The sequence below is a fragment of the Delphinus delphis genome, chromosome 8, assembly GCF_949987515.2.
Source record: "Delphinus delphis chromosome 8, mDelDel1.2, whole genome shotgun sequence".
Classification (NCBI taxonomy): Eukaryota; Metazoa; Chordata; class Mammalia; order Artiodactyla; family Delphinidae; genus Delphinus; species Delphinus delphis.
The window spans coordinates 98649840-98711490 of NC_082690.1; the positions used below are offsets into that span (position 1 = coordinate 98649840).

The 61651-nt window shown below is 48.8% G+C and overlaps 3 protein-coding genes across 4 annotated transcripts in view; 2 read left to right on the forward strand and 1 right to left on the reverse strand.

Moving 5' to 3' along the window:
* The first annotated feature begins 491 nt into the window (after positions 1-491).
* Positions 492-9155, forward strand: SMTNL1 (smoothelin like 1). The gene is made up of 7 exons (XM_060017424.1): positions 492-1724; positions 1975-2107; positions 2220-2271; positions 3510-3668; positions 3849-3963; positions 4115-4266; positions 9011-9155. Exons 1-7 carry the CDS (start codon positions 492-494, stop codon positions 9153-9155), a joined length of 1989 nt encoding a protein of 662 aa, XP_059873407.1.
* A 1706-nt stretch (positions 9156-10861) lies between these two features.
* UBE2L6 (ubiquitin conjugating enzyme E2 L6) lies at positions 10862-22507 on the reverse strand. The gene is made up of 4 exons (XM_060017425.1): positions 22189-22507; positions 18179-18274; positions 14994-15180; positions 10862-11448 (listed from the first exon to the last, which is right to left on the reverse strand). Exons 1-4 carry the CDS (start codon positions 22213-22215, stop codon positions 11297-11299), a joined length of 462 nt encoding a protein of 153 aa, XP_059873408.1. The 5' UTR covers positions 22216-22507; the 3' UTR covers positions 10862-11296.
* A 27749-nt stretch (positions 22508-50256) lies between these two features.
* SERPING1 (serpin family G member 1) overlaps positions 50257-61651 on the forward strand; it is a 12163-nt gene continuing 768 nt past the window's right edge. Inside the window, exons 1-7 of one of the 2 annotated variants that reach the window (XM_060018924.1) lie at positions 50257-50328; positions 50849-50923; positions 51696-52164; positions 53630-53764; positions 55633-55836; positions 56033-56172; positions 60076-60277. In XM_060018924.1, the coding sequence (XP_059874907.1) occupies positions 50873-50923; positions 51696-52164; positions 53630-53764; positions 55633-55836; positions 56033-56172; positions 60076-60277 (1201 nt within the window). In that variant the 5' untranslated portion in view covers positions 50257-50328; positions 50849-50872. The remainder of the gene's footprint in view (positions 50329-50848; positions 50924-51695; positions 52165-53629; positions 53765-55632; positions 55837-56032; positions 56173-60075; positions 60278-61651) is intronic. The other variant, XM_060018925.1, reaches the window with a different exon arrangement.

Consider the following 61651-nt stretch of genomic DNA (forward strand, 5'->3'; position numbering starts at 1 on the left):
CGGAGCGGCTGGGCCCGTGAGCCATGGCCGCTGAGCCTGCGCGTCCGGAGCCTGTGCTCCGCAACGGGAGAGGCCACATCAGTGAGAGGCCCGCGTACCGCAAAAAAAAAAAAAAAAAGGGGAAAATAGCAAGTGCTCCATGGGGGTCTAGGAGGCTAGTCAGACTCTAACCACCTCACTGGCTTATTCAAAAAGAGGCCAAATCATTGACAAGGCATCACAGAACCCAGTGTTCCTTAAAGCCCAAGTCACAACCTGCAGAGGGCCTTTAGGTGAACGTCACCCAACATCAGGTAAACGTGGCTGGCCCAGCACCCCATTGTGGGGGACGTGGTGCTCTACCGCTTCATTTAGCCGAAGGGAAAGTGGATACTTGTGTCACATGTCCGAGCAGTGGGGGACCCAGGACTGAATCGCACGTCTCCAGACTCCAGGGCCTTCACCGGCAGAAAGGGGGCATGACCAGGCCTGCTTGTCTTCTCTTTTCAGAGATGGAGCAGAAGGAAGGGAAGCCCTCTGAGGACGGAACCCCTGTGTCCCCAACCACGGAGGTCCCGGAGACAGTGGGAGGGGGAGCCTCTGCTGAGGAGGAGGCCACAGGCCCAGCTGAGAGGACCATCACAGAGGGGCCTCCAGACGGAGCAGGAAAGCAGGAGAGGGCACCAGCTGAGGATAGCATTACAGCTGAATTCCAGGGGGAATCCAAAGGGGAGGCTGAACTTCAAAAGGAGGACAGCAGGAAGAAAGAGACCACTGTGGCTCCTCAGGAGATGGCTGATTGGAAAGAAGAGACCAACTCCGAACCCAAGGAGACGGAGGGAAAAGAGGAGATCACGTTGGCCTCTGAGAAGCAGCAGGCTGATGAGAAAGAGGCCAAGCCTGGATCTAGGGAGAAAGCCAATGTGAATGATGAGGTGCAGGCTGCTGGGAATGAGGAGGCCAAGGCTGGAGACAGGGAGGCTGCTGGGAATGAGGAGGCCAAGGCTGGAGACAGGGAGGCTGCTGGGAAGGAGGAGGCCAAGGTTGGAGGCAGGGAGGCCAAAGGGAAGGAGGAGGCCAAGGCTGGAGACAGGGAGGCTGCTGGGAAGGAGGAGGCCAAGGCTGGAGACAGGGAGGCTGCTGGGAAGGAGGAGGCCAAGGCTGGAGACCGGGAGGCTTCTGGGAAGGACGAGACCAAGGCTGGAGACAGGGAGGCTGCTGGGAAGGAGGAAGCCAAGGCTGGAGACAGGGAGGCTGCTGGGAAGGAGGAGGCCAAGGTTGGAGGCAGGGAGGCCAAAGGGAAGGAGGAGGCCAAGGCTGGAGACAGGGAGGCTGCTGGGAAGGAGGAGGCCAAGGCTGGAGACAGGGAGGCTTCTGGGAAGGACGAGACCAAGGCTGGAGGCAGGGAGGCTGCTGGGAAGGAGGAGGCCAAGGCTGGAGACAGGGAGGCTTCTGGGAAGGAGGAAGCCATGGCTGGAGGCAGGGAAGCTGCTGGGAAGGAGGAGGCCAAGGCTGGAGACAGGGAGGCTGCTGGGAAGGAGGAGGCCAAGGTTGGAGGCAGGGAGGCTGCTGGGAAGCAGGAGGCCACAGTGGCCTCTCAGGAGGTGAGCAACAAGACGGAGGAGCCCAAGGCTGAAACCCAAGAGAAAGCCAGTGCCCCAGAGGCCAAGTCGGACTCTCAGAAGACTGCCGTGGAAGATGAGGCCAAGCCTAAACCACAGGAGGAGGAGGTGAAGGAGGAGGTGGTGAGTGAGGAAGAGGAGAGGAGAGGAGGGAGGAGGCCCCACGATTCTCCGGAGCCCCCTGCCCAGCCTTCCCCCAAGCAAGCCCCTCCCCTGCTTTATTCCTTTGGGACAATCCAGTCTTCCACCCACTGATATCAAGAGCCTGGGGTGGGGGATGCAGCACTGCGCTCCAGGCTGCCTTCCAGATCTTTCTGAAGCCCTCACAGAGCCTCAGGCAGGTGCGGGCCCACACAGCCCATGTTCATTCCAGGAGCCAGGCTGTCCTGATGAAGAGCAGGACCAGGGCGCGGAGAAAGGGGCAGAGGAAGGGGCAGGAGCGCTTCCCCGGTCCGCCGAGGAATGGCCCGAGAGCCCCACGGAGGAGGGCAGCGGCCTCAGCCCAGGTGAGTGAGAGCTCAGGAGCCCGCGGACATCGCAGGGGCCTCCCTGAGGGAGCACGCGGGCCGCGCACCACGGGTCACCCCAGCCTGCCTCCCTCCCGTTCCTTTCCCCTAGATGGGCTGAGTCCAGACACCGCAGCTTCCGGAGAGACCAGTCCTTCAGCCAGGTAATGTCAGACTCTGGAGCCCCAGCTCCAGCCCCTGCTACTAGTTGCTTCCTTTTTTTTTTTTTTTTTTTTATTTTTTGCGGTACGCGGGGCTCTCACCGTTGTGGCCTCTCCCGTTGCGGAGCACAGGCTCCGGACGCGCAGGCTCAGCGGCCATGGCTCACAGGCCCAGCCGCTCTGCGGCACGTGGGATCTTCCCGGACCGGGGCGCGAACCCGTGTCCCCTGCATCGGCAGGCGGACTCTCAACCCCTGCGCCACCAGGGAAGCCCCCGCTTGCTTCCTTTAAAGGCTGCCATCCCCTGGGCCTGGGCCTCCCCAGTGCTGGTCTCAAGATATGCCAGGAATTATGGTTTTCAGCCCTCTAGCCCAGGGCAGAGCCCAGGAGACAAAAGGAGCCGGAGTGTGGGAGCAAAGGGGCCGTGGAGCACACCTGGTCCGTCTCTCACTCACTGCTGAAGCCTCCTGGTCTTGCTTGCCTCCGCGGTGTCAGCCTCACCCATAAGCGAGTGAGCAGAAAGCCTGAGTTTGGACAATGACACTGCCACTTACCAGCTGTGTGACCTTGGCCACATCACTGCCCCTTTCCTCCCCTGTGAAGTGGGCACAGTCACGGTACCTACCTCGTAGGACTTCTGTGAGGCTCAAACGACATCTGTGTGTAAAGCCCTCAGCCCAGCGCCTGGTGCCTGGCTGGTGCTGGATAACACGATAGCCTTACTCTCGCCAGGGCACAACTTTCGTCATTAAAGAGTCTTCCTTTATTTCAAGCTGAAGCTCACCTCCGTGTCACCTTCTTAGAGGAAGGTACCCGATTGAACGTTCGTGGAGCGTGGGCTACATTCCCCCTCCCACGCAGGCCTTAGAACCACCCTGTCAGGTAGCAATTCTTGCCCCATTTTACAGATGAGGAAGCTGAGGCTCAGAGGAGTGACACGACAGTCCCAAGATCACACAGCAACTAAGAGGCAAAGGCAGGATCCAGCCCCAGGTCAGACCTCAGATGTGCCCTACGTTTGTCCACACATGCCACCAGACCACGTGCTCACCAAAGTGAGACTGAGCGTCACTATTTCTTCCCAGCCCCTCCCGGTGCTGGGCCCAGAGGAAACGTGGCGAGAGTAGGGACCACAGCTTCATATGCCTCTTGAGACTGCAGGGGCCGCGCTCAGCCGGCCTCCTCCCTCCTCAGTGGCTGGTCCCAGCCCCTCTCACCCTGCTCCGAACTTTTCCATGCAGTGAATCTTCACCCAGCGACGTGTCCCAGAGCCCCACGGAGCCCCCTCCCTCACAGGAGAAGAAGAAAGACAAGGCGCCAGAGCGCAGGGTGTCAGCCCCTGCCCGGCCCCGGGGGCCCCGTGCCCAGAACCGCAAAGCCATCGTAGACAAGTTTGGGGGGTAAGATGCGGGCGAGGAGCGGTGGGGCTGGGTTGGTTGGACAGTCGGTAGGGGGGAGTCCTGAGGGGCAATAGGAACAGCCCGAGCCCTGGCAGGAGGACTGACATCTGGGGCTGGGGCTCCTCCCTGATGGGACCCTCCCACCTCTCTGGCCTGACCTTCTCTGTCCCTCGCGCATAGGGCAGCCTCGGGCCCCACGGCCCTGTTCCGGAACACCAAGGCCGCGGGGGCAGCCATCGGCGGCGTTAAGAACATGCTCTTGGAGTGGTGTCGGGCCATGACGAGGAGCTACGAGGTGCATGGTGGGCAAGGGACCCTTCCCCAGGGCGGCAGTGCTGGGAGGCTCTGTGTGGTGCAAAGCCCAGAGGGGGGCAGGTCCGGAGGGGGCAAAGTCCGGGTCCTCTGGCTGAGGCTCACCGAGGCCTCTGGGCCCCGCTTGCCCACAGCATGTGGACATCCAGAACTTCTCCTCAAGCTGGAGCAGTGGCATGGCCTTCTGCGCCCTCATCCACAAGTTCTTCCCCGATGCCTTTGACTACGCTGCGCTGGACCCTGCCAAGCGCCGGCACAACTTCTCCCTGGCCTTCTCCACAGCCGAGTAAGCCATGCCAGGGGATGCAGAGGCGGGTGGGAGCTCGGCTCACCTACACAGAATCGAGGGCCGGATTCACAGGGGTCGGGTAGTGCGGTGGTCAGGTGGAGGCTGTCACCACACATTCATGAATTCAACAGATATTTCTTTACGATTTATTTATTTATTTTTGGCTGCATCGGGTCTTAGTTGCGGCATGCGGGATCTTCATTGAGGTATGCGGGATCTTTTGTTGCAGCGCGCGGGCTTCTCTCTAGCTGTGCATGCAGGTTTTCTCTTCTCTAGTTGTGGCGTGTGGGCTCTGTAGTTGTGGCGCGCGGGTTCCAGAGCAGGCGGGCTCGGTAGTTTGTGGCACGTGGGCTCTCTAGCTGAGGCGCGCGAGCTCAGTAGTTGTGGCGCGTGGGCTTAGTTGCCCCACGGCCTGTGGGATCTTAGTTCCCTGACCAGGGATCGAACCTGCGTCCCCTGCATTGGAAGGCAGACTCTTTACCACTGAACCACCAGGGAAGTCCCCAACAGATATTTTTTGATTGCTGGGAACTGTTTTAGGACATAGCAGTGGGTGGAACTTACAAAATCCCTGCGTGCCTATGACACATTCTAAAGGGAGAGACAGATCATAAACACACACACGTGTGAAATATAATGTAAGGGAACAGGTGCCGTGAAGAAAATGCAGGCAGGGTAAGGGGTAGAGGAGGGGCAGGCAGGGTGGTTGCTGGGATTTAGGGCCAGATTCTGACTCTGCCATTTGTTAGCTGTGTGATCTTGGACAGGCTCCTTCACCTCTCTGAGCCTCCATATTCTAACCTTTAAAATGGGCATGACATTTCCTCTTTGGCAGGGCTATGGTGAGAATTAAGTAAGTAATTAAGTAAAGTCCCTATAAACAGTGCCTAACCCATGGCAAACACTTCAAAAAAAAAAATCTTAGCTCCTATGTTATAATGAATGATATCACAGTTGTTATGATAATTATTATTCAGTGTGGGACCTGGAGGGCATTTATTGCTGGGGTTCACACAGCTGGGTGCCGGGGTGGTGGAGGGATGGAGACAGGGGTGGACTACACAGGCAGGAGGGGTGTGAGGATCAGTGTGGCCCAAGGAAGAACCTAAGAGACCAGGACATGGCTGCCAGGTGGCGGGGGAGGAGGGGGCACTCCCCCCACCAAAGCACCAAAACCGGACTCAGCCAAAGGCCTCCATCTCCGCCCACCGGAGAGACATGACCTGATGGCCTTGGGGCTCCCAAGGAGCTCACGCCTGGAGCGCCCGTCCTTTCCCACCTGGGAGGGGCTTCTGAGCCGCCTGGTAGAGATAGGACTATGCATAGGGAGTGGTCCACGAGGACAGCTCTGAGACCGGGAATGCATTTCCCGCTGAGTGCGTTTCTAAAGCCCGGGGGCAGGGAATAAGTCACTGGGGATGTTAGCAGCACCTTGGTCCAGGAGGCTGAGCCCTTTGGTCTAGTCCAGGCCTGGCCGCCAGCCTGCAGGGAAGCCTGGGCAGCAACCTTCCCCTTTCGGGGCCTGCGTGTCCCCATCGGCAAGACGAGATGGACGAGATGGCCGGTATTGATCTGTGCTTTTCAGATGCTTTTTCCCCCCTGACAGATTCCTCAAGCAAAATATTAAATGAATGCCCAACATATTAGACAGATTTTAGGGAGGCCTTTTGAGGTTGGGAGGGGTTCTTGGAGCACTCCAGCTCTGCTTCCCAAGATGGTCCCTGAAGCATGTCTATAGGGCCCTAGGGCACCAGGGATGCCGTTTGAAATCCACCAGACTTGGTGCTACAGAAGATCCCTTCCAGTTGGTCCCGCCAAGGGGTGGGGGGAGTGCCCTGGGGTGGTGGGTTGAGGGCATCCGGAGCACCATGTCCTGCTCTGGGCTCAGAAGCACCTTTTTTTTTTTTGGCGGTACGCGGGCCTCTCACTGTTGTGACCTCTCTCGCTGCGGAGCACAGGCTCCGGACGCGCAGGCTCAGCGGCCATGGCTCACGGGCCTGGCCACTCCGCGGCATGTGGGATCTTCCCGGACCGGGGCACGAACCCGTGTCCCCTGCATCGGCAGGCGGACTCTCAACCACTGTGCCACTGGGGAAGCCCCAGAAGCACCTTTAATGGTGATGAACCAGGATTGGAAAGTGAAACTCCTAGTCGGGGCAGAGCTCTTGGTGAACATCAGAAGGCCACGTGGCTTGGCCCTGACCAGGTATCCCCGGCCTGTGGGGCGGGGTCGTGGTCCTCCCGCAGCTGCCTTGCCTTGGCTGCCAGCCTGCAGAGCCACAGAAAGGCAGAAGGAATAATCAGGTGATGGTGACGGGCTGAGAGGAGGCATCAGGCAGCAGTGAAAAGGGAAGGATATGCAGGGGATGTGTGGGGATGGAGACTGGAGGGAGAAGAGGTGGGGGGGGTGCCTCCTTCTTCCTAGCTCTTCTTTTTTTTTTTTTTTTTGGCTACGCCATGAGGCATGCGGGATCTTAGTTTCCTGACCAGTGATGACCAGAGATCGAACCCGTGCCCCCTGCAGCGGAAGCTCAGAGTCCCAACCACTGGACCTCCAGGGAAGTCCCCCTTCTTAGCTCTTTGACCTCGGCAGCTGACTTAACCTCTTTTAGGGCCTGGGGTGCAGATGAAGCGTGCAAAGTAAGGGGGCCCCTGCTGCAGCTGGCTCCCTTCTAGAAGTTGCCTCTGATTCCCACGGAACAGTCAACGCTGGGGCCCCCAGGCGGCTTGATCGGCTGTGCTGCTCGAGGAGCCTGACCCCGTTCCCCAGGCCCAGTGGGAGTGAAGCTTTTGCCTCTCCTGCATGGGAACAGCACCCCGACCCACATCCAGGAGCCAAGATCACTGCATCGGTTGCAGGGAGCTTGTCCCCTTCTTCGAAATCCTCCAGTCTGTGCTCCTGCCTCCCGCTCCCAGGCCAGCCCGGCTTGGGTTTCGGTCCAGCTGCCTCAGCTCTAAGAGAGGATTTCCGCTGGGACCCTGGTTTCTCCTACGCCAGCACCCATGGCGGTTTGGCAGGCTGGGACTGCTGAGACCCGGCTACAGGGCAGGGATGCCAGAGGCATCAGGCAGGCCTGCGGTGGAGTCCCAGCTGTGTCACTCACTTTGACGTTGGGCAAATCACCAAAATGCTCCGAGTCTCCAGCTCCTCTTCTGCTGGTTGAACACAGAGGAGTGGAGTAAATGAGACCATTCAAGGGAAAGCACTGGGGAGTTCCCTGGTGGCCTAGTGGTTAGGATTCCAGGCTTTCACTGCCGTGGCCTGGGTTCAATCCCTGGTTGGGGAACTGAGATCCTGTAAGCTGTGTGGCGCAACCAAAAAAAAAGGGGGGAAGGGAAGCACTTGATAAAACTCCTGGCACATGGCGGCAAGGTCCCAACAGCGGTTAGATCAGAAGATCGGCTTTAGCAAAGCCAGGAGTAGCACGTGGCCCCAAAGAGCAGCTGGGAATTTAGAAAGAGAGGACTTGCTGCTAAGTTCTATGCGGTCGCTCAAACACATTAAGCACTCCTGCCTCAGGACCTTTGCCCATGCTATTTCCTCTGCCTGGAATCCTCTTCCCGCAGATATGTACTCTCTTTTTAAATTTTGTTTAATAAATTTGTTTTATTTATTTATTTTTGGCTGTGTTGGGTCTCCGTTGCTGTGCACGGGCTTTGTCTAGTTGTGGCGAGCGGGGGCTACTCCTTGCTGTGGTGCACGGGCCTCTCACTGCGGTGGCTTCTCTTGTTGCGGAGCACGGGCTCTAGGTGCGTGGGCTTCAGTAGTTGTGGTGCACGGGCTTAGCTGCTCCGCGGCACATGGGATCTTAGTTCCACGACCAGGGATTGAATCTGTGCCCCCTGCACTGGAAGTGCAGAGTCTTAACCACTGGACCGCCAGGGATGTCCCCAATTTACACTCTTTAAGAGAACTTTCCTGGGCTCCCTATTAAAATTCTCCTTGGAGAATTCCCTGGCGGTCCAGTGGTTAGGACTCCGTATTTTCACCGCCAAGGACCCAGGTTCAATCCCTGGTCGGGGAACTAAAACCCCACAAGCTGCGAGGTGCTGGCACAAAATAAATAAATAAATAGATGAAAAATAAAAAAATAAAGCCATTACTAACACAGTATTTTTTTAAAAAATCCCCTTGAACACAGAAACATACCCTGTCCCCCTTCCCTGCCTTATTTTTCTCCACAGCACCTCTCATCATCTCATGTACCATCGATTTCTGTTTGATTATTGTCTACTGCAGTGAGAATGTCAGTGACATGAGAGTGGGGAATTTTTATTTTGTTCAGTGCTGAATTCCCTGGAAAAGTACCTAGCACATAGTACCCCTCAATACATACACGGAAACTGGTTGAAGCTGGAGTTGTTGCAGCTACAAGGCAACACTCTGGCTAGTGTTGGTGTTCTGTCTTTTAAACTCTCCCTGAGGACAGGTATATGAGCACGTGGGAGGGGTGGGCTAACGCAGAACTATAGACCAGAAGGTTCCGCTCCTACGTGAAGGCACACAGTGCAATGAAAACCGGGGCTTAGGAATCAGACCCCGCTGAGTTTGAGTCTTGACTCTGTTGGGCCTCAGTTATCTAATCTGTACAATGGGATGGTTGCCCTAGATGACCTCCCAGCTCTGCCACACACAGTTCTGTGGGTTTCATCCTCGCCGGGCTGTCCCCTTAGGCCCCGCATCCTTCACCGTTGGCTCTCTGCTCCACCCCTCCTCACCCCTCCCCAACCTGCCCCTCAGGAAACTGGCCGACTGCGCCCAGCTGCTGGAAGTGGATGACATGGTGCGGCTGGCAGTGCCCGACTCCAAGTGCGTCTACACCTACATCCAGGAGCTGTACCGCAGCCTCGTGCAGAAGGGACTGGTGAAGACCAAGAAGAAATGAGGGGCTGACCAACCCTGTGGGCAGAGGCGGGCAGGGAGCCCAGCTGACCAGCCGTGGCCCAGAGGCTCACTCCTGCTCATGGTGGCAGCAGTGCTGGGGCTCAGACAAGGGCAGATGGTACCAGTCTTAACTACATGAAAAGTTCTTTTGTAAAATCCGGTCTAGCCCCTTAGTGCTCCCTCCCTAACCCAGCAGGAACATCTCTCACTTGGATAATAAACCCCAGCCGCCAGGGTTCCTCATCTGACATGATTTTCTCAACAACCATGAAAGGCATTTGGGAGAGTGGGCTGGGTCCTACCACTAACCAGCTGTGTGTCCCTGGGCCAGTGAGTGAACCTCTCTGAGCTTCAGTTTACCGTCTGCATGGGGATGATAGGAGCTCAAAATCATGCAGGTGCTGTGAGCGTTCAATGAGATCATGAAAAGGACAAACAGCCTTGCCCGGGGCCTGTCACGTAAGTGTTCTTGAAGTGGTGGCCCAAAGTAACAACACATCTTACATTTCCAGCCATGGGTGGCACCTTCCCAATTCTCTTCCCTTTTTCCACACTTCTCCCAGATTAGGGAATTCCAGGGCAGGGACTAGAGTAGAAGATTCTCTACAAATCTCACCCCAACTAGGCTAGTGGAGCCTGGAGTGATTCCCCTGACTCAAAGATACCCCATATTCTGTCTCTTACAAGCCAGTGGTCTTCTAGGAGCTTAGAACCACTGCACCCAGAAAGCTCCTCCTTTGTGCTAAGTTAATCCCTCCAACCCTGGCCAGAGTTTTGGCTTGTTTTTGTCTCTCTGCGGCTCACTAGAGATGAACCCTGGAGCTGAGTATAGCTTCCCGCTAACAATCTTGTCTGGCTTTATCAGCCATTTGGAGCATGTGCGCTGATGAGAACAGTTCATGAAAAACACAAAAACAAAACCCAACCAGCTCGGCACTGCAGCTGGAGGGGTGGCCTCTGCCCCGATCAGCAGAGTGGACCTGGCAACCCACTGAAGCGCTCTGTGCCTTGGCTGCCTCCTCTATAAAAATGGGGATGTTATCCTTGTGGACGTGTCGACGACCGCTCAGGCCAAGGGTGGTCTAGTCCTCGTGGCCAGCGAGCCCTCAGCTGATGGAGAGCAGGGTCACACCTTTAGCTAGGCTGCAGCTAAATCCCCAGCCTCCTCTTCTCCCGATTAACCACCCGTCCCCTCAGTGAACACTGTTGGACTCCACGGTCCATCTGTGGCTTTAATAGCTGGGCAAACACATGGTCTCCGTGGCTCCCGTGGACTGGAAGCTGGAGGGGAAACACCTCCCCGCCTAAAGCCTGGTCCCTAGGAACCAGCAACCTAATGGGATAGCAAGTGGTTTAAAAACCGTGTAGTCAGGGGACCTCCCCAGCCGTCCAGTGGTTAAGACCCCGCACTTCCACTGCAGGGGGTGTGGGTGCGATCCCTGGTTGTGTGGCCAAAAAAAAATTAAAAGGAAAAAAACAACAACAAAAAAACCCATGCAGTCAGATTTCTGGGACGGAGATTAGTTTCTTCACTTTATGATTCATCCGTGGAAGAGAAAAGGTTTTGCATCTATACATGTCTATCAGCGGTCTGGCTGTTTTCCATCACTCAATCAACAGAACACTCAACCGTAAGTAGGAGTCCCTCCTCCCTGTGCCCTGCCTCCCTCCCATACTCCCCCCTGCCCCTCTGCCCTCCCCGCACCCCCCATGCCTGGGCCCTCAGCGGATTCTGGTTGGCTGCTGGGCTCATTTCCTGCGAGCCGGCCTGCGAGGCAGCCTGAGTCTCTAAGGATCGGGCTTCCCACATCACAGAGCGCTGGAGAGCTGGCCTGCGACCCTGCAAACCTAAATGCCCCTGGCTCTGGGGCAGAGAAAGGAAGTGGGGAAAGCACACCTGAGGCCAGCGGATCCCCGTACCACACACATAACTGCGGCCCCCCACCACCACACACACACACACACACACACGCACACACGCACACGCGCACACGCACACACAAATGACTAACAATCTAAGAAGGAAAACTTGGAAGAAATGAGCAGGAAATGGACCACAAAGGGGCTCTGGCCCCTAGCCCATGACATGTGTCCGTCCATCACACAGAAAGCATCCAGTGCAGAGACGGGCCAGAGGCAGAGTTAGGAGGGTCGGTCCACTCCAAACTGGAGGGTGAACTCTTTGGCCCTTCTGTTGAATAGCTCCGGGTCCTGTGTCAGCTGGTCGGCAAGCTCCAAGCGAAGGGGCTGCCCCAGATCTGGTTTATTCACCAGCACGTTGAGGGCCTCCAAAACTGGGGAGAGAGGTCAGATCAGGACATCAGGATGGAAGGAAAAAAATCCTGGGAAGGAAGCGATGGCTGCCCACTCCCAGATCCCCTGAAACGTCACACCCACTCCTTGGGAGAGCCCCTCAGGAGGTTCCATGTCTTAGGATGACGCTACAACCAAATGAAATGCCTCTTACCACATTCACTGATGATGCCCAAAGACATAACCAGTTACATCAGTGCTTTTCAAACTATGTTTCACGGTGTCACAGAAGCTACCCATCATGGGGGTTGGTGAGATAAACAGGGTTTCTGGGTTCTATTCCCTTTTCGAGAAGAAACACTTTGCTTTTCTCTGTTGTGTTATTAGGATTCTAAAACAACTTTTATTTGGGAAAAAGGATTCTGAGGCTTAAGACTGGAAACCACTGCTGCCCCGTGGCTGGAAATCTTTCACGGGCGACTTTGGAATCCTGGTGAAGGCAGTGGCCCACCTCCCCAGGCACGTGCACATACGCGTACACACAGACGTGTGGTTCTGGGTCCAGAGCACTTCACCGACCTCCTGAAGCGCATCCAAGGACCAGTCCTCCCCATCCCCGCCCCCAGGATTCTTGTTTCCAGGGTTGAGAACTCCCGAGCTGGTCCAGAGGCAGGATTGATCGCACACTGATTACGTCCATAGGCTCTAGAGCCATAGTGCGCACTATGGTAGCCACCAGCCACAGGGAGTTATCTCAATTTAAATTAATGGAAATTCCCTACAATTAGGAATGCAGTTCATAGTCACATCAGCCACATTTCAAGTGCTCGAAAGCTACACGTGGCTAGTGACCATAGCATTGGACAGGGCAGCTACAGAAGGATTCCATCACCGCAGAAAGTTCTGCTGGACGGTGCTGTTCCAGAGGCACCCAAGCAGGCTCCGAATCCCAGCTCTGCCACCTGCCAGCTCAGGCAAGCGCTTCTCCTCTCATGCGCCTCGGTGTCCTCAACTATTAAATGGAGCTAACGAGAGCACTGTTTCAGGGGGCTTCTGAGGGGATTAAATGAAGTTGGTGGGTTAAAAATGGCTGGTGTCCCTGAGTTAGAAAGTTCAAGTTCTCAGTGGTGCAGGGACATGTCTCAGACCAGGTCCTCAATGGCTACCCAACTCCATCTTTGTGTGCCTGAACTATGTTTACTCCATTATAATTTCAATTTGTCATCAATGGATAGATACCAAAAACGTAATATGGAATAAAAAAGTGAATTTTTATACTGGAGAGGGTGTGGAGAAAAGGGAACCCTCCTACACTGTTGGCGGGGAATGTAAATTGGTGCAGCCACTACGGAGAACAGTAGGGAGGTTCTTTAAAAACTAAAAATAGAGCTACCATATGGTCCTGCAATCCTACTCCTGGGCATATATCCAGAGAAAACTCTAACTCAAAAAGATACATGCACCCCAATGTTCCAAGCAGCACTATTTACAATAGTCATGGAAGCAGTCTGAATGTCCATCGACATATGAATGGTTAAAGAAGATGTGGTGCATATATACAATGGAATATTACTCAGCCATAAAAAAGAATGAAACAAGGTCATTTTCAGCAACATGGATGGATCTGGAGATTATCGTACTAAGTAATGTAAGTCAAACAGAGAAAGACAAATATAGGATATTACTTGTATGTGGAATCTAAAATACGATACAAATGAACTTATTTACAAAACAGAGACAGACTTAGGGACATAGAAAACAAACTTATGGTTACCATGGGGAAAAGGGGGGCAGGAGGGATAAATTAGGAGTTTGGGATTAACATATACACATTACTATATATAAAACAGATAAACAGCTAGGTCCTACTGTATAGCACAGGGAACTATATTCAATATCTTGTAATAAACTATAATGGAAAAGAATATGAAAAAGAATATGTACATAAGTATAACTGAACACATGTGCATAAGTATAACTAACACAACATTGCAAATCAACTACACTTCAAATAAAAAAGTGAACTTCTGGGACTTCCCTGGTGGTCCAGTGACAAAGAATCCACCTTACAATGCAGGGGATGCAAGTTCGATCCCTGGTCAGGGAACTAAGATCCCACATGCCACAGGGCAACTAAGCCTGCGGCCACAACTACTGAGCTTGCAAGCCTCAACTAGAGAGCCTGTGTCCGCGAACTACACAGCCCACACGCTCTGGAACCCACGTGCCACAACTAGAGAAGAGAAAACCCACACGCCATAACTAGAGAGGAGCCCACGCACCACAACGAAGAGCCCGCGCACCGCAAGGAAAGATCCCGTGTGCCGCAACAAAGATCCCACGAGCCGCAACTAAGAGCCGATGCAGCCAAAAATAAATTAAATGAATAATAAATAAATCTTAAAAAGAAAAAAAGTGGGGCTTCCCTGGTGGTGCAGTGATTAAGAATCAGCCTGCCAATGCAGGGGACACGGATTCCATCCCTGGTCCGGGAAGACCCCACATGCCGCAGAGCAACTAAGCCCGTGCACCACAACTACTGAGCCTGCGCTCTAGAGCCCGCGAGCCACAACTACTGGAACCCACGTGCCACAACTACTGAAGCGCGCATGCCTAGAGCCCGTGCTCTGCCACAAGAGAAGCCACTGCAATGAGAAGTCCGTGCACCACAATGAAGAGTAGCCCCCGCTTGCCGCAACTAGAGAAAGCCCACGTGCAGCAACGAAGACCCAACGCAGCCAAAAATAAATAAATAAATTTGTTTTAGAAAAAGAAAAAAGTGAACTTTTAAAAAATGGCATGTGGGAATTCCCTGGCAGACCAGTGGTTAGGACTCCGAGCTTCCGAGCTTCCACTGGGCTGGGGGCCCAGGTTCAATCCCTGGTCGGGGAACTAAGATCCCGCAAGCTACAAAACACAGCCAAAAAAAAAAAAGGCATGTGAAGCTCTCAGCACAGTGCCCAAGTGCCTAATTAAGTGATGTATGTTATCATTGTTAGGCCAGTCCCCTCAGCTGTCATTTAGGGCACTGAGCCCTGGAAAGGAAGACTTCACCAGGGTCCCCAGACAGGGCATGCGGCCTTCTTATCCCAAGCCCTTCCCTCTATAGCCCAGCTGCTTCTCTCTCCCCTGACCCAGAGCAACGCTGCTCTCTCCCACCTGCCCAGGTATGAGAACAGAGGCAGGAGCAGGTCAGCCAGCCCAGGATCTCAGGACACACCCCTTCTATCTGATGACAGCCTCAGCTGAGACTCACAATTTTTTTTTTTTTTTTTTTTTTTTTGCGGTACGCGGGCCTCTCACTGTCGTGGCCTCTCCCGTTGCAGAGCACAGGCTCCGGACGCGCAGGCTCAGCGGCCATGGCTCACGGGCCCAGCCGCTCCGCGGCACGTGGGATCCTCCCGGACCGGGGCACGAACCCGTGTCCCCTGCATCGGCAGGCGGACTCTCAACCACTGTGCCACCAGGGAAGCCCAACTCACAATTTTTATCCCCTTTCTTCTGGGCTTTTCTAAGTGAAAATCGGTCCCATGACCCCCTCCCCCATCCAGTCCAGGTCCCTCCCTCTAGCAGGGCCCAGGCCCACCTTGGCAGGTCTTGGTGAAAGGCTTCCAGTTCTCCTTGCTGATGAGGGGCAAGCACACCCGCCCGTTGCTGTCCACGTTGGGGTGGTAGATCCTGGTTGTGAATGTCACTGTCGGAGGCTTGAATGGATACTCCTCAGGGAAGCTGATGCGCAGGTTGAAGGCCTTGAGGTTGTAGGGAGGTTTCTCCTGTGCAGGAGAGGGATCAAGCTCTGTGCCGAGGCACCGCTGCTCATTTCCTTCTAGGACCTCGATCTGGTTTCCCCCTCTCCCCGCCCCCACCCCAGGGTCCCAGGCATCCTCTGCTCCACTCCTAGGAAGAATCATGAATGGCGACATGCCGCAACACAAGTAAACTCTGAAGGCATTGTGCTAAGTGAAATAAGCTAGATCCAAAAAAAAAAAACCAAATATTGTATGATTCCACTTATGTGATGTACCTAGAATAGTCAAATTCATAGACATAAACTAGAAAATTAGTTACCAGATGCTGGAGGGAAGGAGGGACGGGGAGTCAGTGCTTAATAGACACAGAATTTCAGTTCTAGAGATGGATGGTGGTGATCGCTGCACAATAATGTGAGTGTACTTCGTGTCATTGAACTCAGAACATAAAAATGATGAGGATGGTACATACTGTTATGTGTATTTTGCCATGTTAAAAGAAGAAAAAAAAGAAGTGGGAGTTGGAGTGACCAGTTGCCAGGAGCCAGTAGAAGACGCTCTAGACTTCCAGCAACAAGAAGGCTTTCCTGGGCATCTACTCTGTGCCACCCCGTGCTAAGGGCTCCGCACACGTTAGCCCATACAGCACAGTGTAGGGGTTACGTGGACTTTGGAGCCCCTCTGCCTGAGTGTGACTCTTGGCTCTGCCCCTTCCTAGCTGTGTAACCTCAGGCAAGTAACTCAACCTCTCTGTGCTTTTCCATACGGAACAAATAACAGACTTCTTCATAGGGTTTATGTAAGAATTAAATGAGCTAATTTATGTTGAGAGCTTAGAATAGGGCCTGGCACATGGCAAGCACTATGTACATGTCAGCTATTAGGATAAGTATTATGAAAACTCCTGAGTATTAGCGTCTCCATTTCCAGATGAGGAAACTCAACTGTAACGTATATAAGTAACTTGCCCAGGGCCACAGTGACAGCGCTAGGATGGGATCTCAGCACTGTCAACTTGACTTCTCCACACATGGGCAGTACTCTACAACCCTAGTGGGGCGGAACCTCAGGACTTGGGTGACCCCCGCATAGAGCACAGGGGCCTTCAGGCTGGTTCCAAAGCTCCAAAACCTTCCAGAACCTTCGTGATAGAGAAGACAGGACAAAGACAGTCCGAATGACACAGGTATGCAAGCGTAGACTCAAGGTTTTAAGAGAGCTCCTCTTCCTCAGCAGAAGGCAGAAAGGAAGCCGTAGGGGTCCTGGGTGTGTCTGAGATAAGAGCTGGGGCAAATGCTGGGCAGATAAAGAAAATGCCTTAGCTTTCATGTTCTCGATAATAAGAAGAGGCTGGGACCTGGGAAGTAGACACAAAGCCACGGGTGAGGCCTCAGAAAAGGACGAGAGAGCGTCTGTGTGTCCTTCTGCAGGGGGTGCAGGCTGGGCTGCCCGGGTCTTATCAGAGGAAGGAGGTGGCGGAGCCAGGAAGCTGAGAGCCCTGGGTCCTGGGAACCCATCCTGGCTCCGCCTCGAGCTTGCTGTGTGGCTTTGAGCAGCTCTGGGGCTCAGTTTCCTCATCTATGAAAATGAGGAAGTTGGACCAGACAGAGGGCTTCACACTGCACCTTAGGGTCAGCTGAGAAAGCCCTACTTCTTCCGAAGTCCTGAGTTAAATAAAGCATTTTGTTATTCTTCCAGCCCAGAGCAGGTGTGGTGGACTGTTTCAACCCAGCAGCCCACAGGACATGACAGAGGGTCAAGGGTTGCCCTGACTCAAGCCGTTCTCCATTGTTCTGGGCTACAGGTCAGTTGAAAGAGAAGATGGCACAGGGACTTCCCTGGTGGTCCAGTGGGTAAGACTCTGCGCTCCCAATGCAGGGGGTCTGGGTTCGATCCCTGGTCCGGGAACTAGATCCCGCATGCATGCCGCAATAAGAAGCCCGCATACCGCAACGAAGATCCTGTGTGCCGCAACTAAGACCCAGCACAGCCAAAATAAATAAATAAATAAATTTAAAAATATAAAAAAATAAAGGAAAATGGCACAACCCAAGCCACTGCCTTGTCAGTAAGAAGTTCAAATCCTAAATAATCAAATGAATTGTTCCCATTAAATTCCAAAGAGCTAATAAAAAGCTCAATTGTTTCCATTTTTATTTCCTAGTATCCAAAGGTATATAGATGAACTTCTCAAAGAAAATATCTGTGGTCACTAATAATTAGATGATACAATAGACATCTTGCACTTTGATAGGTCCTTTGGAATATTACTTTCAAAGGGAGATTCTATCGAGATGATCTTTAATAATAAACAGAGAAAAAGCAGAATAGTAGAGATGAGTTATCTGTGTTGTCATATGTAACAATAATTTTCTGAAATACAATTTTTAAAAGAGAACAAAACACATTTTAGGTCTAAGGCAGCAAATTCTACCAACTGTGGGAAACAGGAACTTCATCCCTATCCTTCGGCAAAGACCCAACAGATCTCTTCTTCTTTTTCTTTTTTTTTTTTTAATGCCCTTTGTCTACTGAAGCTTCCATGGTGGGCGTGGTAGCTACTGGCTTGCAGAAGGGGTCCCTTACTAAATCCAAAAGGCTTTTAGCCTCTTCATCAGTCGGCCTGAACCTCAGAAGCAATCAATCCAGAGAGAGACCCCCTCTGTCAATGATAACCTCCAGTGAAAAACAGGATTCAGGGGGCTTCCCTGGTGGCGCAGTGGTGGAGAGTCCGCCTGCCGATGCAGGGGACACGGGTTTGTGCCCCGGTCCGGGAAGATCCCACGTGCCGCGGAGCGGCTGGGCCCGTGAGCCATGGCCGCTGAGCCTGCGCGTCCGGAGCCTGTGCTCCGCAACGGGAGGGGCCCCAACAGTGTGAGGCCCACATACCACAAAAACAAAACAAAACAAAACAAAACAGGATTCGAAGGCAGGGAAGATTCTTGCCCAGTCCTAACCCTCCCTGCCCAGGCTCCTGGCCTAAGTGACCCCAGTCCCCCGCCACGGTCCTGTGGATACTCACAGGCAGGAGGAGAGCGTGCCACACCAGCACGTTGGCATCATCGCTGAACAGGTTCCGCAGGTACCTGGGGAGCTCCTTCTGAAGGTCCTCCAGCTCCTGCAGGGGGACAGAGCACGGGCAGTTGGCCTCGTCTCCCCTACTTCAGCCCCCTCCCCCCCGCCCCCCAGCACACTGTCCAAGTCCCAAACAGGACCGCCCAGGGGACAGAAGATGGCAGTCATAGCCCCCATTCACTGAGCACTTGGTACGTGTCAGGCACCGTGCTCAGGGCTTTGACTGAATCACCCAATTTTAGCCTCACCCCAGCTCCGTAAGTACCAGGTGGAGGGAGCACGCACATCACTGCTTCCAGATATTACAACTTGGGAGTAAACTCTCTTAGGAGCCTTTTCTCCTGAAACCGAGGTACTTAATGTCTGTCCTCTTGTCCTCTTCCTAGAGAGTCACGAGGTCCTCCCTCCCTTCCATAGCACCCAGTATGACGATGTGCCTTTACAGTGTTCAGGGCAGAACAGGCAGCAAAGACATCACCCTGTGCCTGTCAAACTGCTCCAGACCAGGCCTGGGGAGGGGAAATGACTCAGGCAGACCATAGCAGAGGAGAACTGTACACACCAAGCAGAGAAACAAGAGGACAAGCAGTGTCACTTTCCCAGAAAGGTGACCCAGTCACTGGACATCACTGAGTTCCCCCAACAGCCCTCTCCTCAATAGCACCCTCTACTGACACTTGACTAAGACATGGCCCAGCCCTCGAGAACTTCATTGGAGTCATGGAAGAAACACGGATGTGATTATGTGAATAACGTGTGGACACATAATAGGGAAGGAGAGGAGAGGGGAGCAGGAAAGCTTCACACAGGGTGACACTGTGAGCTGGGTCATGCGGAATGAATAAGAGTCTATCTACCATGCAGAGAACTGGAGAGGTACCAAGGCAGAGGGCCCAGTAAGAGCAAATGTATACAATGCGTCCCATGCAAGATTCATAGTTATTACGGGAAAAGGGCTCCACGGTCAAGTACACTGGGAAACACTAGGCTAAACAGACTTCTTTCCTGCAGGACTTCCCAAAGCCTTTAATACGTTACTGTGCGTTGTGATTCTCCAAGGTATGAGCCCAAGCGTGCAGTACTTCTCAAATGTATTAGACCAAAGAACCCCTCTCTCCATTCTGGGGTCCATCTTGTGGAACAATAGACTTTTTAAAAAATATACTTCCTTTCCTTTTTAAAAAAATTTTTAAAAATTGAAGTATAGTTGCTGTACAATATTATATGTTACAGGTGTACAAGGTAGTGATTCACAATTTTTAAAGGTTATACTCCATTTATAGCTATTATAAAATATTGGCTACATTCCTCATGTTGTACAATATATCCTTGTGGCTTATTTTATACCTAATGATTTGTACCTTTTACCCCTCTACCCCTATGCTGCCTCTCCCCACTGTAATAGACCTTTAAAAAAAAACAACAGCGGGACTTCCCTGGTGGTGCAGTGGTTAAGAATCCGCCTGCCCATGCAGGGGACACGGGTTTGAGCCCTGGTCCGGGAAGATCCCACATGTCGCGGAGCAACTAAGCCCGTGCGTCACAGCTACTGAGCCCATGTGCCACAACTATTGAAGCCCGTGCATCTACAGCCTGTGCTCTGCCACAAAAGAAGCCACCACAATGAGAAGCCCGCGCACCGCAACAAAGAGTAGCCCCCGCTTTTCACAACTAGAGAAAGCCCGCGTGCAGCAACGAAGACCCAAAGCAGCCAAAATTAAATAAATAGATAAATTTATTAAAAAAAAAAAAACAGCAACAGATAAAAAGACATTCAGGGAATTCCCAGGCAGTCCTGTGGTTAGGACTCCACACTTTCACTGCCAAGGGCGTGGGTTCGATCCCTGGTTGGGAACAGAGATCCTGTAAGTCACATGGTGCAGCCAAAATAAAAAGTAAATAAATAAAAGTATTTTTTAAAAAAAGACTTTCAAGGGCAGGTCATATTTTTCTGGAACACCAAATGGTATAAACCAGTGGTTCTCAACTGGGGGGTTACTTTACCTACTTGCCCCCAGGACATTTGGCAATGTCTGTGACCATTCTGGGCTGTCACAAATGGAGGAGTGCCACTACATCTAGTGGGTAGAGGCCAGGGATGCCGACAAACACTCTACGGAAAATTATCCGGCCCAGGATGTCAATAGTGACAAGGCTGGCAAGCCCTGGTATAAACAAAGGCAGAGAGAAAGGTTCCCAAAGCCAGTCCACCGCTGGGGAGAGGTCCCTTCCCACTGCGCACCATCTAAACTTTCTCTGCCCCCCAACATACAGACACACCCTTATCTCCTGTTTCTTATCTTTCCATACTCCAACTCTGTTCATGCCAACAAACTGCTTCTTGCGCCTTCTGCCCAGAATCTATGACCCCTCATTTATCTTTTGCCCCAAACTAGAAGCATCTGCTACTACAAGTCCTAGTTCCAGTATCATCTGTGACTCTTCAGCAAGAATGAAGCCCCAGGTTGAACAGAGAAGCTCTGGAATGGACATTTTCCCCAAGTTTACTATAACTGAAAAAACTTGGACTTTACTGGTTGTATATGAGTTCTCTCAAGGCTTTCCCAAAGCTTGGGGTTGCTGAAAGCCAAGCTAGGACACACAGTTTGTTCCAGAGGCCTGTTAGGAAATCACCTGACTCAGAGGAACAGAAAATGAAAGTAGGGAAGCCACTGAAAGAGCCTATGGGTTGGAGCCCCACCAATCTGGGCTCTAATCCCAGCCCCATCACTCCCTACTGGGTGACCCAGGACAATCAATTTATTCTCTCTGAGCCTCAACTTCCCCATCTGTAAAATGGGGGTATAGGACTTATCTCACAGGGTTGCTGTGAGAATGAGATGAAATAACTAATGTAAACTACCTGGCATTTAGTGGTGCCAGTGCTGTAAATACTGGCTCCTAGCTCTTTCCCACTTGGCTGGAAAGACTCTCTGCCCTATTTTGCTGCCAACCTCCAGATTTCAGTCCTTCTGGGCTGAGCCTGCTCTGGGTGCCCCAATCTCAGATCATGTTCTTCTCAGAGGCTGAGGGTAGCACTCCCTCTTCACCCCCCTCAAGCCTGCACATAGGAGGGGCACTTCTGAGAGCCTCAAAGCCTGAGGGGTGTCCGACCCAGGATTGCTCTACCTTCCCCATCTGTCCCCAGTCCCAGCCACATCTCAGTCCTCCAAACACCTTGGGTTTTCCCACCTCCTGGGGAAAATCGCCAACTCCCCATCCTTCCCGACCTCACTTCAAATTGTGTCTCTGATCGGAATGAAAGCTCAGAAGGGGTAGGTTTGTTTATCTCTGCCTCCGTATCTCCTAGAACAGGAACCAGCATATAGGAGGCATTCAACAACATTTGTAGAACAAATGAATACACGCCACCTGCTCCAGGACACCTTCTAGGTTCTCCCTGGCATCTTTTCCTCCCGAGAATACCCTGAGAACGTTGCTTTCAACTCCCACTCAGCATCGCATACTTCTCGGGACTCTAATGTGGGGACGAAACTATGGGGCGGGCCATGGGCTATTCCAAGGCAAGGACCCTGTCCTGGTTCTCTCTGTTCAAAAGGCACCTGCCACCACCCCCAACAGAACGCCTGGCTCCAAAAAAGACGCCAAGGAACCAACCCTTCCCGCACCTGAGACGCACGTAATTGTTATCACAAGTTTCTGGCAGTGAAATGAAACTGAAACCAATCTGGGGGGAGGTGGCTCATCCCCATCCCCAGCACAGCTCAGGGAGCCAGCGACACCCCAGTTCGACACGTCCTCAGCTCCCCAAACTCCAGCTCTGGCCCCTCTCGTAGACCCACTCTTCCACTGGGGAGGGGGCAGGGATGCAGGGATTCAGCCAGCCCTGGTACCCAGACAAACAAATGCGCTCGGAGAGCTGGAGGAGGGATGGAGGGAGAACGGAATAGAAAGTCACCGGAACCGTGACAAAGGGGTCATCCTACTCGCGGTTACCTTCGCCACCCGCTTGCTCGCCGTCATCTCGGGACCGAGTGTGAAGCTCCGACGGACTCCAGCTAGAGTGCGCACCGGACTGCGAACTCCGCGCACCCCGCCCCGGGGACACCACCTCCGGGAGCCCCGCCCACTTTCCGTTCCACCCGCGGGGACCGGGTTGACCTGCTCCCCGCCGCCTCGGCTGAGACAGCGAGGCCACCGAGGGGAGGACCCGCCCGGTCCCCACGGCGGTGGGCTCGGATCCCCGGAACTTGAGCTCTTTTGTCGTGAGACCAGGCGGGCCTGGGAGAGCGCGGCGTTGCCGGATCCCGGCGTCCCGCTAGGCGGCGCCCTGCACCAGGCAGCGAGCGCGAGGGGGCGCGGGGCCGGGGTCCGCCCATCCGGGTTCTAGTTCCAGCTCCGCCGCTAGAGGCCCAGCCGGGGGCTGCACCATCTCCTCTCAGCCGCCGCCCCAAACACACACTCGCTCTAAGCAAATACAGGATGCTCGCTATGCACGCGCAGCTCCGCGACAGGTCGCGCGGGGGTCTCCGCCGTCAGACCGCCGCCCTAAGCCCCTCTAGCGAATTCCCAGAGCCCCCTGGGCAAATCATTTCCCCTCTCTAGGCCCATGTGCCCCATCTCTAAAAATGGGTGGGAGACAGCGTAGACTATATCCGCGACAAGGACCCCTCCCCTGGCAGCTTGGAATCCTTTGTGCTGTCCAGCATTCGGTGGTGGAACTGCAGACGTTTCTCCCAGGTGACTTCTTGATGCAGAGCACCGCAAGGGGGCGCTGTTGGATCCGTTCTCTTGCTTTGGGGTTTGGTAGACCCTTCAATCCTTTACTAGGTTTAATACTTAGCAAGTGCCTACTATATGTTAGATTTGGGAGACAGTTGGGGTGTTGGGAGCCCCAAGATGTACTTAAGGGGCCTGCCTTATTTTACCATCACTCCATTACAAACTGCAGGCCTACTGTGTGCCCCAAAACACAGCCCGGAGTCTCCACCCCTGTTCAAGAGCAGAGGGCCTTTTCCCCAGCACGAAGCTGAGGCCATTGTGGACTAGCAGCCCCAGAGCATGCAGCAGCATCTGGGGAAGAATCTCCTAGTAATAATGAGACTCTTTGGGAGGACTGAACCTATCTTCCTCACCCCCATCCCCAGTCCAGAGGAGGAAGGAAATCAGAAAATATTTTGAGTGCACTCCCTCGCTTACTTTTTTTTTTTTAATTAATTTATTTATTTGGGCTGCGTTGGGTCTTCGTTGCGATGCGCGGGCTTCTCATTGTGGTGGCTTCTCTTGTTGCAGAGCACGGGCTCTAGGCACGTGGGCTTCAGTAGTTGTGGCTCACAGGCTTAGTTGCTCTGCGGCATGTGGGATCTTCCCGGACCAGGACTCGAAACCATGGCCCTGACATTGGCAGGCGGCTTCTTAACCACTGCGCCACCAGGGAAGTCCCCTCACTTACTTTTTATCTAAGTGTGTTGGAACCAAGCAACTTCTCTGCTCAGATGTGGGATGTACTGTATTTGCAGGATGATTAATTCTGTTTAATTCAATTCAGGAAACTTTTTTTTGGGGGGGGGGGGCGGTTCGCGGGCCTCTCAGTGTTGTGGCCTCTCCTGTTGCGGAGCACAGGCTCCGGACGCGCAGGCTCAGCGGCCATGGCTCACGGGCCCAGCCGCCCCGCAGCATGTGGGATCTTCCCGGACTGGGGCACGAACCCGTGTCCCCTGCATCGGCAGGCGGACTCTCAACCACTGCACCACCAGGGAAGCCCCAATTCAGGAAACTTTAACTGGGCTTCGGCTGCTGCTGCTGCTGCTTCTGCTTCTTTAGACCCCACAGCGGCTTGTGGGATCTTAGTTCCCCGACCAGGGATCAAACCCCGGGCCCACAGCAGTGAAAGCACCAAGTCCTAACCACTGGACCACCAGGGAAGTCCCAAACTGGACATCTTCTATATGGCAAAAATGAATAGGACACTGTCCACAGTCCCTTAACATAGGTAGCAATGAAAGAACTCAGGCGTTTGAACCCACCTCCAGTCATTCATCTAGTTAATAAGCATTTACTACAGAGTGCCAGGCACTGACCACAGTGTGGGGTCCCTGCGCTTGAGAAGCTCTCTGGCTATTGGGACAGAGAGAAAGAATGCAGCCCCTGCATTTCTAATGCAAAGTGGTCAGCATTAAGCTATAGGCAATCAACTGATGCTGTGGGAGCTGGGAGGAGGGTCACTGGTTCCAGCCTCAGAGAGGGGCAGAGGTTTCCTAGAAGAGATAAAGATCCAGGTGAATTGCAAGCCCGATGAGTTATAGCTAGAATAGAACGTGGGATGAGAGCGTTCCAAGAAGAGGGAACATGAGCAAAGGTGCCTGGCTGTGAATATGGAAACTCAAAGTGGTTCCGTAATGTGGAGCAAAGTCTGTCCTCCACTCTGTGGTTCGCCTTCCTTTCTCTCACAGAAGCCCCGAGGCCCCAAAGTGAATTCAGGATCATGGACTTAGCCCAGCCTCCCCATCCTGGGGTGGTCCCCAAACCCTCACCCAGCTGGGAGGCCCACAGGTGTGGCCTTCACATTCTCACACAAGGCAGACCTTTGTGTGTCAGAATGAGCCCTATTAGACCTGGATTCTAGTTCCATATCTGCCCCCCAGTGCAGCATGGCCTTTGGTGAGCTGTGGAAACTTCCACCTGCTTCCCAGGACCACTGCGAGGCTAAGCTCACAGCCCCGGAGGAACTTTGAAAACTGTAAGTCTGATGCTGAAATCTCAGCCTTTGTACACCGGTGCCTAATCGAACCTCAGAGACAGAGTTTTGGGTGAAGTTAAAAAGAAGAGCTTTATTGCTTTGCCAGGCAAAGGGGAACACAGCAGGCTCATGCCTGTCAAAACTGTGTCCCAACCTGGGAGGATTTGATGCGGGGATTTATAGCAATAGTTCAAGGGCGGGGTCTCTGACAAGGCTGGGGTGTGTGCAGGATGTGCACTCCCTTAATCTCAGCTCAGGTGGGCAGTCTCCTAATCCTGATTGCTCCCTTTAATCTTTTTTCTTTTTAAATTATTTGTTTATTTATTTATGGCTGCAATGGTTCGTTGCTGCACGAGCTTTATCTGGTTGTGGCGAGCGGGCTTATCATTGCAGTGGCTTCTCTTGTTGCGGAGCAAGGGCTCTAGGCACACGGGCTTCAGTAGTTGTGGCTCGTGGGCTCAGTAGTTGTGGCTCGCGGGCTCTAGAGCGCAGGCTCGGAGGTACATATGTCTGTACATATGTCTGTATAGACAACAAAAGTTGGAGGAGAAAGGCCTCTAAGTCACTTATATATGGAATCTAAACAAACAGACAACCAACCAACCAAGCTCATAGATACAGAGAACAGATTGCTCGCCAGGGGCGAGGTAAAAGTTCTCATCGCAAGAAAAATCATTTGTAACTTGCCTTACTGATTGTGGTGACCATTTCCCAGTACATACAAACAGTGAGCCATTATGTTGTATAGCTAAAACTAGTATAATATGTCAATTATATCTCAATAATTTTTTTTTTTTTTTTTTTTTTTTTGCGGTACGCGGGCCTCTCACTGCTGTGGCCTCTCCCGTTGCGGAGCACAGGCTCCGGACGCGCAGGCTCAGCGGCCATGGCTCACGGGCCCAGCCGCTCCGCGGCATGTGGGATCTTCCCGGACCAGGGCACGAACCCGTGTCCCCTGCATCGGCAGGCGGACTCTCAACCACTGCGCCACCAGGGAAGCCCTCAATAAAATTTTTTTTAATAAAGAAGATATACCCCCAACAAACTCTAGGTTTGACTTATTGTCTGTTTATTGTAAGAATAAAATGAGATTAGGGAATTCCCTGGCGGCCAGTTGTTAGGACTTGGTGCTTTCACTGCTGAGGGATCCCTGGCCAGGGAACTAAGATCCTGTAAGCCAAGAGGTGTGGCCAAAAAAAAAAAAAGAACAAAATGAGACTGTATACATGAGGGGCACCTTGTAGGTACCAAAGCACTTTACCTGTTTATAATGCAGAGTTCTGGGCCAAAGGTTCAAGTTGTTCAGAAGGGGCCAGGACCCTTCAGAGCGTCTTTGAGGGGAAGATTGGGTTAGAAAGGAGCAGTTGTTGTCCTCCAGGCCTTCTCCCTGGGCTCCTTTCTGTCTGGGACAGGGAGGGTTAATCTCAGAATCACCCTAGCCCTCCCTTGTCTCCATCCAGCCCAGAGAAGTTCTCAAGGAACCAAAGGCAGAAAGGAATTTCCTGCTTCTTTTGACTGAGGAAGGACTCCCTCTTCCTGTCCCCCTCACACATCTCCTTCTCCTGGGTAAATCTCGTACACACGCACAGACACGCACACAAACAAACCTCTCTTGATAGGCTGCACCCCCGTGAAGGCGAGCCCTGCCCTTGCGGGTGAGGTGGAGGGCGTCAGCAGAGGTAGCCATGGAGACGAGGAGGCCCAGGAGGGGAGCTGGGGGGGGGCGGTTCTTGCCCCAAGAGCAGGAAGATGGCCTGCTGAGTCTAGGAACCCGCTTCCTCAGCCTGGCTCAGCCACTCACGCACTTGCTAGTGAGGCCGAAAGCTCAGCCTCTGTGTACCGGTGCTGAGTCAAATCTCAGAGCCAGAGTTTTGGGTGAAGTAGAAAAGAACAGCTTTATTGCTTTGCCAGGCAAAGGGGGACCCAGCAGGCTTGTGCCTCTCAAAATTGTGTGTGTCCACCTGGGAGGATTTAATGAGGAGCTTTATAGCAATAGTCCAAGGGCGGGGTTGCTCACAAGACTAGGGTGTGTGCAGGTCCTGTACTCCTTTCATCTCAGCTCAGGTGGTCAGTCTCTTCATTTTTTTTTTTTGCGGTACATGGGCCTCTCACTGTTGTGGCCTCTCCCGTTGCGGAGCACAGGCTCCGGACGCGCAGGCTCAGCGGCCATGGCTCACGGGCCCAGCCGCTCCGCGGCATGTGGTTTCTTCCCGTAACTGGGCACGAACCCGCGTCCCCTGCATTGGCAGCAGATTCTTAACCACTGCACCACCAGCGAAGTCCCAGAACATTAGCTGTTTTGTGTCTCTTCTTATAAAGACACTAACCCTGTTGAATCAGGGCCCCACCCTTATGATCTCATTTAATCTTAATTACTTCCTTAAAGGCTCCATCTCCAAATACAGACACATGTGGGGTGAGGGCTCCAACATATGAATTTTAGGGGAACATAAACATTCAATCCATAGCACAGGCATTGTGCTAAGTGCTTGGTGTGTGTTATTATAATTGATCTGTCCCATCATTCTCACTTACTTTTCACTCTAACTGTATAAAATAAGTTCTTTTATTGTCTCCGTTTTTTTTTTTTTTTTTTTTTTTTGGCTGCACTGTACAGCTTGTGGGATCTTAGTTCCCCAACAAGGGATCGAACCCAGGCCCCTGGCAGTGGAAGTATGGAGTCCTAACCACTGGACCACCAGGGAATTCCCAATTGTCTCCATTTTATAGGTAAGAAAACTGAGGCTAGGTTATTGGCCCAATGTCACATATCTGTCCAGTCTCTAAGCTGATGTTAAACACAGACTGCTGACTTCTCACTTCTTAACCACTATGTCTACCTGGGCCTCAGTTTCTCATGTTAAAGATGGTGGTGAAAATTTCTGTCCTGTCTGCTTCATTAGGTTATACTCAGGAATTTGATTCCTGCAAAGGGATGTGTACTTGTAAGTTGTCTTTCTTAACAGGGACCAACCTCTAGAATGTGCCTGCCCCAGGACCTTCAAATTAGCCTCAGGTCCCCTTAAACCCAGAACTGGAAAGGAGTTTTGAGATTATCTAGGGTTGTCTAACCACTCCACTCTCTGCAACGTTGCACAGTGTGGATGAGAAAACAGGGGCCCAGACAGGGGAAATGGCTTACCCAAGTCATGGATCAGAACCCAGATATCCTTATGCATGGTCTAGTGAGTTCTTTGTAGGTTTCCTCTAATTGTCTCAGCCCCAGCCTCAGTCCCTGACATTTTCTGAATTGAACCTTTTGATGGGAGCAAAGGGGTCACACTTCACTGTTGGTTTGCCATCAGGGACAACTGGTATTTAGGAAGCATTCCCTGGTCCAGACCAGAATATGGTGAGTTCCATGCTCATGGCCACATGACTCTGGTCAATGCAATTTACTGCCTCCATACCTCGGTTTTCCCATTCATTTTCTTAGGATTAGCAAATGGAAGTGGTAACTGGTGGCTCAGAAACAAGGTCGATTTTGCAGGTATTGTTCGTGTGGTTTGTGCCAGTTTTTAACTATAATGCAACATTTTAAAAATGAGAGCTATAAGCACCAAACTAGGAAACTCATTTGCAATGTATTCCAAACAAAGTATTAATTCCCCTAATATATAAAGAGCACCCACAAATAAAGAAAAATAAAAACAACTCTAGTAGAAAACAGATGAAAGATATGAAAAGATAATTCAATGAAAATCATGTAGAAATTATTCTTAAACATGTGGAAAGACCAGCAACTATGCTCACAATAGGAGAAATACATATGTACAATACTAAGTTACCATTTTTCACCTATCAGATTGATGAAAAATAAAAAAGATGGATAATACACATCTTTGGGAGAGTCTGGAAAAACAGGCACTCTCATATATTGCTAGTTGAAATGTAAATTTGTACAATCTCTCTGATGAGAAAATTGTCAGTAACTATCAAAATCATAAATGTACATTTCTTTAATCCATCAGTTCTACTTCTAGGATTTTTGCCTATAGATGATATATTTATCAATGTGTGAAATAATATAAATAGAGGTTTACTTATGAGAGCAAAATTTTGGAAACAATCTATATTTATCAAGAGGGGTCCGATTAAGTTAATTATGGTACATGCATGCAAAGAAATATTAGGCAGCTGTAAGCAAGAATAAGGAAGCAGGGGCTTCCCTAGTAGTGCAGTGGTTAAGAATCCGCCTGCCCATGCAGGGGACATGGGTTCGAGCCTTGGTCCGGGAAGATCCCACAGGCCGTGGAGCAACTAAGCCTGTGTGCCACAACTCCTGAGCCTGCGCTCTAGAGCCCGCGAGCCACAACTACTGAAGCCCTCGTGCCTAGAGCCTGTGCTCTGCAACAAGAGAAGCCACGACAACGAGAAGCCCGCGCACCACAACGAAGAGTAGCCCCCGCTCACCACAACTAGAGAAAACCTGCGCACAGCAACAAAGACCCAATACAGCCAAAAATAAAAACAAATAAGTTAATTAATTTTTTTTTAAAAAAATGAGGAAGCTGCTTATGTATTGATAGAGAAGACTCTTAAAGATAAATTTTAAGGAAAAAAGCAAAATATAGTACAAAGTGAAAAGTATGTTATGATCTGTATAAGTAAAGGAAAAATAATATTTGCCTCTGCATGCCTGCAACATCTCTGGAAGGTTACAAGATATTCTGATTTTCTCTGGGGAGGGTAACTAGGTGACTGGGTATGGGAGGGGGAGGAAATCCTTTCATTATAAACCCTACTGCCTTTTAAATTTTTGAACAGTGTGAATGAACTACCTCTTCAAAAATAAATAACATTTAAATTTAAAAATATTCTCTCTTTAGGAAACCACAAACAAAATGAAAAGACAACCTACAGAATGGGAGAAAATATTTGCAAATGATGCAGCCAACAAGGGCTTCATTTCCAAAATATATAAACAGCTCATACAACTCAACAACAAAAAAACAAACAACCGAATCGAAAAATGGGAAGAAGACCTTAATAGAGATTGCTCCAAAGAAGAAATACAGATGACCAATAGGCACATGAAAAGATGCTCAACATTGCTAATTTTTAGAGAAATGCAAATCAAAACTACAATGAGGTATCACCTCATACCGGTCAGAATGGCCATCATCAAAAAGTCTACAAATAACAAATGCTGAAGAGGGTGTGGAAGAAAGGGAACCCTCCTACATTGTTGGTAGGAATGTAAACTGGTGCAGCCACTATGGAAAACAGTATGGAGATTCCATAAAGAAAACTAAAAATAGAATTACCATATGATCCAGCAATCCCACTCCTGGGCATATATCCAGACAAAACTCTAATTCAAAAAGATACATGCACCCCGATGTTCATAGCAGCACTATTCACAATAGCTAAGACATGGAAACAACCTAAGTGTCCATCAAAAGATGAATGGATAAAGAAGATGTGGTACATATATACAATGGAATATTACTCAGCCATAAAAAAGAATGAACTAATGCCATTTGCAGCAACATAGATGCAACTAGAGATTATCATACTAAGTGAAGTAAACCAGAAAGAGAAAGACAAATATCATATGATATCACTTATATGGGGAACCTAAAATATGACACAAATGACCCTATCTATGAAACAGAAACAGAATCACAGACATAGAGATCAGACTTGTGGTTGCCAAACGGGAGGGGATTTGGGAAGGGATGGAGTGGGAGGTTGGCATTAGCAGATGTAAGCTATTATATATAGGATGGATAAAAAACAAGGTCCTACTGTATAGCACAGAGAACTATATTCAATATCCCTATGATAAATTATAATGGAAAAGAATAATTTAAAATAAGAATACATATATGTATATAACCGAATCACTTTGCGGTAGAGCAGAAATTAACACAACATTGTAAATCAACTATTCTTCAATTTAAAAAATACTAATTAAGAAAATAATAAATAAAAAATATTCTCTCTTTATAAAGGAAATATTTTTACATTAAAGTTTTTATTTCTGACTTCTCTTGGAAAAGGAGGCCGTTGGCAATATGTAGGCCCACACCTGCTTATGGCAATGGTTGGCTGGAGCTGAGTAGGGGCTGCCCCTTTCGAGCAGGAAAACTTGCCCTCATTTACTGCAGTTCTCACCACTCCCTGTTGCTCCTGGCTGGGCCAGTTTCACTTGCTTTTTTAGCTGCCTAGCCCTGTAAGAGACCCCTGCTCTGGAGTCTCTTTGAATTTGCTACCTTCCTGTCTTGCAGACCCTCTCCTTTCCTTTCTTCCCCAGGGTCAGAGACATAGATGTGTACCTGTCTGGGAGGTGTGACAGTGCCTGGTCCCTCCTCAGGACCCCTCCAGGCACTTCTCAGGTGAGAATAGTCATCTTCCACCCTTGGGAGAGCCAGGACCTTCCTTCCTGACAGTTCTGTCATTGACAGGGGGTCTCAGAGATCATCTGAAAAAAGAGTCAGGAAATACATTAATACATGAAAAACAATGAAAACAAAAACAAAAAAACCTTTTCAGGACTTCCCTGGTGGTGCAGTGGTTAAGAATCCGCCTGCCAATGCAGGGGACACAGGTTCGATCCCTGGTCTGGGAAGATCCCACATGCCGCGGAACAGCTAAGCCCGTGTGCCACAAATACTGAGCCTGCGCTCTGGAGTCTGCGAGCCACAACTACTGAGCCTGCATGCCACAACTACTGAAGCCCACACAACTAGAGCCATGCTCTGCAGCAAGAGAAGCCACCACAATGAGAAGCCCGTGCACTGCAATGAAGAGTAGCCCCAGCTCGCTGCAACTAGAGAAAGCCCGAGCGCAGCAACAAAGACCCAACACAGCCAAAAATAAATAAATTTAAAAAAAAAAAACCTTTTCAGACACCATAGACAGTATGACATCCTAGCTGTCTGCTTAAAGACTACAGTGTATACATTTATGTTTGCAGGTTAGAGACTCACCTGAAAGGATACTTAAGAACTTGATAGAATATTTATCAGTTTGGGAGGGAAAAAAATTTTATCTACAAACAGCATACCCTTTTCAGACTGCCTGCCTTTCATTGTCTTTGAAATTCTGTAATTTGTAGTAACTGATGCAAAATAATTCTTAGGGACATGCAAATTTTTTCTGTCCAATAGAGGTTTAGTTGACTTTCTTTCTCCCACTCCGTGGAAAAACCAGTTTTGCCTTTATTTGTATGTTCATTTCAATACTCTTGATCTATAAATTGTCTGTTTCCAGATTCTTTTTGAGTTTAACACCTGCCTGTTTCCCTTGTTGATTAATGAGTAGAATGAAATCTTTAACATGTGTCCGTTTTATATCTGTATGAAAGTCATGGTTTTATCTTTTTCTGGAAATTATCTTTAAACAGTTACAGACTAACCTGGAAGGATGCAACTGATGTGTGGTTTATCAGTCTGTGGAGAGAAACTGAGTGTCTTGGGGTGGGGTGGGGAGACTTAATTTCAATTATTTTGTATTTTTAAAATTTCCTACTGTGTGAATAACTATCCATTCAAAACTATAAACAAATACAATGTGTTTTTTAAAGACAATTGAAAAGAGGGAAACAAAAATAGGAAGTATAACCTAGGAATTAAGAATATGGGATTTATGGGCTTCCCTTGTGGCGCAGTGGTTGAGAGTCCGCCTGCCGATGCAGGGGGCACGGGTTCGTGCCCCGGTCCGGGAAGATCCCACATGCTGCAGAGCGGCTGGGCCCATGAGCCATGGCCGCTGAGCCTGCGCATCCGGAGCCTGTGCTCCGCGACGGGAGAGGCCACAACAGTGAGAGGCCTGCGTACTGAAAAAAAAAAAAAAAAAAAAAGAATATGGGATTTAGGGTCAATCGGGGCTGGATTTAAAGCTCTGACATTTTCTCATAATACCTTGTTCCCAATGTCTCTGTGAACATTAAGTGAGATTTGAATATGAAAATTTTTAGCCAAGGACCTGACACATGGTAAACATTCCTAACGAACCTGGACCACAATAGTATGATGGTCAACGTCATCATCATCATCACCATCATCATCAAAGCCAGTGTCTCGCCTGTACAGGATGAACCCACTGAAGGGATGTCAAGCAATTTTAGGTGGTACTAAATAACAATAAATCATAAGCTGAGAAAACATTTCCCTTTTCAACTTCTTTTGATCCTTCTTGATTTCTCCAGGACAAAGTATCAGTTTGGTGCTAATCAGTGTTTAATACCTAACACGTGTTAATTTCCATTTTTAACAAGGAATGAGGAGGCACAGAAGGAAGGAAGTACAGAGACTTCAGCAGGCGGAATCTGCTAGAATTTAGGAACATCGTTTGTTTTCATTGCATTTCTCTTATAGGTACGTTCATTCCATGGCTGCATTCTGACTTTCATGGACCCTAGGCACTTTTGCCTTGGTGAGCCACCTTCCTGCATTAAAAAAAATTAAAAATTACATTTCAAGACTTTATTGGTATAAATAAGAATATAATCTAGACTGGTTTCATTATTGCATTTATTTTTTCTTCTGATTTTAAAATAAATTAAAATTAAAGCATTTTCATAGGCCCCTAAAAGTACTCTGGGCTCAAGGCCCTGTGTCTGGTTGGCCCTGATTAATTCTATTTATGGTGAGGGCTACCGATTTTCCATTTACAGAGGAGAATTCAAGTTTCCTTTTTATATAGGTATATTCAAGTAAACAAAATGAGTCCATTAGTCAGCTCAGGCTGCCATAAAAATATCCTAGACTAGGTGGCTTAAACAATAGAATTTCATTTTCTCACAGTCCTGGAGGCTGGAAGTCCGAGATCAGGGGTCCAGCACAGAAGAATGTTCAGGGAAGTCCCTCTCCTCTGTGTCTTCACGTGGAGGAGGTGTAGGTGTTGCAGGAAGGGGGACCCCTTCCAGGGCCCAAGAGTGGGCTCTTGTCTAACACTCGAAAATGAATTGTCCGAGGAGACACACGTGCTGACAAAGCAGGAGACTTTATCGGGAAGCGGAACCTGGGTGGGGTCCAGGAGGGTAAGGGAAGCCAGGAGGACTGCTCTGCCACGTGGCTCACTGTCTCCGGGTTTATGGGAATGGACTCAGTTTCCGGGTTGTCTCTGGCCAATGACTCTGGCTCAGGGTCTGTCCTGGTGGCGCACACATCACTCAGCCAGGATGGATTCCAGCGAGAAGCCTTTTAGAGGTTGGTAGGACATATAGACTGGAGTCTCCTCTCTCCTTTTGACCTTTCCCGAATTCTTCTGGTTGGTGGTAGCTTGTTAGTTCAGCATTCCTTACCAGGACCTCCTGTTTAAGATACCTCATGCAAGTGGCTACTACCTTGCCTGTCCAGGGCAGGCAGTTTCAGTCAGTGTTTGCCCTAACATATGTGTGTGTCTCTTCCTCTTCTTAGAAGGCCATCCTCCTATTGGATTAGGACCCCATCCTTATGACCTCACTGAACTTTAATTACCTCCTAAAGGCTATCTCCAGATAAAATCACATTGGGGTTAGGGCTTCCACATAGGAACTTGGAGGGTGTCGGGAAGACACAATTCAGTCCACAGCAAATATGAAAGTACATACTAGTACAGTGGTGTGAGAATATGGCAAAAATAAAAGTCCACTGTTTTAGGGGCTTCCCTGGTGGCACAGTGATTAAGAATCCGCCTTCCAATGCAAGGGACACGGGTTCGACCCCTGGCCCGGGATGATCCCATATGCGGCTGTGTAACTAAGCCCGTGTGCCACAACTACTGAGCCCACGCTCCTAGAGCCCGTGCTCCCAACAAGAGAAGCCACCGCAATGAGAAGCCCGCACAACACAACGAAGAGTAGCCCCCACTCGTAGTAACCAGAGAAAGCCCATGTGCAGCAATGAAGATCCAATGCAGCCAAAAATAAGAATAAATAAAAAAACAAGTAAATTTATTTTTAAAAAAAGTCCACTGTTTTACAGATGAGGAGACTGAGGTCTGGGAATATAAAGCCTTGCGGAGCCAGGACCGGAATTCCTAAGCTTTGTCCACCCTTCAGGACAATTTGTGACAAGGCACTTCCTGGGAATAGGATAATCCCTTCCCCACTGGCTTAGGTGGTCTGCACAGGGATGCAGGACTTACCCCACAGCCTGCCCTTGCCAAGCCCTCGGGCCTGGGGAGTTCACTGCCCAGAGGACCCTACCAGGAAATTACATCAGAAATGGGTTTTGTTGGTACTTCCCTCGTGGCGCAGTGGATAAGACTCTGCACTCCCAATGCAGGAGCGCAGATAAGACTCTGCGCTCCCAATGCAGGGGGCCTGGATTCAATCCCTGGTCAGGGAACTAGGTCGCACATGCCTGCTGCAACTAAGAGTTTGCATGCCACAGCTAAGACCTGGAGCAACCAAATAAATAAATATTTTTTTAAAAAAAGAGATAGGTTTTGTTTCCATCAGAACACTGCTTTAAAAACCATTCAGAGAGGCCAAAAAAGGACAAAGTCCCTTTAAATCCAGGCGGCGGCACCTTGTTAAAAAAACAGTAAAAAAGAAATGAAGGAGCTTTGAAGAAGAGTAAACCAGCATTCTGACTAGGGGGCTCTTCAAAGGCCTGAAAGCCGACTCTGGTCACCCAGGTAGCCACATCCTGATCAGAGCACACATCCTGAGGTGCAAAGAAGGGCCCTGGCTACCCCATCCTCCCAGGGTTTTGTTCCCTCTTCCTTTTCCATTGTAGCCTAAAGGAGAAGAGGCTGAGGGGAAGGTCCAGAGACCTAGCAGGAGAGCCAGAATCCACCGATGGATCCAGCTTTCCGGGTCAGCTCTCTGGATGGCAAATCAGAATGGCGTTGCGGATGAAAGGGTAGTCTTTGAAAATGCAAACAAGACAAGAGTTCTTTGAGGTGGGAGCTTTTGCCACTTGTCTGAGCTGCACCGTGGCCAGAAGCGTGGCCCAGAGAAGCCCTAGGGAGCTTCTGACTAAATGAAAAGACAGCGGGGTTTGGATCCCCAACGAATACCCTGGGATGAGGTGAAGCGATGATAGAATTCAGTTAGGATGGATGGAAAGCATCAATCTAGCCCTATTTGTAATATTAAAGAAAATTTTACCAAAAGATCATTTTATGGTAGCGCACAGGTAAATGAAGGCAATTAATGTTAATGTTTAAATTTCTATGTATTTAGTAAGGTATGAAAATGAGAGTAACTTGGGGCTAGCAGTTACAAGGAAAGCATGACTGAAATATATTGGGGTGAGGGTGGGATCTAGAGCATTGCCTCCACAGCACTGAATGGTTAATGTGCTCCTGGTGTAGCTGTTTCTCTGGAATTTGGGAGAGGGCTTGCTCTCCTCTGCTCCACTCCCACCTCCATGTAATATCTTTGTGTCTCTCCTCTCTTAGCCTCATCACTTCTTTAGAGGAGGTAATGGGCATCCCCAGCCTCCTGGTTGCAGCGGCCAAAGGTGCCTACTTGGGTGGGTGTGCAGGAGGAAATAACTGCTAGAAGGCATGGTAGGACCATTTCATCTGTGTCCTTTTCTTTTTTTTAATATTTATTTATTTGGTTGCACTAGGTCTTAGTTGTGTCACGTGGGCTCCGTGGTTGCGGCATGCACGTGGGATCTAGTTCCCTGACCGGGGATCGAGCCCGGGACCCCTGCATTGGGAGCGCAGAGTCTTATCCACTGCGCCACCGAGGAAGTCCCTCATCTGTGTCCTTGATGGCCCATGTCAAAGGAGTCATCCAATCAGTCAACAACTATCTGTTGAGTTTCTGCTGTGCGCCGGGTGGTGGGCTGAAAGGAAGTTGCATGGAGCAGAAATGGAATCTGAGCCTCTCACAAGGCAGGCAAGAACTGTGATTGCAAACCCTGAGGCTGTGTCACATCAGCCCCCAGCCACAGCAGAAGTTAGCCGTTGATACCAGTGTGCCATTGGTGTGCTTCTTTTCATGCCCGTTCTTCCTGTTTGTGGGTAGTTTTCGTCCTTTAACTCACTGAGATGAAGGATGGAAAGGGATCAGAAAGATGGAATTGTTAGGGACCAACGGGTGGAATCCCCTTGTTGATTGAAAAAAAAAAGTTCAATGTGAGTTAAGTTTTCTTTGGGGTAAAATGAAGACTGTAGGGAATTCCCTGGCCGCCCAGTGGTTAGGACTCTGAGCTTCCAACCCGATCTGGTTCAATCCCTAGTTGGGGAACTAAGATCCACAAGCCACGCAGTGCAGCAAAAAAAAAAAAAAAAAATGAAGACTGTAGCCTGGGACATAGCATTTCAGATAGCTCTGAGAAACTGCTCCAAAGAGGCAGAAGGTGTTGACTGAAAAAAATGCACAACCTAAAAGCTGAGAGTTGTGTTTTATTTGGTGGACATTCTGAGGACTTCAAGCCCAGGAGACAGGACTCTCAGATCACTCTGAGGGACTGCTCTGAAGAGGCGAGGGGGCGAGGGAAGGTTACATAGGACTTTTTGCAACAAAGACCAGGTAGTCAGAACATCAAAAGATTACTGTTAATTAAAGAAAATCAGGTATCTGAAGTTAAGGAATTGAGTGCTTTTCTTTGTAAGGGAAGATGCAAAATCTGGGCTCATTGAAATCATTCCTCTGGTGTGCACCTAGGCTGTCTGGGGCCAGTATCCTGTGTTCTCTCATCCTGAGTCTCCTCTGGGTGTACTGTTAGGGGGTGGCTGCATTAGCAGGCATTGCTTCCATCCTGAGTTCCCTCAGGGCTCACCATCCGGGGCGGCTGTAATGCGATAGCTTGATGGCTGCGACATCCTTTGTCTACAGATATGGCGGCAATATTTTTTCTTCAAAGAGGGAAGGTCAGTGTTCTCTATGATTTTAGTGAAGGGGGCACGTACAGTCAAGATACATGTTGGCAGAGGCTGGCTGCTTGTCACGAGGAGCAGATGTCACATTTAATGATTTCAGTGCTTTTCTAGATAGGAGGAAATGCAAGCATTGGGCTCATAAAATCTTCTCCTGAAAATATCTAACTTGCTGAACGTCTGCTCTGCCAGTTTTTCCCAGAACAGTGTGCCTCGCTCCTAATGTCCACCCTGAACTCCCTTCTGGGTGTGTTGAAGGTCAGCAGCTGCAGAGGCTAGTGGCTTCATCCTTGTACAGGCAGATGGCGAATGTCAATTTTTAGTTAGCACCCTCTCACTGGGTGAAGAACATTTATACTAGACTCATTCACCCATCTCCTATCCCAGTCACACACACGGTTGTCAGTGATCACTACACACAATCATCTGAGATTCTCAGCAGCTCATCCAGCTCCTGTGAGGAGTCCCCACCCTCAGGACTTCTGTCTTTTAATTTAGGCAAGATGTATCCACTTACTCAACAAACAGTTACTGAATCTCTTCTAGATGGTGAGCACCGTATGATGTATCAGGAATAGAATGGTGAACAAGACAGGTGGGGTCGCTGCCTTCAGCTGGTTCACAGTCTAGAGGGGAAGACAAATAACGATCAAGGGAACAAGGAGCAAACAAAATGATAGCCCTCTTGTGATAAAGGTAACGAGGAAAGCGAAAGGGCAGTATGGCAGAGAATAACAGTGAAGGTGGTCAGAAAGCCCGCTCTGAGGAGGAATATTTAAAGGTTCAAACCCACCTGAAGGATGAACCAGCCACACAGAAAGTTGGTGAAAGAAAAGTCCTGGCACAGGAAGAACAAGGAGAGAGGCAGGAAAGAGTATGCATAGTCTAGAAACTGTCAGCAGGCTGGGGGCCGGATGGAATAAGGGGGGTGTTGAGAAACACAAGAGGAGATTGGACAGGGAGACAGAGGTAAGCTGGGACCAGTCTCATAGGCCAGAGAGGCTGGAGAATTTCGATTTTATTAGAAGTGTGGAGAGAAAGCCTTTGAAATGGCTTCCCATCAGAATGGTCTCCCATGGAAAATCAACTCATATTCTTACAGTTCTGGTTGTGGCATGGCGAATGCATGGAAGAGGCAGAGTGGGAGCATGGAAGCCAGTTAGGAAGCTATTCAGTGGTCCAGATGAGGTATGACTGTGGCTAGACTGGGGGTCATGCCTCAGAGAAGGAGAGGAGTGGATTCAGGATACATTCTGATGTTACTGGAAGGCTTGCTTAATGGGCTGGATATAAGGAAAGATCAATCTTCCCTAGACCCTCTGGTGAGAGGTTAGTCAGTCTTCTACCACCTTCTAGCCTCACACACAGAACCTGACGTGGAGGTAGAGGGTTCAAATTAGGATCTAAGGGTTTTTTTTTTTTTTAATATTTATTTGTTTATTTGGCTGTGCCAGGTCTTAGTTGCAGCATGCGGGATCTCTAGTTCCCTGACCAGGGATCGAACCTGGGCCCCCTGCATTGGGAGCATGGAGTGTGAACCACTGGACCACCAGGAAAGTCCCTAAGATTTTTTTTACCTTTTTATTTTATATTGGAGTATAGTTGATTAACAATGTTGTGATAGTTTCGGGTACACAGCAAAGTGATTCCGTTATACATACAGATGTATCTATTCTTTTTCAAATTCTTTTCCCATTTAGATTGTTACATAATATTGAGCAGAGTTCCCTGTGCTATACAGTAAGTCCTTGTTGGTTAGGATCTAAGATTGAAGACCCAAACCCAACCAAATTCAATGTAACTGGAGCTGTAAAGTAGATACAAAATCTAAGACTGCTAGTCAGTGATAAAACTAGGCCTTGTTACATAAACAGAAGAAAGGGGAAACTAGACACAATAAGATTTTTAGTGACATTGATCAAACTAAAATATAAACTACGTCTAATAGCATAAAATGTATCAAGCACCTAGGAAAAAAATGAACAAAAACAGGTGGGATACATCTACAGAAAAAAATTAACAGCTATACTGAGAGATATTAAAGAAGACCCAAATAACTGGAAAACTATAATATATTCATTAATTGGAAGAGTTGTCAATTATCCTCCCAAATAATTTATAGATGTAAATTAATACCAGTCAAAAATCCCAACAGATTTTTTTGTTTTTTTCGTGGAACATGACGAACGGATTCTAAATACATATAGAAATGCAGGGATCAAGAAAAGCAATGAGGGGCTTCCCTGGTGGCGCAGTTATTGAGAGTCCGCCTGCCGATGTAGGGGACACAGGTTCGTGCCCCGGTCCAGGAAGATCCCACATGCCGCAGAGCGGCTGGGCCCGTGAGCCATGGCCGCTGAGCCTGTGCGTCCGGAGCCTGTGCTCTGCAACAGGAGAGGCCACAACAGTGAGAGGCCCGCATACCGCAAAAAAAAAAAAAAGCAATGACACTCTTTTTTTTTTTTTAAATTTATTTATTTATTTTTGGCTGCATTGGGTCTTCATTGCTGCGTGCAGGCTTTCTCTAGTTGTGGTGAGTGGGAGCTACTCTTTGTTGCGGTGTGTGGGCTTCTCATTGTGGTGGCTTTTCTTGTTGCAGAGCATGGGCTCTAGGCACGCAGGCTTCTGTAGTTGTGGTTCGTGGGCTCTAGAATGCAGGCTCAGTAGTTGTGGTGCACGGGCTTTGTTGCTCCACGGCATGTGGGAACTTCCTGGACCAGGGCTTGAACCCGTGTCCCCTGCATTGGCAGACGGATCCTTAACCACTGCACCACCAGGGAAGCCCTGCAATGACACTCTTGAAGGAGAAAAAAGTGGGGGGACTTGGTCTACCAGATACCAAAACTTATAAGTGATGTCACAATTTGAGATCCACACAGGAAAACAAGCAAGTTGTACACCTACTTCACATCATACCAAAAAAATGAGTCCCAGGTGATTCTAAACTTAAATATGAAAGCTCCCCCACCTAAAAAAAAAAAAAAAGTTTGGATGACAAAACAAGAGAATACTTTATTAACCCCATGTGGAAACATTTTATGAACAAATGCAAAATCATGCTAATCATAAGGGGAAAGAGTGATAAATTTGACCGTATTACAATGAATAATTTTTATTCTTTGAAAGACAGTATTAATAGAAGGAAAAGACCAACCACAGAAGAGAATATATTTGCAACACAGGTAACTGACAAAAGACTTATACCCAAAAGGAACTCCTAAATTAAAAGTCTCAATAGATAAATCAGCAAGTATCCATAAAGATAGACTAACAGCTATGACGACCAACCCCCAAATCTCAGTGCTTTATACAATAGAAGTTGTAGTTTATTTTTTGCTTAGGTGAGGTCCAAAATTGATGTTCTTGACCGCAGGAGGCTCTGCGCCACAAAGTCACTTGCGTACCCAGGCTGACAGACACTCAGCTGTCTTCATCATGAGGTCTCCAAAGGCAACCTGGACATCAACATCTAGCCAGTAGATGGGGGAGAAAGGAGAGTTTCATGGGTGGGGAATTTTTCAAGGCCAGGCCTAGAAATAGCTCATGTCACTTCTGCTAGCATTTCCTTAGCTAGATCTTAGCCACCTGGCTCACATAGCTGCAAGGGAAGCAGGGAAATGCAGTCGAGCTGTACAGTCAGGAGAAAAAGGAAACAACTTTGATGAACAGCCAATCGGTTTCTGCCACAAGACATTTCACCAAAGAAAAAAACACAAACGGACAATGCTCATGAAAAAGTGTATGGTCTCATTAGTGATGAAGGAAATAAAAATTAACAGCATAATGTGCCGCCACTGTTGAAAACAGTATGGAGGTTCCTCAGAAAACTAAAAATAGAATTACCATATGATCCAGCAATCCCACTCCTGGGCATATATCCAGAGAAAACTATAATTCAAAAAAATACATGCACCCCTATGTTCATTGCAGCACTATTCACAATAGCCAAGACATGGAAGCAACCTAAGTGTCCATTGACAAAGGAATGGACGAAGAAGGTGTGGTATGTGTATACGATGGAATACTACTCAACCATAAAAAAGAATGAACTAATGCCATTTGCAGCAACACGGATGCAACTAGAGATTATAATACTAAGTGAAGTAAGTCAAAAAGAGAAAGACAAATACCATATGCTGTCACTTATATGTGAAATCTAAAATATGACACAAATGAAGCTATCTATGAAACAAACAGAATCACGGACATAAGAACAGACTGGTGGTTGCAAAGGGGAGGGGGTTTGGGGATGGAATGGAGTGGGAGGTTGGGGTCAGCAGATGTAAGCTATTATATATAGGTTGGATAAACAACAAGGTCCTACTGTGTAACACAGAGAACTATATTCAGTACCCTATGATAAACCATAATGGAAAAGAATATTAAAAAAAGAATGTATATATATATGTATAACTGAATCACTTTGCTGTACAGCATTGTAAATCAACTTTACTTCAATGAAAAAAATTAAGACTATAATGAGATATTAACAGACTGACTAAAAGTTTAATTATGGCAATACCAGGTGTTGGTGAGAATTTGATGGAATACTAGCTTTTTGTTTTAAACGCCTCCCATTCCACTGGTGAGGGAGGGATTCCTGCCCTATAGTTAGGGGGATCACTAAACACACAACACTTGACACTTGGACAGATAAGATCGACAGCAGCTTATTGGTCACATATACTCACATCCTGAGGGATGAGGACATCCCATGCCATACAGGGCCACACAGAGCAGAGGGGCTGTGGGAAGCAGGCTTTGTGGTATCAGGAAGATGGAGTGCCCTCTGGCTCCCCTGGTAAGATATGATTGATTCGTTTGAATAATTCTACAGGCTGACAGGAAACTGGATCCCAGTACTCAGAGGTAATCAGGAACTGTGCCTGGTCCCCTGGATAAGGAGGGTTGTTTGACTAGGGGACCTTTTCCAATGGAACAGAGTGAGGAGATGGACTTGCACTTAGGCCACTAAAGGCCCTCTCTGTTTTGCCACCTGCCAAGGCAGTGCATAATAAGCCTTAATTTTAGGTCTGTATAAGTCAGGGTTATCCAGAGAAACAGAACCAACAGGATGTGTGTGTGTGTGTATACTACATACATATACAAATATAAATCAGTGGACTTGGAGTAAAGCAGATTTCCCTCTGTAATGTGGGTGGACCTCATCTAATCAGCTGTAGGCCTTAGTAGAACAAAGACTGGCTTCCTCTCTCTCTCCATATATAAAAATATATATATATATATATATATAATATTCTCTATAAATCCGCCTGCCAATGCAGGGGACACTGGTTCGAGCCCTGGTCTGGGAAGATCCCACATGCCGCGGAGCAACTGGGCCCGTGAGCCACAGCTACTGAGCCTGCGCGTCTGGAGCCTGTGCTCCGCGACAAGAGAGGCCGCGATAGTGAGAGGCCCGCGCACCGCGATGAAGAGTGGCACCGCTCGCCGCAACTAGAGAAAGTCCTTGCACAGAAATGAAGACCCAACACAGCCAAGAAAATAAATAAATAAATTTATTAAATATATATATATATATTCTCTATATATGTCTGTATTTTGGATGTTGATTGATAGATAGGGAGAGAGAGAGAGAGAGAGAGAGGGAGAGAAATTTATTTTAAGAAATTGATTCAGGGACTTCCCTGGTGGTGCAGTGGTTGAGAATCCGCCTGCCAATGCAGGGGACACGGGTTCGGGCCCTGCTCCGGAAGATCCCACATGCCGCGGAGCAACTAAGCCCGTGCGCCATGGCCGCTGAGCCTGTGCTCTGGAGCCCACGAGCCACAACTACTGAGCCTGCGTGCCATAACTACTGAAGCTCGTGCGCCTAGAGCCCATGCTCCACAACGAGAGAGGCCACTAAAGTGAGAAGCCGGTGCACCACAATGAAGACCCAATGCAGCCAAAAATAAATAAATTAATTAATTAAAAAAAAAAAAGAAATTGATTCACATGATTGTGGAGCCTTGGTGAGTCCCAAATCTGATGGGATAGGCTGGCAGGGTGGACTCAGGGAAGAATCGTAGTTAGAGTCCACGGGCTGTCTGCTGGAAGAATTTCTTCTTGTTTAGGCGTGGTCAGTCTATGTTCAGTTAAGACCTTCAACTAATTGGATGAGGCCCGTCCACATTATAGGGGTGATCTGCTTTACTCAAAGTCCACTGACTTAAATGCTAATCTTTTCTGAAAAAAAAAAACAACCTCAACAGAAACATCCAAACATCCAGAATAATGTTTGACCAAATACCTGGGCACAATGGCCCAGCCGATTTGATACGTAAAATTAACCATCACAAGGTCTAATACAACAGTTTTATAAACCGCTGTGAAAGTTTAAATTGGTAAAATCACTTTGGATGTGGTAGAAAAATTGAAGGTGCTCACATCTTTTAACTCAGCAACGTCGGCCCTAGAGAAACAGGCCGCACGCACAGGTATATTCATAAATGCATTATACAGGAGAGCCTGAAACTGGAAACAAGTGTCCACCAATACTAGAAAAGATAAAATTGTGGTATATGAACATAAAGGAATTCTACAGAATACTGAAAATGAACAAACCACAGCTGCTTGCACTGATATGGACAAATCTTAAAAGCGTAAAGTTGAGTGAGAGAAGCCAGATGTTTAAGAATACATACTGCGTGATTTCATTTATATAAACTTCCAAAATGGGCAAAATTAACAACATTGTTTTTTTTGGTTGTTTTTTTGTTTTTTTTTGCGGTACGCGGGCCTCTCACCGTTGTGGCCTCTCCCGTTGTGGAGCACAGGCTCCGGACGCGCAGGCTCAGCAGCCATGGCTCACGGGCCCAGCCGCTCCACGGCATGTGGGATCTTCCCGGACCGGGGCACGAACCCGTGTCCCCTGCATCGGCAGGCGGACTCTCAACCACTGCGCCACCAGGCAAGCCCACGATATTGTTTAGGAACAGTGACCTAGGTGGCAAATGTATAAAGAAAGGTAAGGAAGTAATTACTATAACATTCAGACCATGGTTTCCTGTAGGGAAACAGAATTGTGATTGAGAGGTGAACGGTGGCTGCTTATGGCTTGACAGTAATAATCTATTTTTTTGAACAGGGTTGTGGTTACATGGATGTGAACTGTATAATATTTTGTTAAATTGTACATTTATTTTATGTAATTTTCTTTATGAATTACTCTTTATAGTTGCTGTTGTTTAATGTTACAGAGACGCTGGGCAGCCATGGCAGATGCCTTGTGCCTTATGTGTTTCACCGGAAAACGAAATGAAAAGTCTAGGTGGGCCTACAAGGATGATTTGCTCAAGAACGAACACCTGCCTTGATGTAAAACTCCATTCGTGAATGCGCAATTTATGACCACTCTAATGGGAAACAAAAATGATTCCTTTTTCTGGAATTTATGAGAAATTAATCATCACCACTCAAAAACTGCTACCTTTTCAAGCACATTTTACGTACTTTTCACCTGCCTTACTTAATCCTCAGAATGGCCCTGTAGGGGAGACAGCACAACCCCCATATTAGATTCTGAAACTATGACTCCTCAGAGACATTAAGTTCCCCCCGGACAGTTAATAAGTAGAAAAACAGGATTTGACTCCAAGTCAGTGTGACTCAGAGGCATATATCCTTTCCCCTTTCTGCACTGCATCTAATCACACACGGCCCTGGGTGGGGGTGGGGGGATGTGCAGCCCCTCTTCCAGATGAAAAAAACTATCATTTGTAGCAGATAAATAGTTGGATGATGAAAGATACTTACATGGTTTGTAGGGCAAGGGTAATTACATATTAGAGGGTGGAGCATAGAAAAGTCCTCAGTTGGGTAGGTGACCATGTGGGCTGCATGTCCAAATAGGGCAGTGTTAGGATGTTGGCTTCCTGTCCCCTTGTCAGGCATGGATGGATGAGGGACGGAGCAGGTGAGCTGGCTTTCCTGGGACTGGGGCGGGCACTTTTATCCTCAGGAGCAGTGCAGGGAAGCAGAAGAAGGAGGTCAAAACAAGAAATCATAATCTGAGGACTTCCCTGGCGGTGGTGGTCCAGTGGTTAAGACTCTGCACTTCCAATGCAGAGGATGCAGGTTCGATCCCTGGTCAGGAAACTAAGATCCCACATGCTGCAAAAGAGAAAGGAAGAAAAGAGAAGGAAGGAAGGAAAGAAAGAAAGAAAGAAAGGAAGAAAGGAAGAAAGGAAGGAAGGAGGGAAGAAACAAATAAATAAATCATCATATGAAAGGAACCAAATTCACAGCTGAGTAAATTGTCCAAACCTGGGTTTTCTATCCAAAAAGGTGGCAACAGAGAGCTGGAGCCAAAGGTTACAGGCAGGATTGTGGCAGAGAAGCCAGGTAAGCTGCTGAGTAAAAGAGTAAAAGTGGGCAGGAGAGAGGGAGCCTTCTGGAACCAGAATGCAATTAGGGGCCTGGGAATCAACCCAAATGCCTCTCAGTGTGAGATCAAAGACATAGTTTATGATACATCCACACACTGGAATACTAGGCAGCTGTAAGGAAGAATGAGTTACAGCTGCCTGCAACGACATGGAACCATGTCCGTGACACTCAAGTGAGAAAAGAAATTATGGAAGAGTAATAATTACATGTGCAGGAGAGGTGGATATAACTTCATAAATAGGAGGGTCTTGAAGAAATACACTTGCAACTGTTACCAGCAGCTGTGTCTGGAATAACTCTTCATTTTATAAATGTCTGGATTGTTTGAAAATTTTTACAAAGTACACATGTGACATTGTAGTGATAACTTGAAAAGCATGATATAAAATTTCCTTAGAAAGAAATAAACGAGGAACTTCTCTGGTGATCCAGTGAATAAGACTCCTTGCTCCCAATGCAGGGGGTCCGGGTTCGATTCCTGGTAGGAGAACTAGAATCCCGCACGCATGCCACAACTAAAGATCCTGCATGCCTCAACTAAGACCTGGCGCAGCTAAAATAAATAAATAAATATGTTAAAAAGAAAGGAAGGAAGAAAGAATGGAGCCCATTGAGGACACCCATCAGGAGTCATCATCTGTTTCTGTTCTACCCAGAAAAGCTTTGTATTCTTTGGTCTTACAGGGCCTTCAAATAGGTTGTGAGTCTGGGGTTTGGGTGTTTGTTTCTCAAGAATGATTTGGATCTAATCCAGGTCTTTGTCTCTCACACCCCACTACCTCCTACCGGTAGACTGACAGGAAGATGAAAATCGAGGGTTATTTTATTTTATTTTATCGTGATAACACTTAACATGAGGTCTATCCTCTTAAATTTTAAGTGTACATTGGTGTGGGCTATAGGTACAATGTATAGCAGGTCTCTAGAGCTTGTTCATCTTACTTAACCAAAGCTTTTCTTTTTTAATATTTATTTATTTGGTTGCACCGGGTCTTAGTTGCGGCATGCATGTGGGATCTAGTTCCCCGGCCAGGGATCGAACTCAGGCTCCCTGCATTGGGAGCATGGAGTCTTACCCACTGTGCCACCAGAGAAGTCCCTAACCAAAGCTTTATGTATATTGATCAATAATTCCCCATCCCCATCCCCGACCCATCCCTAGTAACTACCATTCCGATCTTTGATGTTGTGTGTGTGTGTGTGTGTGTGTGTGTGTGTGTAGTCGAGTAGGGGGTGTGTTGCTGTGCATACATAAGAGAAATGGTTGGCTCATGTCACACACGTCCTAGGTGAATTTGTGCACCTGGTCTACCTGGCAGGGCTAATCAGAAGAGATGTTTCCACTTCACTCTCATCTCTCCCAGACAAAAAATATTTGCATCTTTTCCTTTTTGGCAGGTCAACATCTGACATTACAGATTCTGGGCCCTGATCTATAGTAAATAAGAAATCAAAGAAAATTTTATTCTCCTCGAATGGTATTCCTCAGCCAGGGTTCTGAAGAGAGGATTGAGCCCTATTGCCCAAGACATTCTTTGTCCGTAATCATTCAACCTCTCTCTGCATCTATAGTGGTACTAGTTGTGCGCTATCTGTGAGAGAAATGAGGAAATAATCACCCAAATGATTCTCTGTCTTCTGAGAATCTGGTGACCCTAATTCTTCTGCCCAATTTCCAAGGTTGCGGCAATTTTTTTCAGAGGAGAAACTACAGGTGTACAGATTTTGAGAAAGCGTTTCACCCACAGCAATTTGTACCTTCTGTATCTGAGGACTCACCCAAGAGGAAAAACCTGATAAAACGCTCCGAGTACAGGGCTTCCCTGGTGGCACAGTGGTTGAGAATCTGCCTGCTAATGCAGAGGACATGGGTTCGAGCCCTGGTCTGGGAGGATCCCACATGTCATGGAGCAACTAGGCCTGTGAGCCACAACTAGTGAGCCTGCACGTCTGGAGCCCGTGCTCCGCAACAAGAGAGGCCGCGACAGTGAGAGGCCCGCGCACCGCGATGAAGAGTGGCCCCCACTTGCTGCAGTAGAGAAGGCCCTCGCACAGAAACAAAGACCCAACACAGCAAAAATTAATTAATTAATTAATAAACTCCTACCCCCAACATCTAAAAAAAAAAAACCTCTCTGAGTACAGAAAGAGCTTTAGTGAGAATTCATCCACCACCAGGAACCCCGTAGCAGGGAAAAGTCATGTACACATATGACACGGAGAAAGAGCTTCCTGTGGGCTTATCCCTCCTCACCCATTGGAAGGGAAGGTTCTAATGGCAGAGAAACCCAGGACCTGCCCCCAATGGTGGGGAAAGGACTCAATTCACAACCCTAAGCTGATTGACTATTGGATCGCCCACACTAAGGAGAAATTGTGCAAACACCTGATTAGGTCAACCTCAGGCCATTCACTTTGAGGAAGGGCTTCAGCTTCGCTCCAGTTTCATCAGGCAGGACAGTATCCACAAAGCAGAGACACCCTCTACATGTCCAGAAGAGATGGCTTTGGCCGGAGAGCTGAGATGCCTAAAGGAGGTCGGGAAGACCTCTCCACTGGTCCTGGTCCACGCTGAGACTCTGGTCCACGGAGCACCACAGTCCTGCAGCCGGACACAGGATGTTCACTCTGCTGCTGGCTTTAGGCTAGCTCCTGGCACGTGCCAGGAGGCCATATATAAATCCTGTTAATACAGGATTTCGGGCTCAGAGAGACGTGGTCCACATCCTGGCTCTGTCACTTACTAGCTGTGTGATGTTGGATGAATCAAATAATTTCTGCTGAGTCTCATATTTTAAAAATTTGATTTCAGGTGGGATTAATATGAGCACCCACTTCACTGGTGTCATGAGAATTAATGAAAGGATGAATGAGGTTGATTTCCATCATCTTCTTTTTGTTTGGTTGACCCACAAGTTCGAAGGCCCCACCTTGGGCGCTGGGGATGGAGAAGGGGCACTGTGTGCGCAGCTGTTTCAACCATGGCACTGATGTGAAGGAACTTCCCCATGACTTTGGAGGTTCCCCAGTGGTTGCAGGGAATGAAGTACCTGCAAAGCTGGTGTCTTTGTCTTTTCCAAAGACACCCCTCCCCACCCCCAAGGAACCACACAAATATTCTCTCTCGTTTCTGTCCTTGGTCAACCCCTTAGAGTAGCAGTTCTGGCGCTAGCAGCCGACTTTCCAGAATGTGCCAAATAGGACAGGCCCAGCAGTGAGGTGATCCTAGAACATCAGAGCTGTATCAGGTCATCAGAGACCACCTTGTTTTGCAGAGGTAGGGTTGCCAGATTTAGCAAATAGGACACAGAATGTCTAGTTAAATCTGAATTTCAGATAACAGACCAAAAACTATTTTTTTTAGTATAAGTAGGCCCCATATTGTGTGGGGCATATTTCCAAATAAACTTTTTTTCGTTTATCTGAAATTCAAATTTAACTGGACTTCCTGTATTTTATCTGGCAACCATGAGAGGGGAGCTAGGTGCTGAGAGGGAAAGCAACTTGCCAGGGTCACACAGCAAGCCAGGTCTGTTGGCTCCCAGGCCACTCTCTCCCACCCTCAACACATATAGCCCAGCTTTGTGTTTTTCACTTAAGGTGAACGCTAGCTGGACTGGGTGCTTCAGATTCCTTGTCTGTTACAGAATGGAAGCACTCCGGGTTTCCAAGAGGAGAAGCAGACACTCATGGAGGAGAGTGGGGGTGGGGCTAGGACCTCAGGACGTCCAGTCCAGCCTTATTTTCAAGTGAGGGCTCTCCGAGTGAGCCAGCCATTTAAGGCTCTTAACTATCAAATGGGCACAGTCGGGCCTATTTCCAAAGGGTTACTTTGAGGATCCACTGAGATGAGCAATTCCGGGAAAGCTGGTTGCTTGTGAACTGTGGAGAACATGTTGTGTCTGTGCTGTTTCTATCATGACCCATAAAGATGCAGGAGGAGGCTTGGTCGTGTACAGCTGAGAGCTGCACCCAAGCTTCCCCACCCCCGGCTCCCAAGGGGCTTTGGGCTAAATTCCCCGCCTGGCTTACGAATCAGTATCCGTCCCATCCTGATTTACGGGAAATCACAGCAGCGATCAATCAGCCTTAATTTGTAACTGGGCAGTGTCCTGGGCCAGCCAATAGCTAAGACCGAACACCCGCCCCCACGCCGCCCCCCACCCGCCCCGACGCTGTGTGACTATCCACTTAGTCTGCCCTGAAGCTGCCCAGGGACCGGGAGTTTGGCGCAGGTTTGGTGCTGGGGAGAAGGGTGTTGGGAGAAGGAGGTCTCCTCATCCTCATCTCCTTTTCCTCCACAGTGCCCCGCCCCCCCCCTTTATCTCTGCAGTCTGTTTGCTTGCTTCCTCTTAAGACCCCTGCCTCCCCCTCCTTCCCCTCCATCTCCTCCCCCAGGGCTGTCGTGCCCAGCCCCCTCTGGACCTCCCCTCCTAGCAGGGCCCCTGGCCTCATTGTTTAGCTAAAGCAGGACCCTCTGGATGGAACAGATGGACGGAGACCCGGGCCTGGGGGGAAAGGAAAGGCCAGCCGGTGCCGGGAAAGGGAAGCGGTTTGGGGAAAACAAAACAGGGGGAGGAGCCAGGGAGAAGGTGGCCCCGGCACGGAGGAGGGAGGGGGCGGGATTCGCAGAGAGGGGTTAGGGCCGCGAATGGAATGGGGGCGGGCCCCGGGGTGGGGCGGCGCGGGGCGGGGTGGAGGCCCCCTAGGCCCGAGGCTCGGAGCTGGCACCGACGACGGTGGCTGGCTCTGCAGGTCTGGGCTGACGTCGCCGCCCAGATGGCCTCCAGGCTGACCCCGCTGACCCTCCTGCTGCTGCTGCTGGCTGGGGTGAGTGACCCCTTCGTGAGGTGGGGGAGGGGAGGGGGTGCTGAGGATTAACCCTTCAGGCTCCGGAGAATGAGGAGAGCTCCTCTTGGGCTCAGCAAGTGTGATCCTAGCGCCGGAGTTCGTACCGAGCATGGGAAGAGCGGGGATTCAGACCCACGCAGCGTCTAATCCTGACTCGCTACGGTACCAGCTGCGCTGGCCTTGAGCCAGTCACTTCTCCGAGGCTACCTGTCCTGATTTACGAAGTGGAGAATAAAGCAGAAGGATCAAAGAGGGGAAGGAGATGGGCAGCATGTTGCGATATTAAAAGCAAGGGGTTGTTGAGGAAAACTGAGCTGCGGAATGGAGGTTGGGCTGCCGAGACCTAGGCTCTCCGCCGTGGTCTGGGAGGTCAGGGATAGGGGATGAGCCCAGGACAAAGGTGGGTGCCTAACTTTGGCGTGTGCACTCAGTGTATGTGTGTGAAGTTGACACTGGCAGTGCCCTTTGAGATGTATCAGATGATGTGGTAGTGATCAAGGATCTGGAATCAGACCCAAGTTTGACTCCTAGTTTTTCCTTCCACTTCCCTTGAGACCCTGGGCTAGTTACTTAATTTGTCTCGGCATCAGTTTCCTTTACCAGTGAAATGGGATAATACACGCTTTCTCTGAAGGAATTACTGGTGGTGGCTCCAGGGCAGGCCCCTCTGCCACCAGGCTTTCCCTGGAATAATTCTCTTCCTGCTTTGAGTGTTTGAAGGGGACTGTGCCTCATAATAAAAGAAAGAAAGTCTCTTGAACCACAGGATAGAGCCTCCTCAAATCTGATTGGTATCAGCCCCGTGGATCCAGAGAGCTTACAAGGAGGGGAAAGTGAAGGAGATATCCCCAAAGGAGATATTCCCAACAATGTATCCATTAAAGACACCGAGGGCTCTTCCACGCTGCTGAAAACCAACTTGACCATCGAAACAGTCAATACCACCCAGCCCTTCAACCAGTCCACCACCCAGCCCTTCAACCAGTCCACCACTCAGCCCATCCAACCAACAACCCAGGCCACTACTAAGTCCTTCTGCCCAGCGCCTGTCACCTCCTGCTCTGACTTGGAGAGTCATTCAGCAGAGGCCGTGCTGGGGGAGGCTTTGACAGATTTCTCCCTGAATCTCTACCACACTTTCTCAGTAATGAAGAAGGAGGAGACCAACATTGTCTTTTCCCCGTTCAGCATCGCCAGCCTCCTCACTCAAGTCCTGCTCGGTAAGAACCTGACTGAGTTCTCTCCAGGTTACGTGTTAGATGTTCGCATGAGGGGGGTACATATCCAGATACATACACAGCTATCTATGCCTCTGGAAGGAAGCTGTAAAAATGGGCTACATTGGGGGTGAGGGAGGGGAATCTTTTTATTCTGGAACTTTCATTTATTCTTTCATTTAACAATGATGTAATAGGCACTATTGCTTATAAAATCCTATGGACTGTACAAGAACATATTAAATAAGGTCTGAGCCACCAATCATGGTTCCAGGTAAGGCCATAAGGAAGATGAATGATAAGAGAGAGATGCAGAGTAGAATCATGATAATGCTGCTTCTTAGCTGTGTGACCTTGGGCAGATCAGTTAACTTCTCTGAGCCTGAGTCCTTCTGTGTAAAATGGAAATGGTTGTAGTGACCTAAAAAAAATTAAGCAGATAGCCCAGTGCCTGATGTGGTAGGAGGTCAAAAAATGTTAATTCGTCTGCTTTCCTGAGAGATCACAATCAAGTCCCCTGGGGTAATTACCCTAGGAATGGCACCAACAAAGTGCTACGGGCAGTGGAAACAGCTGTCACTCCAAGGGGGAATTCCAGGAAGGCTACTAGAGACAATACAGTGAGCACATAAGAACCTTTCTTCTGTAGTCCCAGAATCCTAACATCCCTAGCCTGTACCCACTGGATGCCAGTAGCACCCCACCCCCCAGTTATGACAGCCAAAATGTCTCCACATGTGGCCAAATGTCCCCTGGGAGGCACATTTCAACTGATTGGTTTCAGTTAATTTTTTTATTGCCCAAAAGATATGGCTTGAATCTTTTCTCCATCCTCCAATTATTAACTCTGTGATCTTAAAATGAGTAGATTACTTACTCTCTTAAACCTCAGTTTTCTCATCTGTGTAACGGGGATAGGAACTGTCCTTACGTAAAAGGGTTATGGTGAAGATTCAATGAGATAATATGGGAGAAGCACTTATGATGCCTGGAATGAAGTAAGTGCTCGATACATTTTATCTATTACTGCACAGAAGATGTGTACAATAAGTATTCAATAATGAAAAACGGAAAGGGTATTGAACATGCATCCTCCTTTACGATTTCCTGACGTCTCTTCTTAACCATGATCTTGTGTCCCTGCCTATAAGGCGAACCTTTGTAAACCTGAACCAACTAAATAATAGGTCATGTGGAACAGGCAGCGATTGGACCAGGCTTTGGATGATGAGTGGTATTAAAGTTAGGTAGGAAAACGGAGGAAGAAAGTATTCAGAGCCCTAGAAAATCCTGTGATTATTCATAATTCCCCCACCCTTCTCTTTCTGACATGTATTATCTTCCCAAACACTTCTGGCTCTGATGGTATGGGATTCCCCCCATTGCAGCCTGGTCCCTCAACCCTGGTCCCCAACGGTGGTTTTCCACTCCTCCTGCAGTTGCCCCTTGTCTCTGCTGTTTGTTGTAGGGGCTAGAGGAGAAACCAAGGAAAGCCTGGAGCGACTCCTCTCCTACCCCAAAGACTTTACCTGTGTCCACCAGGCCCTGAAGGCCTCCAGGTCCAAAGGCTTTACCACAGTCTCTCAAATCTTCCACAGCCCAGGTGAGTTCCCCGGGGAAGGATGGCAGGTGCTGAGCTGGGTCCTCAGGATTTTGATGGAGACCCAGCACTGGGGAAAGAGAGGACAGAGGGAATGTTAGAACTAGAACAGGGGGACGGAATGCAGAGCAGATTGGGGCCTCAGAAATATCAGGTGTCTCCTGGGAGCTGGATAGGTCCCCTGGTGAGACCTTGGACAAGTCATCTGCATTCATCAACTCCATCTAAAGTAAGAATAGCTTTCTGCCGCGATGAAGAGTGGCCCCGCTTGCCACAACTAGAGAAAGCCCTCGCACAGAAACGAAGACCCAACACAGCAAAAATAAATAAATAAATAAATAAACTCCTACCCCCAACATCTTCTTTTAAAAAAAAAAAAAAGAATAGCCTTCTGCATTCAGTAATAGAGAGGGCTGGAGAGCTTTAGACATAAAATAGACAAAAAATGCATGTCAATCTGGGAGTTCCCTGGTGGTCCAGTGGTTAAGACTCTCATCTTTCACTGCTGTGGTCACGGGTTCAATCCCTGGTTGGGGAACTAAGATCCTGCAAGCTGCAAGGCCGAAAAGAAAAGTTTGTTAATCTGGGTCAGGGGGTCTTGGGACTCCTATTCTTTGTACTTTCGTGTTATGTGACTTTGTTGTCATTTATGTATATTACATTATTAGGTAGGTAATCAGAGCAATAAGCTTCCAAAATGACCTAATGCAGTTCTTTCAAATTTTGCTCCCCAGAGCCCTAGGGTTCTGCAGAGCTGCTGCAGAAGTCCTGGTGGGAGTAAGGAGTTAGGGAGGCTGAGTGGGAAGTGAGGTGTCACTTCCTGTGAGAGGGAGATGAAGCCAGGTGGGCTTTGAACTCCCACCAGCCTCAACCAGAGCCCTTTTGTATTGTGGGCTTCAGACATGACTATATTTGAAACCTCAGTTCTGCTGAGCTTAAAAATTACAAATTTAGTGTGATTTTCCTCTTTGAATAAGGAAAAAAAATTCCCTGTCTTTTATTTTTTTTACTATAAAAGCAATGCTCATTCATTGTAGAAAACTGAGAAAATATTGGAATTCCCTGGTGGTCCAGTGGTTAGGACTCTGTGCTTCCACTGCAGGGGGCATGGGTTCGATCCCTGGTCGGGGAACTAAGATCCCGCATGCCGCTCGGCGTGGCCAAAAAAAAAAAAAAATACAACAAACAGAAAAATAACCTGAGAACATATAGGAAAGAAAAAAGAAAGAAAGAAAGAAAACTCACCTATCACACCATTATCTAAAAAAAAAACCCAAAAACCCTCTTTTTAGAGATGGGAAAAATATGGCTTAGAGGGATTCAAGAAATGTTGCATTTACTTATTTGCTATAAATCAGATGTATCCTCTGTCTTGCTAGGTTGGTGGAAAATACAACTGCATTCAATATTATCTATTTAGTCCAGGAAAAATTTCTCTTTCAAACACTTTTTTTCTTTAGTGGACCTGGGCTTTGGAGAGCAAAACCCAGGAAGTCTTGTCACACACCTTCCAGTGAGGCTGAAAAGCAGAGTCTGTTCCCTGTTGAATTAAGGGAAGAAAAGAGGGAAAATACAGGCAAATGGAAGTTAAGATCTCAAAGAGTTACCTTGCCAAGCCGTGGTCCCATGGCAGATAGAGGCAGTGAAAGCCTGGGATGAGTTCTTCGGCTCTTAGCTCAGGATTTGCCTTCTCTGGGTCTCACTGAGCACATCAGTAAGAGGACTGGGCTGGACCCCTGCTCCGACATAGTATGTCCTTTGGAGCAGAAAGAGTGATGTGCAACAAGCCCCCTCTCCAAGCCTGCTCTTGAAAGGGGAGAGAGTGTTCCGGGATCTCATGCCTCCCTCTCTCAACCTGCTTCCGGGGCCAGACCTGGCTATAAGGGACACCTTTGCGAATGCCTCTCGGAGCTTGTATGGCAACAGCCCCAAAGCCCTGGCAAATGACAGTAAAGTCAACTTGGAGCTCATCAACGCCTGGGTGGCCAAGAAGACCAACCACAAGATCAGGCAACTGCTAGACAGCCTGCCCGATGACTTCCGCCTGGTCCTTCTCAACGCTATCTACCTGAGTGGTAAGGGGGCCCTGGACCAGGGTGTCTTCCCGTCCTGAGTTCCACCTTCTCCTCCTGGCTTAAAACCCACTCAACCCCAAGTTCCACGACTGGATCCCATGGTACCTGTCCCACCCCTTGCTAACAGAACCTTTAACTCCGCTTCATCCTCTCCCCACCTGCATTAGAGTAACCCTTCCCCCACTCTTCCCTCTAGCCAAGTGGAAGACAACATTTAACCACAGCAGAACAAATATGAAGGGCTTTTACAGCAGATCCTCTGTGATAAAAGTGCCCATGATGAACAGCAAGAAGTACCCTGTGGCCCATTTCACAGACCCGACTTTGAAGGCCAAGGTAAGTTCCTGGCCCTTCGCACTCCTGTTTCAGAGCCTCTTGCGCATCCTGACTTTCCGGCTGTGGCTCCACCGGTGTGGGGCATAGCCTTACCCTTAATTCATCATTTCAACTGCTTCTGACTCTATTTCCACCCTATCTTTTCTCCTTCTCCCCCTTTCCAGCCTTGGCCGAGGCAGGCATTATATATTTGAGGTTGGAAAGCAGGATTCTAAAATTTCTTCATGCATCTCTGCTGCATTGAATGACAGAAAGTGAGTCCTGTTCCTATTCTGTGCCTCTGTTTCTCTTTCCAGTCTACCCACCAGTAGGCCCTGCTGGCTTAGTAAGTCCTCTGTGTGTGTACGTGTGTACGGCATGTATCTGTATGTGTACACATGTCTAGGTATATCCATGCATTCATGTATGTGGTAAGTGCATGTGTGTGCATGTGTTAAATGGCTTAAGTTCCTTAGCAGAAATTGAACAGTATGATTTCAGTGGATGAGGAGGGAGGGAAGAGAGAACGTGGAGCCCAGAAGATTCTAGTTAGTAAACTCTCTCATGCCCGATGACCAGATATTTCTGCCTTGTTAGGACAGCAAGACACAGAACTATGAGACAGCAAAGAATGGGAGATACCCAGTGGCTTGGTACCAGTCTGAGAAATAGAGGATCTGTTCTGGAACATGCCAGGCTTGTTTCCACCTCGGGAGCTTTCCCTAGCTTTTCCCTCTGCCTGGACGCTCTTCACTCAGCTTTTCACATAACTTGTTCCTTCTGCTCATCTGGCATCAGCTAAAAGGCCACCTTTGTGGAGACGCCTTCCCCCTCCTTAAAGTACCTCTTCCTCACCCTGTAACATCATCCTGTTTTTGTTTTTGTTTTTTAAAATTTTTTTTGTGGTACGCGGGCCTCTCACTGCTGTGGCCTCTCCCGTTGCGGAGCACAGGCTCCGGACGCGCAGGCCCAGCGGCCATGGCTCACGGGCCCAGCCGCTCCACGGCATGTGGGATCTTCCCGGACCGGGGCACGAACCCGTGTCCCCTGCATCAGCAGGCGGACTCCCAACCACTGCGCCACCAGGGAAGCCCATCCTGTTTTATTATATCCATGGTACTTATCACTATCTGAATTATGTTGTTTACTTGCTTATTTGATTGCAGTATTATCTATCTCCCTGAGATAGTCTCTTTCCTTGGGATCAGAGACCTTACCTCTTTTTTCGCCTACTATATCTGAGGGCCTAGAACAATACCACATATAATAAGTGCTCATTATGTCTGCTGAATAAATGAATGAATTCAATGGAAGATGTGAAAGGGAGCAACTCCCTTAGTATGAATGGCTAGGAAGACGTCACAGAGGTGGGTACTTTTGACCACTCTTAACCATTCATGCACTTTTCTACCCTTCCATCCATCCGTCCCTATCCAATGGCTTTGAACATTCCCAGCTATTTAACAGAACCAGAATACATGCATAAGGCAGAGAAGAATGAATATACATGGCCGGTTCAGGGCATCACTCTAACTCAGAGTATATGGGGGAGAATATCAATGTGAGAGTTTTTTTTAATTTATTTATTTATTTTTGCTGTGTTGGGTCTTCGTTTCTGTGTGAGGGCTTTCTCTAGTTGCGGCAAGCACGGGCCACTCTTCATCGCGGTGCGCAGGCCTGTCACTATCGCAGCCTCTCTTGTTGTGGAGCACGGGCTCCAGACGCGCAGGCTCAGTAGTTGTGGCTCATGGGCCTAGTTGCTCCGCGGCATGTTGGATCTTCCCGGACCAGGGCTTGAACCCGTGTCCCCTGCGTTGGCAGGCAGATTCTCAACCACTGCGCCACCAGGGAAGCCCCAATGTGAGGGTTTTTTAATGGCAAAGAAGGAGTTTCATGCAAAAAAACCCCACTCCTTACAGTTTCGTGGGTTTTAAACAAATACCTGATTTAATATATTCATGTTATAAATTCAAAATCAAAGTTTTACTTAAGCCTTTAAATTTTTAGCTGAATTTGCTACATTATTAATCATAATATTTATATAAAACACTAACTTTCATTTGTTCTTCAATTAAGCTATTTTGAACAGATTAAACTCCTTTAAACCATTTGTTTCATTTACAAATATGGTTAATTAATATTCCCCTAAGCATTTTGAGCTTATGTATATACTTTATAAATACTTCATACATTTGATATACTTGATTTTCTCTTTTAGCATGTCAGATACCTGACAGAACAGTATTACAGCCCTGCTTGGCCACATCTTGCTAGCACCTAAAGGCCACTTGTGAGTTGAAAATTCAATCTGAAGAGTAAATCGACTTTCAGTCGACATCTCAACATCATTCTCAAACCAAATGAAATTATCCCACACCTTTTTGTTCAAAAGCATAAAACTAGCATGTCTGATTCTCTTAAAAATTATAAACGCTATTTTAAATAACAAACACAGATTGCTCTGAACTTATCACCTGGTGTTAATACTACAGAGTTGGCTTATTTTGTTATTCCCATACTTCATTCTAAATTTTCCTGGGATTTAAAGAGTATTTACCCAATGAAGGGGGTTAGGTTTACCAACTCAGGTATGCTGAGGTTGTTGGCTTGAAAATTCAAGACCACAGTGTGGTAATTTTTTGGTCACAGAGGCAAGGTCTGTACACAGGACATGAAGGGTGTGTACTGCCAGATGAGTGTACCCTGTCTAGAGCCTCTGTCAACAGGTATCCCCATGTCCATGCTCTTCAGGTGATAAATCAGTGTACAACCTGCTTCTTGTGGACCATTTTTTCAATTCCAACAATAGATTGTTGTCAGTTAATTTCTTCATTGCCCAATTGAATTCTGCATTCTAGATGATTCTTGTCCATCTCTCAACCTCAACCATAATGCCATTTCAGTAATAATCTCTCATATCCTATTAGTTTCTCAGTCCTGGTACTATTGACATTTGGGGTTCGATGATTCTTCATGATAAGATGCTGTCCCTGGCATTGTAGGATTTAGCAGCATCCCTGGCTCCTACCCACTAGATGCCAGTAGCACTGTGAGCTCCTGTTTCTGCCAGCTCCAAACATTGCCAGATGTCCACTGGGGGCAAATTTGCCCTGAGCTGAGAACAGCCCTGTATTGGCCTTGTGGGTCCTGCATTTCTCTCATGCTTCTGTCTGGCCGTCAGCTGTAAGTCCTTCTAGTGAAACTAACTGAAAAGGTAGGCTAGGATCAGCTGGTACCCAATCTTGAATGCCAGACCGAGAGTTTATACTTAATCTCGTAGGCAGTGAAAAGCCATCAAAAGTCTTTGAAAGGACGAACCTGATGACTGTGGTGGTACATTATGCACATTATATACTTTATGCACAACATACTTGAAAGGAACTGGGCTCAGAGAGATCAAATCGCTTGCCTGTAGTGCATAGTCACTCAGCATTAGAGTCAGGATGTGATCCTCAGCCTGTGTGATCAAAACTCGTGCTCGGACTTCCCTGGTGGCGCAGTGGTTGAGAGTCCGCCTGCCGATGCAGGGGACACGGGTTCGTACCCCGGTCCGGGAAGATCCCACATGGCGCGGCGCGGCTGGGCCCGTGAGCCATGGCCACTGAGCCTGTGCGTCCGGAGTCTGTGCTCCGCAACGGGAGAGGCCACAACAGTGAGAGGCCCGCGTACCGCAAAAAAAAAAAAAAAAAAAAACACCTCGTGCTCATTCCTCTGCCTCTCACCAGCACAGGGTTAGACCAGCACTGTTCACCCAGCTGGCATCCTCATCTCATGGCAAAGCCTGGGAGCCTAGTTATGGCCGCTGCTTGTTGAAACAGTACAGACTGTAGCAGCGGACTGAAGACCAGCCTCGGGGCACAGAGGGTAGGAGCCAGGAGAGAGCTGGGGTAGGAAGACTGACAATGTGCTTGTCTTACTCTCCAGGTGGGCCGTCTGCAGCTGTCCCACAACCTGAGCTTTGTGATCCTGGTGCCCCAGACCTTGAAACACCGTCTTGAAGACATGGAGCAGGCTCTCAGCCCCCCTGTCTTCAAGGCCATCATGAGGAAGCTGGAGTCGGCCAAGTTCCAGCCTACTCACCTGATGATGCCTCGCATCAAAGTAAAGAGCAACCAGGACCTGCTGGGTGAGCCCTGGCAGGACTGATCCTAGGCCATCAGAGGAGAAGAGGTTGTGATGGTGGGCTAGGGGTGGAGGAATTCCGTGAACCCTCTCATCCGTAATCTCAGGTTGCCCCTCAATCCTCTGATTATCCCACTGAATCGTGGAGGAAGCTGAGACTCAGAAAGTTTGCATGACTTACGCAAGGTCCCTTAAGCTGGTTAGAAGTGAGCCGGAGCCCCAGTATAGGTCTACAGCCGTCCCACCTGTTTCCATTGCGGTCCCTTGTGACATAGACCCTGGGAACAGGTCACCGAGGTGGGAGTGGGTGCTCCTCCCTCAGAGACGTGTCATAAAACTCAACCACCCCACAGTATATGCAAGAAGCTCTCTACTAAAAGGGTCTGGAGGCTTCTGAGTTCAGGGGAGTCAACAGATACTCTGTTTCCTAACCTTAGACCTCACTTCCTGATCTTTGATGTCATGTCCAAATATATCACTTCATTTTCTGTTATAGAACTTGACTTCCTAATAGATGACCTTGTTTCCTAGTATATGACATCACACCCTTGTATGTGACCTCATTTGAGAACATATGTCCTCTTTCCAATACATTACCTCACTTCCAAGGGCCTTGTTGATAAGGAAGCAATGGCATCACTTTTCAGGGTTTTGGGGGTCGGGGGCAAGGCTTCTCACCACTTGAGAGAAAGTGGTGGTTGGAGTGAAGACGGGCCCACTGTTAGAGGATCCCATGAACTGGACCGGAAGGCACATTATAATGCGATTATAATCTGATAAACGAGGAGGAGGAGAAAGAGGGAATTGGAACTTGGGACAAACCCAGAAAATTCAGGACAAACGTCTCCAACAGCTGAGGGTTTTGTGCTGGTTTTTTTTTTAATTGCAGTATTTTTAAAAATATTTTAAATTATTATTTTTTAATTTAACTTTTAAAATTTTTATACAATTTTATGTTTTATTTTTTGGCTGCATTGCGTCTTCATTGCTGCACGCAGGCTTTCTTTGGTTGCAGCGAGTGCGGGACTACTCTTCATTGCGGCATGCGGGCTTCTCATTGCAGTGACTCCTCTTGTTGCGGAGCACGGGCTATAGACGCACGGACTCAGTAGTTGCAGCACGTGGGCCCTAGAGTGCGTGGGCGTCAGTAGTTGTGGTGTGTGGTCTCAGTGGTTGTGGCGCACGGGCTTAGTTGCTCTGCAGCATGTGGGGTCTTCCCAGACCAGGGCTCGAGCCCATGTCCCCTGCATTGGCAGGTGGATTCTTAACCACTGCGCCACCAAGGAAGTCCCTTTTGTACAATTTTTTTTTTTTTTTTTGTGGTACACGGGCCTCTCACTGTTGTGGCCTCTCCCGTTGTGGAGCACAGGCTCCAGAC

Bases quoted from the DNA above. Each gene is read 5' to 3' on its own strand.
- SMTNL1 (XM_060017424.1), top strand. From the start codon at position 492: ATGGAGCAGAAGGAAGGGAAGCCCTCTGAGGACGGAACCCCTGTGTCC. The intron at 2,108-2,219 runs GTGAGTGAGAGC...CCTTTCCCCTAG, and splicing joins GGGCAGCGGCCTCAGCCCAG to ATGGGCTGAGTCCAGACACC. The intron at 3,669-3,848 runs GTAAGATGCGGG...CCTCGCGCATAG, and splicing joins ATCGTAGACAAGTTTGGGGG to GGCAGCCTCGGGCCCCACGG.
- UBE2L6 (XM_060017425.1), bottom strand. From the start codon at position 22,215: ATGACGGCGAGCAAGCGGGTGGCGAAG. The intron at 18,275-22,188 runs GTAACCGCGAGT...GTCCCCCTGCAG, and splicing joins CGAGCAAGCGGGTGGCGAAG to GAGCTGGAGGACCTTCAGAA. The intron at 11,449-14,993 runs GTGGGCCTGGGC...CTCTCTCCCCAG, and splicing joins TTTCACCAAGACCTGCCAAG to TTTTGGAGGCCCTCAACGTG.